The sequence below is a fragment of the Polypterus senegalus genome, chromosome 15 (assembly GCF_016835505.1).
Source record: "Polypterus senegalus isolate Bchr_013 chromosome 15, ASM1683550v1, whole genome shotgun sequence".
NCBI classification, from domain to species: Eukaryota; Metazoa; Chordata; class Cladistia; order Polypteriformes; family Polypteridae; genus Polypterus; species Polypterus senegalus.
The window spans coordinates 126816408-126888496 of NC_053168.1; positions in this window are offsets into that span (position 1 = coordinate 126816408).

The window sequence follows — 72089 nt, forward strand, 5'->3', positions numbered from 1 at the left end:
TTGGTGTGGCGGGGAAACCCCTCGAAGATCCACAGGGACGACGTTATGCCCGATTTGTATCGAATAGAAGGGGGCATCGGCCCCCCTTGGAGGTGCGGAGAGACATATTGTCGTTATAAGAAAGGAGTGCTGATGAGGTCTGAACTGATGGCACACCTACATGAACTAGTGACACTCATAAGGCAAATGCTACTAAGGAGTACTGCTGCGTACCGGCAGGCTTCGGGCTGACACGGAAAAAAATGAAACCTAAGCACATGAAAAATACTTACATTACATCATGATGTTAAATCTTGTTTTCCTTGTTTTAAGAGTTTTAATTATGATTATTTAGCTTACTTTAACAATTCTTGTCAAGTAAATTTTGTTTACCCCATTTCAGACTTTTGTTGCTAAATAAAAGCAAAACAACTCCCATTTCAAGTTTTTCTTGCTTAGTTTATACATTCGTATTTATTGCAGTGCAGATTTTACCACACCTCCTGGTACAAAACTAATAGCATCTGAATACACATTGTGGTCACCAGAGGGCACTCCCGTTCCCCAAACATCTGACACAAAAGCTCGGACACAAGAGCTGCACTTACCCAAGAGTTTGATAATGGTGGGAAACCCTTATTGGCAAGGCTTTCCCACAGCACCAGGCACAGCTACAGTACAGTTCAGCAACAAAGTAATGCTCTGCTCTTTGTCTTCTCTCTCTCTCTCTCTCTCTCTGCCTTCTCTGCTCCTCCTAGCAAGCTTCATCCTCCTCTTCCTCCTCATGACTCCTTTTACACCCGGAAGCACTTCCAGTGTTCTGAAGCTGTAGCCTGGGTGAGGTGAGAGCTTGACAAAGTAGCACCCTCTGGCGGCACCCAGGGAGCCCAAAAGGACTGAGTCAAAAAACTCCAGTTCCCATGATGCCCTGGGGGAATCTGTGGTGCTGCCGCCACCTGGGGTCCTGCCATCTAGTGCCCTGGGGCAGACAAAGCCCTGTGCTAATTGCCTCCCCATGTCCTTCCACGATGTGCCCATCCCTGGCGCAGGAGGCGTTTGCCTCTTGAGAGCAGATGGTGATCTGCACCTTTATGGAGATTTTTAGGCTCAGAACAGATCGTGATAAAGCTCAAAGTCAACAGCCCCATCTGTATTAATTCTATAGCACATTTTCTTACGCAGGCTGTGCCTAAAAGTGCTTTAAAACACAGGAGTCAAACTCCAGTCCTGGAGGGCCGCAGTGGTTGCAGATTTTCATTTTAACCATCTTCTTCATTAGTGACAAGTTTTTGCTGCTAATTAGCTTCTTTTGCCTTAGTTTTAATTAACTTCACTCGGGCCCCTTAGTTGTGTCTTTTTTTTTAATCAGCAGCCAAACAATACTGTGACAGAAAACAAGCTGGCATATGACCAACTAACCTGTGCCCATCACACAATCTCTGAAAACAAAGAAAGGTGATGGTCTCAGTAAGGTTGATCTCTCAGGTCACCAAAACATTTTCACAATATTCTTAGAAAAAACAGAAAAATCAACTGGTTTGTAAATGTCTGAGAGCAGCAACAAGCTGTGGAATGAAATAACGGGTTTAATTAACAGCAAGAATCGGCTTCTCATTAAGAGATTGGTTGGAGTTTGAAATCCCAGTTTAGCTGGTCATCTGTTGTCTCGTTTCACATCTCATTTCTGTTTGGCTGTCATTTAATAAAGAAAGGAATACATTTAGAGGACTGAATCCTTCAAAACGGGTATTTAAATGAAGGCAAAAGAAGTTAATTAGCAATGAAAACTGGTCACTGATTAGGAAAAGGGTTAGAATGAAAACCTGCAGACACTGCGGCCCTCCAGGCCTGGAGTTCGACACCCCTGCTTTAGAAGATGTCAAAGAAATATTTACAAGGTAAGAAAAAATGAATTCAAATTAGGTAAAAATAATATTGAATACATAACATGCAAAAATAACTTAAATGCGGCCTTCAATAAAATAGATATATAATTAGTAGAAGAGTAGGAGTCTTTATATAGAGTATCATAAGGTCCGATGATAAGGTCAGATGGCAGCAAGTGGACAGAAAAACGTTTAGTTGGCGAGACAAAACAAAATCTGCAAGGATCAAGGGGGGCATCCAAAAGGGCAGGCAGCCCCCAGTGGGCCTTCTGCCCAACACAAATGCTCCTTATTGTGTTTTAGGCTTCGTCCCAGAAGATTGGATGCAGTGGGCCTCATGGATGGTTGGGGTATCCACTCTCATCTGGACATCACGGGCGGCTGTGCAGGACTTGGATCAGGTGCTGGTGGTGCAAAAAAAAAAAAACAGCAGAGGAAAACCAGAAAAGGAAGAAGATAAAAGTAGCGACGATTAGTAATGACTGGAAATCCTTGCAGAACACGAAAATTCTGTGAATAAAGTATAGAGGTTATTAGGAGTACAGCTGAAATGTACAAAGTAGCTTAAAAACGAAAAACACATTAAAAAAGCGTAGAAGTAGAGCGCTCGCCTACGGGACGTCTTCACCTCTTCCCAGACGTGATGGAGGGGCACTTGAAGTGCATTAAAGGGTCTGTGGATATTGTGTGGTTATCTTAAGGGCGAGTGTTCACAAAGTAGCAGGTATAACTATACTATCATTGACTTGTTGGAGCCGTTGGTTATTTAATTTCATCCGAGTGTCTTAAACGTGCACCCCACTCATAAATTGAACCCTCTGTCCTAAATAATGAGCCAGTTTAACGGAGGGAGGGCTACACTTTGTTTTTTTTTTGTAACATAACTAAGCATCTCTTTAAAGTAACGTTCCCCAGCACTACCCAGTACGGCAGGTGGGCTGCTGATCCCCGCACCCCGGCAAGCTGCCCACTGCTGCCAATCAGACCCAAACTCAGAGAGGAGCTGAAACATGGCAGTGACGCATCCGCTAAGTGGAAACAGGACTTAAAACAAAGAGGGCAGAAGATAAACAAATCTGTCCTTTCAGCATCACTGTCAATATACAGTGGGCAAGAAAAAGAAAGAAAGAAATTCTCGAAAAGGAACGGGGCCTTGATATTCACAGGCATGAAGGGATGTGGTCTGCGGAGACAAAAAGATACAAATGATCCTGTCAAGCGCCGGCTAACTAATGGCTTAGGCTTTGCTTCAAATTCCCCAGACGCCACCTACCTATGAAGCTAAACACTTGAAGCACTGACAGGGTGGGATACGTGCCTGTGATGTGCTGTCTTCACCTCGGCCTGGACATCAAACACAAAGGTGCTGCCTTGGATACGGGAATCCACTGATAAAAAAAAAAAAAGAAGAAGAACAAGAAGAAATATTTGGGAACGCTTAAAGTCTCCCTCTGCTTTTATTTGTGCGGCAGTTTCAGAAAGTCTTCAGACCCCCTCACTTTGATTTAACTTTAAATGGATAGGTCTGGGGCGGCACTGCTGTGGTGGCTCTTCCTCCTCGCAGTAAGGAGACCAGGGTTCACGTGTCCAGGGTCCTCTTTGAGTTCATTTTGCATGTACTCCATGTGTCCGCGTGGCTTTCCTCCTGCAGCCCAAAGACATGCAGGTTAAGTGGATTGGCTTTGCTAAATTGACTGTGTGTGCGAGTGTGTGCTCACCCTGGATTGGCCTTGCACCCTTTGCCAGCCGGGATGGGGACTAGCTCCCCTACAAAATGGTATGATATAAATAAATTTGACATTAGTGCCCACCAATCAACACTCCATGATGGCAAAGTGAAAACAGGGGCACAGTGATGACGTCACAAGCCAAACGTCTGGTGGTCACCGTCACCAGACGGCCTGGGTGTGTTTCATTGGTTTAGGTTTATTTTCATTTGCTTTGTTTAGTGCAAATTTTGTCCTTTCAGGTGTGAAGATAAGCATTTTCTATAATGCTTGCTCTGTTTATGTTGTTTTCACTTCTGTTCCAAAGAGGCGGGGCCATACTCTGACATCACTGCTGAAGGACCGCCCCCAGCCTATATATTTGGAGACTGGGTGGTGTCTCCTTCAGTCGTTCATTCTCGTTTTGGTTTGCTCGTTTCATTGGGAGTATCACTTGTCTGGATTATGGATTTTTTTTGCTTCTGTCTTTGGTTCTTGAGTATTTTTGCTTTTTTAGGCTAAACCTGCCATCTTATTTTTGCCATTGTTGAATTATAAATAAAAAATTCTTCACTGATAATGATTATATTGTTCTGACTTGAAAAGTGACTGTAAGATTTTAATTTTTTTTTAATGAAATGGACTGGGAGGTAAGACCTATTCAAAACACTGAGCTGTGGTCATGGGCAAAATCTCAATCGGACATCGACACAAATAAACAAAAATCAATTCAAGCAAAGTCAAATATCAGAGAAGAAGAGAATCACACACTAACGCTGTGATGATCCTAATGTCGGATATGAAAGGAAATCGATCGCTTCAGTGACATCACACATGGCTCACTCACTTCCTTATCATGGTAACCATGACGCTAAGCACAGTGCACAAAAAAGGCATCGTGGGAGAACGATAAGTAATGATGACTTTTCCCAGCAGTCTTCCACGGAGAAACTGATATCAGAAATGAATTATCTGCATAGAAAAAACCCTGAAATGCATGCAAAAAGGTCAAAAAAGGACTATAGAACTTCCGCATAAGTTGAATTCCAGATCACATCATTTGTATTTGGAGTTGACTCTCAAACCAGAGGTTTTACGGTTTCTCTCCCTTATGGGGAATTTATGGGGTACTCTAGAAAGAAACGACTGCTTGGAGAAGCTACAGGTGTTCTTCCACCGCTCCCCATCGAGATTGTGATGACATGCTGTATCTTGGCGTGGTGTCCCAGCAATTCAATAGCAGACATGTGGGCTCTTCAAAGAGTTAGAAATGTGGCACGGAATATCTTCAGCTGTCCATTGCCCTCACTAAAGGACATTTTCAGTTCTCATTGCCGTAAGAGGGCTACTGATATCGTAAAAGATTTTTCACATCTTGGTCAGTAATTTTTTGATTGGCTGCCTTCTGACAGGCATTAACAGGTCAGGGAAAACTCAAACTAATAGATTTAAAAAAACATTTTCCCCCCTAAGGGCTACATGCAAATTCAACTCTTGATTCCAGTGTCATTCTAAATTCTGTATAGGAATCCAGCCAGCCAGCCATTCTCCAACCCGCTATATCCTAACACAGGATCACAGGAGTCTGCTGGAGCCAATCCCAGCCAGCACAGGGCACAAGGCAGGAACAACACACCACAGCTGTATAGGAATGTAAAAGACATTACACTTTATATCTAAATTTGTATAAAAGTTTTGCCATTGTGATTGTGTGTTTGAATTTGCATTGATCAGGAGTCTAAAATTTTTATGTATCTACAATGACAATAAATGTTTGAATTGAATGTATGCGGATGTGTGCATGTCTTTGGACTTCTTGGGAAGTATTTTGAACATTTGTAGGCAGATCCTCGTCTGGGCCCCTGAAAACCGATGCCTGCTGTGGAATTGGGGTCGGGCTGCTTAGGGTGAGGCCTGCTCTAGGAAGGCTAAGGAAGGCCCTACTGCCCATCCTGCTTTATGAGTCTTGTTGTCACCCATCACCCTCCTCCAAACCCCCCATATATCATAGCAGTCACAGGTTAGCAAGTGGACATCTCTGCTAACTTCAAAACATGTTGAAGCAGACCGGCGCAGAGACCCTTAGCCCCAGTGAAGGCACTCAGAGTCTCAGGACAAGCAGCAGAATCAAGCTTTACATACAGACTCAATTCAGATGACTTGTGCCCTGAACCATAGGCATCTCGTACATTTATTACAATTCTTATTATACAAACTATTATTCATCCTCATCTGACTCCTATCATTTCACTGCCTCTAATTGATTCTACTAATATTTCTTAGCTAAGGGGGTGTCAAACCCCTCTCTGTCCATTATTTCGGTTTGACAAGGCCTATCCTAACTCCCCAATAGCTCGACGCTTACTACCATTAGTTACAGCCAAGGAGTTCACATTCTGTCTCTAAGCGAGGGTCCCATCCTTCTCCAACTCTCCTGCACGTCTAACCTGTGGCTAAATGAACTACTGGTAGTTTCTAGCTCATACAGAATAATAAAAAAAAATTTACTCTTACATCTCAATACTTAGTAATACAGTGTCTACGTTTCTCATGTGCTTATAATACTTTTCTAATATGTAGAGATGACCAATTTTAAGAATACAGTTTTCTATAAACACACCTAGTGTAAAATGTGTAACAACTCAAAATGGTGGCAACTGCAACCTAAAACAAATTGCTATGGCCAAAATACAAATATTTAACAGCTTAAAAAAAAAGAAGAAAAAAGCAACGGCTCACTAAATGATGAAATCGATTGATTTTAATAGACTGTTAGCAGACTTCACGTTAACAATCATTTCTTTCATTTCTGGATGAGCATGCGCGTAACATACACATGAGTCGACTGCAAAAGCTACCCTTTAGTTAAAATGTCCACCTAATCAATCATGATTGTAAGAACACCTTCCTTCTGGTTATAGAATATGTTTCAGCAGCTGGAGAGACTCAACAAAATAAGCCGTTGAATTTACTGCCAAATAAAACTGAAACAGTGGCCTTGTACTTCGGTGGCCTTAATCAGACATGACATGTAAAAAATGCGCGGAGAGAGTGCGGCCCGTCGGAGAGCAGATGGAGAGAGGTGCAGCAAATTGGCTGGCAAAAGGAGACCATTGTGACATGGGTTAGATTAGGGGGACTAAAAACAACAACATCTTTTGTGAACTAAAAGCCATATTGTCACTATAAATGCTCTGCCAATAACAATCTGCATTTGCAAGCGACAGGAGGAAAGCAGATCCTGGGGAACAAATAAGGAGAAGGAAGGAAGAAAATCAAAATCTAAGCAAGGATCCACAGACACGGTACGCTGAAGACTTCCTAGGAGCTTCTGCTTTTTGGATTGGCCAGAAGATGTGTGATTACATAAAAAATCAGGAGTGCTCTCCCCTCGACTTTCTCGTATACTCAGATATGACGATGGATATTTGAAAAGTAAACCGCAAGACGATTATAATTTTATATTATGTACATTAAAGAGCCATCAGCAGTAAAATCAAATGAATAATATATTGAACAATTATTATAAAAGTAAAGTTGAATAAATCATACTCTGCAGCTGCATGAATAAAAGGTAAAGCACCACTTAGCGGAAAGAGCCCAAAAGCTGATAGAAATCTACGTTTTGTACCTAATACTTGTATGCAAATTTGGTTGACCTGAGTGAAAGCGTAGCCAAGTTATCAGGTTTACACAAACACACAGGCAGACAGACAGACAGACAGACACACACACAAACAGACGTAATTCCAAAAATGATATTTTCGGACTCAGGGGGGTCTAAAACGTCGAGATTCATCAAAATCTCGAAATTGAATTTTTGGAAAGTTACAATACTTTTTCTATACTTTGTATATGGAGGGTCACTGGAATCATGGGAAAGAGGGGTCCTTGCATCGGATTGGCTGGCCCAGCTGTGGAATGGCAGCTGGATGGGTGAGGTCTCCAGGACTCTAAACAAATCCAAATCATATTATGGGATATCATCTACTGCTAAACTCTGCTACATACTTCTAAAAGTTTTATGCTGTATTGAGGATTTGTTCTGTTCTGTGTATTGTATTGTATTGTATTGTATTGACAGCCTTCTTTTTTCTGCACGCCCAACCTACATGGAAAGGGGTCTCTCTTTGAACTGCCTTTCCCGAGGTTTCTTCCATTTTTTCCCTACTGGGGTTTTTTTGGGAGTTGTTCCTTGTCTTCTTAGAGAGTCAAGGCTGGGGGGCTGTCAAGAGGCAGGGTCTGTTAAAACCCATTGCGGCACTCCTTGTGTGATTTTGGGCTACAGAAAAATAAATTGTATTGTATTGTATTGTATACGAGAAAGTCAGGGGGGTCTAAAATGTCGAGATTCATCAAAATCACAGCTTCTAATTTTTGGACAATTACCATTCTTTCCCTATACTTTGTATGCAAGAAAGTAAAAAAGAGCCATCTGGGAATGATCATTACACCCTTAGACCCAAGTCCGCTGTGTTTAGTGATGTCCTGTCCTTATGAAGCTAAAGCACACTCTCCACTTTACCGCCTTCACCTTGCTAACATTTACCCATCCATTTTAATCAAATTTAGGGTCATGAGGGCCTGAGGCTATTCAGGTGTAAGACAGGAGCTGGTCCTGTGGCCGCATTTATTAAGCTATTCAGAGGGAAAAAAAACGGTCCTGACTGGCTAAATATTCTCTGGGTGGCTCTACTCTTAGGTATAGAAGTAATGGAATTTTATCAGTTTTTCCTAACTTAGGAAACTACTGCTAATTCCAGCTGGATTTAGGAGAGCTCAAGAGCAGTCCTAACCTGCTTGGAGCTGCCAGAAGATGGCGTTCAGGCAGAGATCAGTGGAATGCTTTGGAAACGGGGACAACAATGAACCTGTAAAAAGATATTGATTTGACCGAGATGGAGTACCATTTGTAAAAAAAGGCTACAGAAAAGACATAGCAGCACTAGAAAAGGTCCAGAGAAGAGTGATGCGGCCGATTCAGGGCTACAGGGGATGTTATGAGGAAAAATTAAAAGAGCTGAGCCTTTACGGTTTAAACAAAAAAAGATTAAGAGATGACATGGCTGAAGTGTTTATAATGATGAGAGGAGTTTGTCCAGTGGATCGAGACGGTGACTTTAAAATGAGTTCATCAGGAACATGGGACACAGTTAGAAACTTGTGAAGGGAAAATTTTGCACAAACATCTTTCTTTACTCAAAGCGATCAAGTAATGTGGTGGAGAGTAGGACTTCAGGGACTTTCAAAACTCGACTTGATGTTATTCAGAAGAATTAAATGAATGACTGGTGAGCTTTGTTGGACTGAATGGTCTGTTCTTGTCTCGATTATTCTAATGCTCAAATCTTGTACGTTACACGTTCACTTCTTCTACATGGAGAAGCCATGTGCTGTAAGCCAAAATGAAGGTGTTGTTAACGTTACGTGTAAAGTGCAGCTTTGTGAACTTTGAACTCCCTTAAAATACTTAAGAGAGCTGAGCCTTTACAATTTAGGGAAAAGAAGGTTAAGAGGTGACCTGACTGAAGTGTTTAAAATGATGACGTGAATTAGTGCAGTGGATCGAGACGGTGACTTTAAAATGAGTTCATCAAGAACACGAGGAAACCATTGGAAACTTGTTAACATTAGAACGACAGACACATGGAATAAGCGACCAAGTAGTGTGGTAGACAGTAGGACTTTATTGACTTTCAAAACTCGACTTGATGTTATTTAGAAGAATTAAATGAATGACTGGTGAGCTTTGTTGGGCTGAATGGCCCGTTCTCATCTCAGTTGTTCTAATGTTCTAACACGTGAAGTAATATGCAGGTTATACAATTCCCCACCATTCCATGTAAGTTTATGTTTGTACACACATACATACATGTACATTCATTTTCTGGAGGCACTGATTTAAAAAATACATGCATTTTGCACGTTATGAGAATACAACTGGATAAGTACTGAGGTGGGAGGCACAACACTCATGAATGTCTCGTCTCACTTGGAGTGAGTGGCCTTGGTGGGCGACTGGTATGCTGGTGTCTTCTCCCATGGCGTGTCCAGTCAAGTCTCAGGAGGGACTGCCACGGGTATGACCCACGGGGTTGGGCACAGAGAGCTGGGGGTCGATTGGGATGCTGGCCCGGGTTATCTGCTGGATGGACCCCCCCCTGCCAACTTGGAGGGAAGTGGTCTGGGCAGCACTGTTGCGGGCTGGGGGGACAGGGGTCAGGTGGTTGCACCAGCCCTCCAATCTCTTGCTTTAGGAGGCTCCGCAGTGATCTGATTGCTGGTTCACCTATGGAAACCGTGTTACGACTTTTACCTCCTCTGGACAGTCAAGTCTGATCGTCTTCTCGACTTTCTTCTCCGAGTGGATTAGGCAACACGAGTAACGCGGTATTTATTTTCATGGATGTTGTCCGTCGTTGTATCACAAGTTTTATTACATTCGTCCTCCATGAGACCACAAATTTTCTCAGGCATCACTACAAAATATATGAGGTAACATAAAAAAAAAAAAATGAAGTGGAGTATTTCTTTAAGTTGGATTACTTTAATTTTCAACAAAACTTACAGATTCTAAAAAAGTACTGTATTTGAAATAATGGTTATTACATATAAATAAGTAAAACTTTGAGTTGGCAGTTTACCATGCTACCCTGACTTTAAAATGAATTTCTGCCCATTATTTACAGAATGTGCAGAGTGCTTAATTATATCGTTTTCATGAAATAATTAACCTTTAACTTCTAAAACATGTTTTATGCCTCTTTATTTTTTTGGGGTCCAGTTTGATTTTTTTTGAGAGATGTTTCCTAAGTATTTTAATTTTTATATGTTGAAAAAAGAATCATGTTTCTTTGTCCAAGTAGACTGCAAAAATTACACAAGACTTCCAATTAGCAGAACAGAGAGACCCTCCGCTTTGTTTTAGGATTGGCCAATTTGCATCTTTAGTTCAAAACTCAAGAGGAATTTGATTTTATAATGACAGCTGTTCAAAGCAGTGAGCCTTATTTAATTATGTTTAATTACAGCCGAGCATTTCCTATCGTAACGTCTCATCAAATGCTGCTCTCCAAAGCTGTGAAATTCCTATTGTATCTGTTACGGGGAAACTTGGTGCCAGGCAGCGCTGATAATGAAAGGAGAAATCCGGCATCTCCATGGCGTGGCGTTATTGCTGGCTGAATGTTGAAAGGCCAGGTCACGTTCACTGACATTAGCTGAATATTGAAGGCTTTTAGCAAGCGCTTAACACTGGTCAGGTCTTATCGTCTCAGGTATTTCAAGATTGACTGTCAACATGCAGATTATGAGCCGGTAATCTGCTAAGTGGCCATAATATAAACGGTGCACCATGTCACTAGGACACACTGCACTGATTTGTAGTGACATCTAAAGGCCATCTTTTAATTGCTCATTCAGACGAGCGCACTGCGGCTCAGCCTCGTCTCTCTTCACATTTGTCTTCAGAGTTTTCCACACCCCGCACTCCCTTCTTACTCTCGCATTCCCCTTTTGTTTTGTGTTGGTGATTTCATCTCTCGCTCCCTCCTGCTTCTGAATGAGCTGACTTGACACAATTGCTCTTCTCACTCTTCTCAGAGGTGGCTGCTGCCGTGGCCTTTTTGCAGTGGCATTAGCTAGCATCTTTCACTGCCCCGTTTTACAAGCCCCAGCCCCGTTTTTCAGTTATTTGTGAATTCTATCTATTTTTAGATTTTGTTTGAAAATTATAGTCCGCTTTTAAATAGATCTTGGTAAAAGAGTTACTTGGTTTTGATGCTTTCAGTTGTTGTCAGTACAAAAATGCTGAGCCAATTCATAGGGGACTGTGATATTATTACGTCAAATTTCATGTTCTTTAAAGTGTTAAAAGTAGATAGATAGATATGTGAAAGGCACTATATAATAGACAGATAGATATATATATATAGATAGACAGATAGATAGGCAGGCAGATAGATAGATAGATAGATAGATAGATGTAAAAGGCACTATATTAGTTAAAAGATAGATGTAAAAGGCACAATATTAGCTAGATATAGATAGATAGATAGATAGAGTGAAAGGTGCTATAGAATAGATAGATAGATAGATAGATAGATAGATAGATAGATAGATAGATAGATAGATAGATAGATAGATAGATAGATAGTGTAGTTGGCAGGATTAGATAGATAGATAGATAGATAGATAGATAGATAGATAGATAGATAGATAGATAGATAGATAGATAGATAGATAGACTTCTACATAAAAGAGAGCTACTGCTGTCCACACTCCTTCTTCTTGCACAGTTCATCTTCACAAAGCATGCTCTCCCTTCAGATCTTCAGAAGGCGGAAACGCTCAAGGAGACTGCCAGATTACTGAAAATAAAGCATTTAAAGACCTCGTGTATTTGGTGGAAGGAGGAGACAAACGGGGGATTCTGAAGATGGCGTGACCCTGGTTGTGTGGTCCTGATCTTCATAGCAGCACGATGGCCGACAGGGTGAAGGTTTTGCTATCTAAAGAACTGGGCGGCTCATCATCACTAAAGAGCTTGTTATAGTGAATGTACATATTAACCATTAAACATTCCATATAGCATACAGCTCAGGATTTTCTTTGTAAGATGACACGACAAGGATGCTATTTAAAGTCCTAATTTTCGAGCTGTGTAAAAATAACTTATGTAACAACGATAGGCAGACTATCCAAACTTAACCGATGCACATTGAGGGCAGCATTAATAGGCTCCAGGGGGCCTCTCAAAAGTCGATTTACTGACATGTAGGTCACGTATTAGTGATTACTTTCAAGTTAATGAGATTACTAAGAAAACACTAATAAAAAAGCTGACAGATCACATAGATTTAATTTTAAATCCAATTTACCGACACAGACCACAGCAGTTCATTACTAAAAATACAATTTAGACGAGCTGTTTACAATCCATAAACTTATCGAAAATGAATGCTCTCCAGGACCCTTAAACCGCTGTTGTAGAAAGTCCCAGTTGACGTCAGTTTGGGCCTGCTACGTCACCCGCTTTGCCATTCACACTTTATGGACTTTCCATTAGACATTTCTGTCCCATAACTGATTATCATCTCCATGATCTGAGGGCTACCACGTAGATTCCAGAACTTATCGGCAAAGCTGGTGAACTTGTTTTTCTGTTTCTTCTTTGATTTGTGTGATTATTTATTTGTTCAGGGTCACTGCTTTGGCTTTGTTGTAGACCTATTTTATCATGACCATTGTAGCAAAAAGGCAATCAGTGGTTTATGTTTGCAATTAATTTAGACCATTTGGTCCTTTTTCTGTTGACCAGTGTCTGAAAAGCTAAATTAAATCCACTGTCATTAAATCCACGTTGTAGTCCAATAAAATGTGAAAACATCCAAAGGGGTGAAGACTTTTAATAGGCACTGCAGGTGCGAGATGAGTGGCTTTTGCTTGGCACAGACTAGAAGATTTTTTAATGAGAGACCTCAGCCATAAGAACAGATAGCAGCAGTTTGCAGCATCTTCAGACACAATAGCAGGTCATGTCCACAAAGCGCGCTACAGCAGCAAAGCCCATATCCTTATGTCTATTATGTATTATCTGGTCCCAGTCTCTCTATATCTAAAATCCAACATCTGTCTGTATGTCAGTCCGCTTTTCATGAGAGAACTACTTCATGGATTTAGATCCGTTTTTTTCTATAATTTGCTTGAACATTCCAGTTGATTTACGACTTCTCTCATCACGCTAAGAATCATAGTTCACTTGCAGTAGCGATATATTCACACTAATCTGAGACTGCGGGCCGAGAGGAGGGGGAAGCGTGACGTCAGGAGTAGGATGCCAGCCAGGGCCCTCCTCACTCACGTGCCAGCCTCCGTTCGAGTCGCTCTACCTCTGCGTTTTGGAGCGTACCTCACCTCCGCTTAGCTAGCGATACCTGTTTGTTCATTGATTTTTAAACTTTGTCCTGTTTCACTACTACGCGGGTGGAGCCGTGGGGGACGGCTAGTTCAGAATATAAATTAAGTGAATGAACACATGTGAGGGCCCCCACCCTGCTCTTCGATTATATATTAGTAGCTGTGTGTGGTCTACAGGACAGAAAACAACCCAAAGAATCCCTAGTAGATACTACATTGGTGAACTTGCAGAAGCGAAAGCTAAGTAGGCTGGGATGGGTCGTATCCTTGCCGAGATGGACGTGTAGTCGAGTGCAGCAGTGGCACAAATTGAGTGGGACAGGCTGGAACCTGTCTCCGGAAAACGTACGGTAGCTCATTGTGTGAACATATAATGTGTACGTACCACAAAGCTGAGTTTGCCTGCTTGCGTTGAATGAGAAGTGAGGGTGCATGCATGACGCGCCATCTCACCACGTGCAAGTCACACTTGTATAAGCATCTGCAGTACTTCTTCTGTAGAACTGACGCCAACTCCTGTGCCTGTGGTTGAGCATGAGCAGAGCGGACTGCTCCATACACACACACACACACACACACACACACACAGAGGTCTTCCATTTATGTATGTCTAATTCTGCCTGAGGGTGAGAAGAGGACCAGAAGATAAACCAGAAATGACTCAAAACCTTAAAGGAGCACTCCACCCCAAAATGATATTTTGCTTAAGTATTACTTACCCCATATGTACTTTATAATGGTTGCTGAAAACATTTTTTAATCTCATGTTTATCTCATTTAGTTTTTTATCTTTAATCTCATGTTGTGATCGCGGTAGGGGCCAATGCAGTACAACAGCAAACAACATCAAAACATCCACGTAACATCCATGAAGATAACCTCCCGTCACTCGTCTCTCATAATCCACATGTAAAGTCCCTCAGCTGCTTCCTCGGAAACATTTTAAATTAACCGCTTGCGGAAATCGTTCTCGTGAATAAGGAAGGAACAAGCGTTTGACCTGAAGCCCCGCCTGCTCCCCTCTTTCATTGGTCAGAACTCCTTCTTATTCATTGGCTGCCCTGAAGCTTCACATGCTGTGTACACAGGTGTGCTCTTTCCTCATTCACCTTACAGAAGAAGCTATTTTAGTGAAAATACACATTTTGGAAGTTGAGAGTAAGGGGCCAGACGACTTTTTCGTGGACATTTCAGGGACGTTGTTGATGTTGTTTGCTGTTGTACTGCGTTTGTCTCCTACAGCAACTCATAAACTCTTTTAAACCTCTTCTGCATGAAAACACAAGATTACATTTTTTCTCAGACATCACCATAAAGCAAATGGGGTATGTAACATATAAGCAAATTATCGTTTATGGGTGGAGTACTCTGTTAAAGATGAAACGTTTTAAACCAAAGCCTAATTGCTAACCAGTCAGAGAGACTAAGCTTGGAAAGCAGACATTTGAGAAGGAAATTTGCGCTACCCTTGATGGTGTTTTTATCCAAATAATGTGCCAGGTTGTAAAGGTTCACACTGATGACACAATGGCATCCATAATAAAATTCTTTGTCAACCGGGAGTAGTGTGCTGGCAGTGGGAGTCACAACATGGTGGCACCAAAATGCAAAACGAAATGGCCCTGCAGCACTGTGAATTAAATAATCTTTATATTCCGAAAGCATTATAATAGAAGGAAACCATATGGAAAAGATCCAGTGAAAAAGTACCCCGTATTCCACCAAACATTTCCATTCTAAGAAAATTTATTTTAATAGAAATAATTCTCAAAGTGAGCAAATCATCTTATATATAAATGTCTACTTGTGGAAGTGTGTGTGTCAGTCCGAGGTTGAGTCAGGGTAAGAATACACAAGCGAGGCCAACATGGTGGCAAAATGAAACCTCCGAAGAAAGTCACTCACTTAGCTACTAATACAGAAGTGAGGCGAATGAAATCTCCTAGGAGGGAGACGCCCAGAGTAGTTCCTTTTAATTACCTGACGTCTCTACATTTCAATTTTTTTTTCTGACGATTTCAATAGTTTCTAGGACCCCGGGCTTTTTACAGCACTGGCTTACACAGCTACTAACATATTGTAACAACCTGGCAGCAAGCGCTGGCGGAGTGACGCCTCATGGGTAATTTATGTAAATAGTTTGTGGGGAATTTATGGGTAATTTATAAAAAGCTTATTGTATGTCAAAATTTACGTATTGTCAATTGTGTTGTAAATAATGGTGTGTCTGTATTTAATTGGTTGGGTGGGTCTGGGTCATCGCCGTCCGGGGGTTATTTATTTGTAAAAAGTACCAATTTATTGAAATGTGTCTTCGTGCGTGACCTTGGCAATGGCCGAGCAATAATGTGGAGCTTTTGTTTCTGACTATCTTCTGTAATAAAAAGATACAACAGGACAGAGCTGTTTTATTGCTAAGGTTTAATCTAAGCAAACTACCGAGACACTCGGAGTCGTGCGGTGTATGGGGCACGAGTGTTCTCTTTCTTAAAGAGCTGGGTGCAGTTGCGTGCATAACGCTGGCAATCCGCTAGCCGACAGCTTCGGAGAGGTGCACGGCAGAGTTCGGCTCGAAATCTTTAAAGACTCCTCCACGGGTCGCTACAATATATATGCCTAAGAATGGACACAAAACCCCAGTAGGGACCCCTACTGTCTCAAATTCAAATTTCATTTCCATTTAAGAATATACGCGACATGCCAAGGAGGCTGCCCAGCCTGCTTCTCTAATCATATTTGTATTTAATAACCCAAGGGGCTAGTCTTCGATTTTATGATTGTAGAAGAACTCACACCAAAAGTCACAGGCAGGGCCAAGACCCTAGAAACTCTTGGATGGGTCAGCTGCTACCACACTGTGACTGCCTGGTGAGGAGATTGTGGCAAATAAAGTAGGTGATCATTTGCCGATTTTCACGTTTGTCGCTATAATACTTTGGCTACGTTTATCACAAGATTAAACAACGGGTGTTTCTTCTGACGTCTACGTGTCCTTTTCAAGAACAAGCCAATGAACGTTAGCAGAACGTCTGGTCCTAACTCTGATGGCTTGGAAGCAGCAACACCTACAACGGGATTTGCTGAACAACTGCTTGTGAAATCTGATGAAAATCGTTCAGCCTGCTTAAAGTCCAAGAAATATGTTTATGTGTTAACTTTTTCTGATAAAATGTACATTTTTTTTTTCTCTTTTCTCAGTAGAATAAATGAATTAAATGAATGTGGACTGCCCTGACAATCCAATCAGTGCGTTGTAATTGAAATTAGATTCACGGTGGCATCCGACTTCGTGACTGCAGCTTTTAATTTGGCCTGTAAATGAAATAATAACAATAGTAATAAAAAGTATCCAGTCACTTGTCCATTATTTTAAGTTTCAAATAAGACTGAAATTACATTCTTGTTCTTTATCTTAATTGCATCTGGGGAATGGAGTTTTCTGTCATGAATCATTTCCGACTGTATATTAAATTGGGACATTTAGCGTTTACGGTATTCAACATTACAGCAGCCTTTAAGAAATGATGTCGAAAAACCACAAAACAAAGGTTTGTGAATTGTTGACTGTTTGTGTTTTCGGGAAGGAACCTTGACTTTCGAGTGTGTGTGCGACTCTATCTGCTGTAAACAAATAGAGCTAGACAACTAGACAGATACAGAGTTGTGGTCCATCTGGAAGCACCTTTTAATATCCAGTAGGACATAAAAAACAAAAAATAAAATAAATGAAAGCCTTGCTAAGTCCCCCGTGAGCTACTTGACTTGGCCTCACCTCCTCAAAAGCAGGTCCAACGATGAATGACAACTTCCTGTCCATCATTAGTTTACATGGGGTCTGCACCAGAAAGGGTGAGGTTTGCAGAGGTGACGTCAGGTGTGTTCTTCTGTCTTCAGCTCCATTCTAAAGATGGAATTGATTAAATGGTTACTGATCATGCAGCCCTCTCAGACCTCCCTATAGGTTACCTTTGACCGTAATCCATGAGACGCTATCTGTTTGATATTATACAACAACAACAACATTTACTTCTATTGCACATTTTCAGACAAAGATTCCATGTTGTTTGCTAAATACATGTTACTTTACAGTATATTAGGTGATTGGCAGAAGGACGCCACCCAAAACTTCTCTTGTAAACCATCTTTGGGACTGTACAAGTACAAATACATTCATGAGTAACACATGTAAATTGAAGCCGAAAACAAAAAGAAAAAGAAGATATTTATATAGTGCCTTGCAATACACTCAAAGTTCTTCACATAGAGAGGGGTGAGCCACTTCAACCACCACCAATGTGCAGCATCCACTTGGATGATTGGACAGCAGCCATTTTGCTCCAGTACACTCAACACACATTAGTTATTAGTTGGTAACCGGGATCCTCTACATTAGGTTTATATTTTGGGGTCACAGAGCACAACATTTAAAGAGGCCGAAACTTAAAAAAGTTTGTGAGCTCCTGGAATAATCCACACATCAAGTGATCCAGTTGTATGTTCACGATGGTCAAAACGCAATGATGTTTTGCTAAAATGCTGTGAAATAAATACTTTTATTAAATAAGAACAATCAAGGCCGGATTAAGACCTTGAAAGGCCCAAAATACTTAAAATACTTTGGTGCCCCCATATATAACTAATTCAAAATATCTATACTAATAAAAGGCAAAGCCCTCACTGACTCACTCGTCACTCACTCACTCACTCACTCACTGACTCATCACTAATTCTCCAACTTCCCGTGTAGGTAGAAGGCTGAAATTTGGCAGCTCATTCCTTACAGCTTACTTACAAATGTTAAGCAGGTTTCATTTCGAAATTCTACACGTAACGGTCATAACGGTCGATAACGGTCAACAACGTCCGCCATGTTGAACTTTCTTATTTATGGCCCCATTTTCACGAAATTTGGTAGGTGGCTTCCCTGCGCTAACCAAAACCAATGTACGTACTTATTTCGGTTGTATGACGCCACTGTCAGCCGCCATATTGAACTTTCCAAAGTCACTAATTCTCCAACTTCCCGTGTAGGTAGAAGGCTGAAATTTGTCAGGCTCATTCCTTACAGCTTACTTGCAAAAATTAAGCAGGTTTCATTTCAAAATTCAACGCGTAACAGTCATAACGGTCGACAACGTCCGCCATTTTGAACTTTCTTATTTATGGCCCCATCTTCACGAAATTTGGTAGGTGGCTCCCCTGCGCTAACCAAAACTGATGTACGTACTTATTTCAGTGGTATGATGCCACTGTCGGCCGCCATATTGAAGTTTCCAACGTCCCGTGTAGGCAGAAGACTGAAATTTGGTAGGCTCATTCCTTACAGCTTACTTACAAAAGTTAAGCAAGTTTCATTTCGAAATTCTACGCATACCGGTCATAACGGTCGACAACGTCCGCCATGTTGAACTTTCTTATTTATGACCCCATCTTCACAAAATTTGGAAGGTGGCTTCCCTACGCTAACCGAAACCAATGTACATACTTATTTTGGTGGTATGACGCCACTGTCGGCCGCCATATTGAACTTTCCATTACATTGTTCAGGTACCCATTTCCTTTATCATTCCAACCGTATCCCCATTAACATGTTTATCGAGGTGATCACCATCAATCAAAGAACTGTCACTTACCGAGTGGTTTCCATGCCCGGAGATGGCACCTACCTTTTCCATTCTCTGTGTTACATATTGCACGGCCATATCAGGCTCACTCTTGATATCCGGAGGAACAACAGCTTGGTCATATTACAACCGGAGGGCCGAACTCACAATGTGGTATACAAAGAGATTCTTAACAAATAATTATTGGCATATTTTCCATCAGTTTAAAAAGGTTTAATTTTCTTCTTAATAAAAATTTTAACGCAGTACTTCGCCGCTGCAAAGCGCGGGTATTTTGCTAGTAAATAATAAACTGTAAAATAACATTTTATTTTTGGAAGATTATCATACGGCTAACAACACACTCACTCTCAGTGGATGATTGAACGGGACCGCCGACATGACCAAAACAAGAAAGATCATGTGAGCCTCGGTGGACCGTATGGCAGTTTCCAGATTCTCATTTTGGTGTATTCCCAAGATTAACATATTTCAACTAGGGGTCACCCCCTGCTCACTTCGCTCGCCAACCGTCTCTGCCGTTCATGTTGTGAAGAGGGAGGCTGAACGCACCCCATGGAGATGCAGTCGCTCCTCCGAAACCCCCCTTTAAATGGTGATACAATGGGAAACAAATCCAGTTTTCTTTTACCCCCTCTTTGCTTGATCAGCTGCTGGCTTGTTACTGTTTCCGTGCCATGCGATCTGCGTCTCGTGCGGAGCTTTTTTTTTAAATTTTTTTTAATTCAAGTTTTTATTGAAAAGAGATTCAATCCAAACAAATCTGTTCGTGCGGAGCTTTGAACATTTAAAAGCCTGTACAGCAGCTGTCTTTGTCATCTACTGTTTGTCTTTTATTTCTATCCTTGGGCCTTGTTAAATCTCTTGGCACAAATTCTCATCTCGCGAGATGCGAGTTCTTGATATTTTTTAGTTTAGAATTTAAAAATGGAATAAGAATCTGAAAATCTAACAACATCACATTAAAGTTTGATAAATTCTGAAAAGAAGGATACCAAACATATATATGTAGGTTTTAAAATAAGCCCGATTTAAAGCGTGACAAAAAAGTGACATAAAATCATTGCACAAAATTGTTGCACTTTCCGGCTTAGGATTTTATATAGAGAGAGTAGATAACTGCTATGATTGCTATTTTAGTATTGTTTTATATATATGTATGTCAATTTTTCATTTAATGTGGAAGCCCCTTTTTGTGTAACCTGGTTCAGTGGCACCGGGCAATGGATCATTTCTGTGGTGCCCCCCATTCCCTTGATGCCCTAAGCACCTGCTTATTTTGCTTAAAGGTTAATCCAGCCCTGAGAGCAATGAGCACATAGAGAACACATTAACTTAGGAAGCACAGACAGGGCTCTTGACCAATGAATGAAGGGGAGAAGCAGATCTTCGGTTCTGAAGCTCAGTCCTGTGTCACTGTGTTACCTCCCTGTTTTCACTGCTCCAGTTTTCCAGAGGTATTTATTTAACAATACATTAGCAAAATGAATACGTTTGGACTGTAAATGTGTCACCAAATCATATGCTGTGAACATACGACTGGGTGACTGGTCATGTGCAATATGTGAGATTTTTCATAGACATTTCGTGTTGTGTTTAACACCGTAGGCTCCTGTTATATTAGAAAGTTTCTTATGTCCATTCTCTTTGAGCAAACGAGACCGAAATGTTTCTTGGCCATCACTGCAAATTACAGAGAGTAAGTAAATGATATAAAAAAATGAAAAAAATGATATCAAAAATATCATTTTTAGTTGGAGTGTCCCATCCTGGCATTGAGGGTTCTCATGGAGCGCAAACACGAATATCGGGAGGGTTTCTTTGCAGCCTTTGTTGATTTACACAAAGCGTTTGACTCAGTTGATTGAGCTGCCCTGTGGGACATCCTGAGGGTTCATGGGATCCCCTCGAGGTTGCTGGATATCATGGCCGGCCTGTCCACTTTTACTCTGAGTGCTGTGCAGATTGGAGGTTCGTCAGCAGTGTGTTCTGCTCCTAGTCTGTTTAATGCTTGTATGGACTGGGTGTTGGGCAAGGTCGTGGGGTCCAGCGGCTGTGGGGCATCTGTTGGAGAAGAAAGATTCACAGATCTTGGCTTTGCTGACGATGCTGTGATCTTCGTGGAGTCAATGGAGGCTCTGATCGGGGCGCTCGAGAGTCTGATCGAGGAGTCTGAGTGTCTGGGCTTGCGAGGGTCCTGATAAAATCCGAGAGCCAGGCATTTAATGACCTCTTGTGCACGGCCATCAGCAGTGTGTCTGTCTGCAAAGAGAGTGTTGACCTCACCATTGAGAGGTTTACTTACCTTGGCAGTGACATTCATGTCTCTGGTGACTCTTCCTATGAAGTCAGTAGATGGATTGGGAGAGCATGGGGGGTTCATGAGGTCGCTGGAAAGGCGTGTGTGGCACTCCTGATATCTATGCAAAAGGATGAAGGTCCAAGTCTTCAGAGTCCTGGTGCTTCCTATCTTGCTATATGGTTACGAGACATGGATGCTATCTAGTGACCTGAGACGAAGACTGGACTACTTTGGTACTGTGTCTCTCTGGAAAATCCTTGGGTACCATTGGTTTGAGTCTGTGTTGCTCATGTAGTCCCGAATGAGGCACATTACCTGCATTGTGAGGGAGCGTCAGTTACGGCACTACAGCCATGTGGCACGTTTCCCAGAGGGTGATCTAGCTCATAAGATCCTTATTGTTGGGGACTCGAGTGCCTGGACCAGGCCAAGGGGTTGCCCACGTAATACCTGGCTGTGGCAGATAGAGGGTCACTTCCAGAGGGTGGGACTGGACCGCGTGTCTGCCTGGGGGGTTGCCAACCGGGATCCCAAGTTGTTTCATCGTGTAGTGGGTGCAACAACGAGCTGTACCAGTGCATGCTCCCCAACTTGACTTGACTTGTTCCTTTAAATACATTGTGTATGCATGAATACTATTTATTTATTAATATTAAACCACATGTGTATCATATAGCGGAGTCAGCCACCATCGTCCAGGCAGGTAATCGTATTTTTAATGAAGTGTTTTTTAGATGCTCAGAGTCAGCTGATGGTTTACCCCCAGGTCACTGACCTCCATCACATCTACATTAGCACTCAGGGTGTTCTGCTTCTAATTATGATTCACACAACGCTCTCTGATGGATTACACCGCAACCCAATCTACATCAACCACACCTACTCAAATGAGCGCTCGGCCTTGGGGACGACAGCACAGTCCACGGCGTGATATTCAATCACAGGTTTGCCACCAGGTCCGTCTCGGATTTTCAAACACATCTGCCCTGATGAATGCTAATCATTTAAAAATCAGGCGCTGTATGCACAGTAGGGGTCTGTGTTAGTTATTATTTTGCAATGGCCTTAGGCAAATTTCTGAACAAAATGAACTATCAATCTATTAATGCAACAGCTACAATAATAGCCATGTTTTAATATTTTAACTCAATTTTTAAATAAGAGAGACTGGCAAATTAAGAATTTTCCCCACGAAGTTAAAGAATTAGCCTTCATTATAGATGGTTAATAGCACTTTTGAGCTTCTGGAAATGACTGTGAAGAATGAGCCCTTTCCATACTTCCACATGTTGTCTTCAAGGATGCGTCCTCGACAGGCAAGCTCCCTTCCAGTTAACTTAAACAACAGCAGAGTCGTGAAAGAAGAGCTTCTGTTCTTAAATCATCTGCTCCATCCTATATGTCAGAATGTCTTTCATCTTACACTCCAAATCGTAACCTTAGATCTTCAAATGAGGGTCTGCTGATCATTCCAAGAGCTAAACGTAAAAGAAGTGGTGAGACGGTCTTCTGCTGTTATGCACCTAAAATCAGGAATACGAGTTAACCAAAAGAAATTTGCCAGGCTGATATGGTGGAGCACTTTACAAAAACTGCTAAAAACCCGTTACGATAACATGGCTTTCTCGTAGCTTCATTTTAGGTTAATCCTGATATTCTGTATATGCATTGAATTATCATTATCATTCTTCGTGGCTCCACAATCCGTACTCACCAACACTCTCTCTGCTGTTCTTTTTCCGTTTTTATGTGGTTGTGATCTGCACCACCACCACCACCTGATCAAAGCACAGTAATGTCCCAACATTGATGGATTGAAGACCAGAGGTCCACATGACCGTCATCATCAAGGTCTTCCATGTGAACCCTGAATACCATGAGGACTGATTGAGAGCATTAATGTTAGGGGGTCTTGTGCCCCCTTCAGATTTTGTTTTCTTATAACTCCAGTTGTCTGGAGTTTATTTTTGTGTTTTATGTCATTCCTGGCCATCGAACCTTACTTTTACTCTATGTTAATTAGTGTTGCGTAATTTTATTATTTTACATATTTTGCCTTTTCTGTGCTCTAGAAATAAATATTGTTGTTGTTGTCATGTTCCTCTGTGTTCAAATTCTAAACCAAGTATCTGTGCTTGTGTTTCAACAGCATGAGTGCGTGTCAGAGTGTCTCCTTCTTATCAGAGGCAAGCACTACCACCTTGGGGCACAAGTGGGCGCTGTCTCTGATGGTATTGACTCTTTTTTCCACCCACAGTTCGGGGAATCTACCCAATGAGGGCAACTGGTTCCGCCCCTTCTCTTCTGGAGCCTATAAAAGCGAGATGCCCACCTAGTGAGGGTTGTCTCATTCCAAGAAGAGCGGTGTGCCAATTTGACTGTCTGACCACTCTACACAGCCTTGATTCACTATCTTTTTGTGTTTCTGATTATTTTGTTGAACTTATTAGTTATTAAATGAGGTGACCCGGCTGGTGCCCCAAACATTTCTTTGGTTGACGACACCACTGATCAAAGCACATTAGGTAAGAGATCTACGCAATCAACAGAGCTAAAATAACATCACAGCACGTCTACTTGTAACCAGCACTTCAGATCTGAGGAGGTCTTCAAGTTTACCCACTGCATTAAGATGGATGCTGTGCCTTTCTAACTAGAACATCTTTGGAATCAATACAGGAATCAGGTTGTGAAAGAGCTAATGGAGTTAACGCGTGAGAGTTCATGCTGATAGAAAACAACAAACAGCAAACAGCACACCGGGGAGCCTTCTCAGTGCGACACGACTTCTGCTCCTGGTCAGTAGAAACAACACAAAGTAACTGCAACGCTATTAAATTATTTCTTTTTTTGACCAACAATATGAACCGAATGCCATTTGTCTGTGTGTTTCATGTCAGAATCTTAAAAACTCACATGCAACAAACATGAATAAATATTTGAAAACATTGCAGTGATAAATGGTAGTTAGGAAACCGGAGATCAAATGTGGTTATTTTAGAAGATTACAGCAAAGTTTCCTTATTTATTGTAGTTTACAGCACGTTGACATCTGTTATAATGTAGCGAGTTAACGTTAAATATAAAACCAGAGGTTAATGAAACTGTTTGTACTGTATACTGGCATAAGAAAATTAAAAACTTCACCTTAATAATTCTAAAAGAATTCCTCCATTAAAACGTTACTATCGTTGTCCAGTTTTGATGTTTTTGTTAAGTATGATAAATCGATTATTGAAAGTGGAAGGTGAGATGCATAGCACACGCCATCCATTGCTGGCAAAATAACAGGAAGTTGATTCAGCCATCGATAACTCAATTCTGAATTTTGAGAAACTGGTTAATTGTGTTTTTTGCTTTGCGCCCTCCCCCACTATACTATCGTCTATGGGGGAGGAGTGAAAGTTTTAAAGTCATCAAAAATTTTTATCTTCGGTTTTCAACGTTTTAGTGTCCCCAGATAACAAATACATCAATATGTTGATGATGTGTGTGTGTGTCTGTCTGTATGTGTGTCACAGTTTCCAGGTTTATTCAGCTTGAAACAGGAACAGCACGGTTATTTATTGTAGCGGGATCTACCACTCACCTATGCACAGACACAGCAAACGGGCAGGGTGTGGCCAGGTTAGTGGCCAAGTAATCCTGTTCCCCGCATTTATAATGTTCCTCGCATCACCCATCGACAGCAAGTGCCGCAAAAGACTTGCATCTGCTTTAGCTGTTAGCCGCTGCAGCGTTGGGAGCCCACGGTTGCCCCGGCAACTGATAAACTCTCTTCCACTGATGCGGTGATCGTGCTTAGGGACGCTTTTCGGCATTTCGTCCCGCTGAGGGGAGTCCCAAAAGAGTTCAGTAACCTTACAACGTGCTGATTAGTTTATGGGCCAAATCATGCAAGAGAAAGAGGCACTCTAGAGGAACCATCAAATACCGTAATTCTGCAATTTATTATGAATTCCTCTCATCAAATGCCAACATAATAACCTATTTTATGATCAGAAAGATCAGCATCATAGTGGTAAATAATTACTGAAATGTTAGAGAATAGTTTGGGTAACCTGGTTCATACGGCTCAAAGGCTACTGACACTAACTTCTGAATTTGGTTTTGGTTTTGTTTTAATTCACTAGGCCATTAAAACTTTCTGTTGGCATATTGGGACAATTCAAATTGTAAGTATTATGTTATGTGTCCAGTAGAGGGTCTAAAATAAACAGTCCACTGATTATAGCCTTAATTCCCGACATCCCGGAAAATCTGAGTTTGTAATAATTCTCACTTTTGAGGGACCTGAGCTCATCATTAACAGAGAGGGAGCTTCTTTGACAGCTGGAATGATCAGTTCGACAACAAACTCAAACTTCTGTAGGCGTCCCTTGTGCCAGTAAATAACATTTCTGGCCCGTCACAGCCTGTCTGGTCTCTTATTGAAGACAAAGCTGAACTGAGCTTCCTCCATCCAGGGGTTATATTGTTATAGATATTCTTGTTTCGTGTTTTATCTTTTTTTTTTTCTTGGACATTCTGGTTCTGGACACTGAATCTTATTTTGATAGCATTTTGTTGTGAACTGTTATTTAATAGTCTGAATTTATGTGTATTTTATGTTTTATTGTTGTTTTTGAATTGATATTTTTAGGTTTTTATGTCTTGCCTGTCATACTGTGTCTTTGAATGTCCAAGTGTTTTGTTCTGTTTAAGGACTCTGATTTGCATTTGGTGTTTATTGGATTGCCTGTTTGGCCATTCTCTCTTTTTTGCCTCCTTTTTGAGTTTTTCTATTCTTTTTCTTCAATTTATAAAAACTTTTCAGAAGACTATATATATATATATATATATATATATATATATATATATATATATATATATATATATATATATGAAGCCATAGGGTTTTTCATGGCTTTCCCCTTCCCTTTCAAAAACGTTTTGAATTGTTGACATTGAAGTTAAAAGCACATTTTGGCCCAGCGTAGGCCAAAGCCAGCTAATTTAGTGGACAGTAGGCTTTGTTCTTGTGCACCTCCACTGGACAGGCTGGTGGGATTTACATCCTTGGCTATTTTTGGAGGTCTCCCCAGTTTATTTAGAGAATCCTAACACTTAATAATGAAACTTGTTGTTTGTTGTTTTGGATAAGGTTACTGTTCTGAGTAATGTTAGAATTTTTGTAAATGGTATTGTAGAGTATTACCTTAGTTACATTTGCCCTTATTTTTGGATTTAGTCTTTAGTTTTGATGTTTTAGGATTAAGGATTTAGGTGTTAATGTTGACACCCTAAGCCTAACCCTAATCCTAACGCTAATTTTCTTTGTTTAAGCAATGTGCAGAAGCAATTAAAAAGACAAATAAAATTTGATGTTAGATCATGAAAACTGTTGAATATAAATTGAGGGACATTACGCTTAGACTATCTATATAATGGGAGGCTGTTGTAATGGACTAGAATTCAGTATTCTAAAGAAAATGACATTTCTGAGTGTTGCTTAGTGTAATGGGTTAAAAACTAGCGTTTTAAAGAAAAGGCAGAAAATTCTACTCCAGGTTATTGTTGATGGTTATCTATCACCTGCTTTGATTAAGTATCTCATCCACACACAATGTGGTGATAACAGAACGGTCTGCTTCCTCTGGCCACAATACCATTGTTGCCAAAGTAAATGTGTTTACACTATTTATTCTAGAGGAGGAAATTTGGCTGGCACCATTGTTTAACGGATTGCCATGTTGATCTATGCAGAAACTGAAGCATATATATTATGTAATGACCCGGCAGTCAGCGTTAACAGCATGGTGCATTATGGGTATTTCGTTAGAGTTTACTTTTTGTGTTAATTAAGCAAGGCAATCGATTTCTTTTGCACTATAAATGTTATATGTGTTTATGTTTCAGTTAGTTGGGTGAGCTTTGGTCATTTGCAGCCCAGGTATACAAAAGTGTTACAGTTACCATTATGGAGAAAGATGTGTTGATGAATGACTTTGGCTATGGTCTTGCATGTATTAAGCTTTGTTTTTGACTCTCTGCTCTATTAAAGAGGTAATAAAGGACAGAGCTGTGTCTTGCTAGATATTCCACCTATGCAATTAGTTATGGAGACACTCGGGGTCGTGCGGTGTATGGGACACGAGTGTTCGCCTACTTAATGAGCTAGGTACAGCTGCGTGTATGGCGCTGGCATTCCGCTAGCCGATAGCTTGGGGGAAGTGCGCAGCAAAGTTCAGCTCCGAGAACTTCAATACTCAACTACCAGTTGTTACAATATATTTCGGGTTAAAGGAGAATAAAAAAAAAGAAAAACAGAAGTATGGTCTGAACTCTCGGGACTGCTGCCTGTTTCTTTTACGCTTTGCATCATATTGCTGTGGCTATGCCTTGTAGCTACAGTGGCTTGTACCTGGCGACAGGTTCCTCTAGACCGTGAAGCCGGTAACACTGTATCTGGAGGATTGTGTACACTGCTGGCCACCATGCTACAAGAAAGGTAAAGCAATCAGGTGCATCCTGGGACTTAAAGACACATCCTACTTGACAGACACGGAGCATGGGGACCTCATCCAGGTCTTCAAAATCATCAATGACGCTGATAAAGAAGATCCAGCAGAATTCTTTCAAGTAATTGTTGAATTGTTCACTTGAGGGCATCATTGGAAATTAAAAGGAAGTGCATTTAAGACTGAAGCCAGAAAGCTCTTCATTACAAGGAGTTGTGGGAATCTGGACCAAGACATGAAGGTCAAGCAGAAACCTTGTGAACCTTAATGAAGGATCAGGATGAGAGCAATTAGCTAAACAAATGGGCCTGGTGGACTGAATGGTCTCCTCTTGTTTGTCACATTTCTTATCTTCTTATATGATACGCTACCGTGGCTATCCGTTTGTCTGTCCAGGATTTTAAATCAACTGTCGCTCGAAAACCCTTTGAACCATTGACCTGAAATTTGTTACACATATACTACGTGACATCTACTCTCCGCGTTCGGAGTGATGATTGACCTCTAAGGTTATTCCTCTTATTATTTTATTTTATTTTATTGTAGAATCAGCTCTCAGCAGCAGGCAGAAGGGCGGTGCATGTGTACGGGAGCCGTTCTCACCCCTACCATCTTCGCCATCACTTCCCCTACCTTCATATCTTAAATCATTCTTGAGGCAGATTGAAGATTTAAGTGGCAGCTTAAGTGAAAAATTAAAGACGACATACTAAGTAGTTGCAACACAAACACTGACTTAATCAGTTTTAATGTGAAGAGATACCGACGAAGAAGAAAAGAAGCGGGGCGCTAGGATGGAGAAAACAAGAGCTGCCCAGGAAGCAGCAAGCGCATCAACCTCTGAGCAAACGAATGGTAAACGTACAGAGAAAGAAAGAGGAGGAAAACTAGAAGTCAAGTGTATTCACTGCACGGTATCGTTATAGCAGTGCGCCATTACTGGTGTCCATATAATTACTATTGTTATTATTTACAGAGCATTTTGGGCTTTGCCCATCTTTGTAATAATGTTTCCTGTTTCATTTTCTTGAAGTTTTGTTTTTCTGTGGCATTGGCTTCCCTTTTCAAATGGTAAATGATAATACATTGTGGATTAAGTTTAAACTAACACCATACTGGTAGAAATATTTATAGTGTTTTTGTTAGTTTTACTTTTTGATTGATTACTTATTTATTGTAATAATAATAATTTACCTTTATTTTATATAAATATAAATAAAGTAAATAATAAAGTTATTATTGTAATATGTACTTAAAAGTACATCATATCTTACAAAGTCATATGTTCTTAAAATTAAATACACTTAAAAGAAGGGACACACGCCTGTTTCACTTGGGAAGTGGATATGGACACAACTGTTAATTGCTGCCACAGTAATATCCAGCTTTTTGCAAAGGTGTTTAATTATACGACCGATGCTCTAATTAAGTTCTCACGTGAAGTCCCTCTGGGTCCTCGACTTCCCATCTGTAGTCCACATAGCATAGCGTTAGGTTGTCATTAAAATCGTCTCGGTGACATTTCTGTATTGTCATGCTGCACTCCAGTCCCATTCAGAGCAGAGTCAGTCCTGCGTTGAGGACGTTGCTACTAGGAATTATGAAACTGACAGGGTGCGCCTCAGCAGTCATCGACTCTAATTTGAAAATCCTTTCACCCGGCCACTTATCGATGTCTCCTTTGGATGTTTAACCCTAACTTGTTGTGACTTTCCCCTGCACTGTAAATGTTAGGTCGGGACCTTTCTATCAAAATACTTTTTCATGGCACTGCCTGTTTAGTTTGTGATGCAATGCCAGCGGTTTTAGCACTTCAGCCGTCTGACTCCCTGGTATCAAGGGGCTGCCGGACGAGTCCGAGAGGAAAACGTACCAAATATCCAAGTTGATGTAACTACTCTCATGGTAAATTAAAAACGGTAAACTAACTAGTAGTTGAAGTTGCACAAAATGCTTAATATTACATGAGTTTGCAGATTTGCAAGTGCTTTTCAAGGGGAGATGATGAAATTTCTAAAACTTTGTGCTGTACAGTGTGTTTGACATATCTTAACGGAAACAGAATTTTCTCAACAAATTTCCTAGAAGAGTAAGTGTACAACATTTCAACAAAAATCAACGCAATGGAGGACTGAGTGGTTTCATGTTGTCGGAGGAGCATCTTCTGGGCTCATCAGCAGTATGTCATGCCACCCCGGGATGAGAGGGGGCGCTGTTGCTAGTCATGTCATCTCCCATTCTCTCCACAGCTCCGTGACTCCGCCCCTCCCAGTCAAGAGCTCTATAAAGCCTGGGCTCCCAGAAGAGGGCGTCTACCGCCACATGGAGCTTCATCCGACTCAAGAAGACTCGCCAAAGGATTGTCTGTAATTTGCCTACCCAGGTTATTTTTCTGTCCTTTTAGACGATCTTAATGTCGCAATTGCGCCATTGAGTGTTGTTGCTGGCATTTGGAGGAATGAAATGGGACAGCCCAGCTGGCATCCCACCTTTTCATATCTTTGGGCTGTGTTATACAACCATTCGCTGCCAATGAGGACAGACAGACAGACAGTTAGAGATAGCTATCGCAGTAGGTGCTTCTCGCGCATTTCATGTGGATACACCTAAAAATAAAGAGCATTTTGGGGCGTTTTTACAGGAAGTCACTGTCCCTTCCTGTGGGATGAGCCAAGAGTGAAGGAGCTCATCAAAAACAAGAAAACAAAACACTTGCATTGTTGTGCAGGTACAAGCCTTAGGCGTCTAGTGGCAGCCATTGAGAGGTTGAGCACGTCTGCAGCTTGCAATCAAGAGGCAGAAACTGGAAGTTCTAGATGTTTTAACGTGTGCAGAGTGGTAGCACACAGCTGCCATTCCTCCTGACAGTGTCCGAGTTGGCATTGAGCTTGTAAACTGTGGATATGATTGACGATTCCCTGTTTAAATGTGGAAATGTGTGAGTGATACTTCTTAATTCACAACATTCTTTTAGTCCTTCGCGTGCTGTGAAGGAAATTACACCCAACCTGAGCAATACACATACAGGGTCGAGGGTCTGGTAATCCTAAGGACCTAAGAAATTTAACACACAAAGGGAGACCCTTCAGTCCCTCAAGCTCGTCTCTTTATCTGCTAGCTAAGCTGTCCTCATATCTTCTCCAGATCCTTCTTAAAGGCTGTCAAGCTCTCTGCTTCAACTCCATGTCTTGGTAGTTTGTTCCAGACTCCCAAAACTCTTTGCATAAAGAAGTCCTTCTTGGCTCCAGTCCTAAATGCTCTTCTCCGTATTTACCACCGATGTCCTCGAGAATGAGATTCACTGTTACGTTCAAAGAGTTCTGCTGGATCTCCTTTATCAATTCCTTGGAGGACCTTAAATACCTGGATGAAGTCTCCTCTGCTCGAGACTAAACAGGTTTAATTCTCTGAGTCTGTTAAAAGTAGGACATGTCCTTAAGTCCCACGATGCACTCGGTTGCTCTCCTCTGCACACCTTCAGGTGCTGCCATGTCTTTAATGTTCTGGGGCGACTAGAAGTGCAATTGCAACTTTGGGAAGGGAGAAAAAACAGGAATTACCAATGAAAGATCATGCAGATGGTGACTTGGCTGACCCCTGGGTCTCTGCAGTTGTGAGTCATCCTACCAGCCAATGTGCCACTAACTCGTTTCAATACGATGACGTTGATACCACATAATAACAGAATACTCTCCGTGTTCAGCCACATCTTCTATCATTCTTTAGAAGTAGGCTTACATACGAGTGTCCCGTTAGTGACCTGCACATGAGACGCTTTACAAAGCACTTGTGTGACCTTTAAGCAATGCCACGTACTGTTGCACTAAAAATGAATGCAGGTGTAGAATACTGTAAACTTTGCCTATAAATCTTCATGTGATTGATTCTATCACTCCCAGCTTCAGTCTGCTCCGGCTGCATTCATGAAGGTCACAGGCAGCTCATAAAATAAATATTTAAGTTGAGCCCTGGCATATCACCTCTTCCATCTGCAGCTAGAAGGGTGTCACTGTTTCTGAGATTACCTCAAATCTTACAATCATATTGACCGAGGTAAATGCGATACAAGGCGTCATGTTTGCTCTCACAGCGGTGAGGTTTTAGGAATAAATTAATTTGTCCCAACAAGAAAGAAATAACCAGTTAGGGCAGCGGCCTTTTGAAGGCACTACAAATATCTAAAGATCTGTGTAACAAGCGCAGGGCACAGTATGGTCACCTGGCATTGCATTGGTCTCATAAACCCTATAAATGAAAGAAATTCTAACAATTTGTTAAGCCCTGGAAAGCTAACAGGGTGACTTACAAGGCAACATCCCACAAATCAGAAGATTCAGCACTCAATACAAGCGTGCCAAAGTTAGGAGATGCTCGGTATATTCTAGCTACTTTGTATGAAGGGGTGCCAGGTAATGAGTGGCATTACAGGCAACAGGGGTCCACAAAGATGAATGGAATAAAACAACCACAACCTTCAATTTTTCTCTCTTTGTTATATTGCAGCCATTTGCTAAAATCATTTAAATTAATTTTTTCCCTCATTAATGTACACACAGCACCCCATATTGGCAGACAAAAAAAAGAATTTTTGAAATTGTTGCAGATTTATTAAAAAAGAAAAACTGAAATCTCACCTGGTCCTAAGTATTCAGACCCTTTGCTCAGTATTTAGTAGAAGCACCCTTTTGAGCTCATACAGCCAGGAGTCTTCTTGGGAAAGATGCAACAAGTTTTTCACACCTGGATTTGGGGATCCTCTGCCATTCCTCCTTGCAGATCCTCTCCAGTTCTGTCAGGTTGGATGGTAAACGTTGGTGGACAGCCATTTTTAGGTCTCTCCAGAGATGCTCCATTGGGTTTAAAGTCAGGGCTCTGGTTGGGCCATTCAAGAACAGTCACAGAGTTGTTGTGAAGCCACTCCTTCATTATTTTAGCTGTGTGCTTAGGGTCATTGTCTTGTTGGAAGGTAAACCTTCAGCCCAGTCTGAAGTCCTTAGCACTCTGGAGAAGGTTTTTGTCCAGGATATCCCTGTACTTGGCCGCATTCATCTTTCCCTCGATTGCAACCAGCCGTCCTGTCCCTGCGGCTGAAAAACACCCCCACAGCATGATGCTGCCACCGCCATGCTTCACTGTGGGGACTGTATTGGGCAAGTGATGAGCAGTGCCTGGTTGTCTCCACACATACCACTTAGAATTAAGGCCAAAAAGTTCTATCTTGGTCTCATCAGACCAGAGAATCTTATTTCTCACCATCTCAGAATCCTTTGGGTGTCTTTTAGCAAACTCCATGCGGGCTGTCATGTGTCTTGCACTGAGGAGAGGCTTCCGACAGGCCACTCTGCCATAAAGCCCTGACTGGTGGAGGGCAGCAGTGATGGTTGACTTTCTACAACTTTCTCCCATCTCCTGACTGCATCTCTGGAGCTCAGCCAAAGTGATCTTTGGGTTCTTCTGTACCTCTCTCACCAAGGCTCTTCTCCCCCGTTAGCTCAGCTTGGCCGGACCGTCAGCTCTAGGAAGGGATCTGGTCATCCCAAACGTCTTCCATTTAAGGATTATGGAGGCCACTGTGCTCTTGGGAACCTTAAGTGCAGCAGAAATTTTTTGGTAACCTTGGCCGGATCTGTGCCTTGCCACAATTCTGTCTCTGAGCTCTTCAGGCAGTTCCTTTGACCTCATGATTCTCATTTGCTCTGACATGCATTGTGAGCTGTAAGGTCTTATATAGACAGGTGGGTGGCTTTCCTAATCGAGTCCAATCAGTAGAATCAAACACAGCTGGACTCAAATGAAGGGGATCTCAAGGATGGTCAGAAGAAATGGAAAGCACCCGAGTTAAATATATGAATGTCACAGCAAAGAGTCTGAATACTTAGGACCAGGTGAGATTTCAGTTTTTCTTTATTTAATAAATCTGCAACAATTTCAAAAATTCTTTTTTTTCTGTCAATATGGGGTGCTGTGTGTACATTAATGAGGAAACAAATGAATTAAATGATTTTAGCAAATGGCTGCAATATAACAGAGTGAAAAATTGAAGGGGGTCTGAATACTTTCCGTATATATATATATATATATATATATATATATATATACTGTCAAAGGGTGGCACGGTGGTGCAGTCACCCGCTTCCTGGGTCCTCCCTGAGTGGAGTTTTCATGTTCTCCCCATGTCTGCATGGGTTTCCTCCCACAGTCCAGAGACATGCAGGTTAGGTGCATTGGTGATTCTAAACTGTCCCTAGTGTGTGCTTGATGTGTGTGTGTCCTGCGGTGGGTTGGTGCCCTGCCCGGGATTGGTTCCTGCCTTGTGCCCTGTGCTGCCTGGGATTGGCTCCCGTGACCCTGCAGTTAGGATATAGCGGGTTGGATAATGGATGGATGGATGGATGGATATACTGTATATATTAAAATATTGTATGAATTGCTAAATTATATATCTGTGATGCAATCAAAGGGTTCCCCAACTCACGGAGTTCCCATATAAACCAGACCCTAAATGAATCAATCAAATTAAAGGAATCAATTCACTTAATCAGGGAGTATGAAATAATTGAATCAGCAAAGTGCCCATCACAAGTTCTTTTCAGCTGTGAGACGACTCCACTGGGGTCTAACAACAACAACAACAACATTTATTTATATAGCACATTTTCATACAAACAGTAGCTCAAAGTGCTACAAGTGAAGTGAAACCTTCAACAATTTCTTTCAATCAAATGTCACGGTTTTTATTTGAACATCGTGATGATGAGGCATTGATCGCTGAGATATAGTTAGATGATTATAGTTCAACACATGCAAATTATTTTTGTGAAGAATGAATCCAAAATATGGTTAATTAGAAAAAGCTAATGTGAAATATCCTTCTGATTTTTCATTTTAATTTCAAACGCCCACTATCCTCTGTTTACATGGGTTACCCGAGAATACTGTTTGTTCGTATTTGGTGCTACAGCCCTGAAGACAGTTTACGAGTAGAGCGCCTGCTACAAGTGAACTTCTATTCAGCCGTCAACGTGTTGTCATACACGAGTGCTTGGGGAGAGTCTGGCTGAATCCACCAAGGCAGGAGAGTCGACCACACGCCAGGGGCGAAAGTAATCACTAACCACCTCGTCTCTCCTTCCGGCAGACCAGAGGACGAGTCCCGGGACGGAACATAATGTCCCTTTTGGTGTGACTGCAAAGGTCCCGACCCCTCTGGCTAATGTCACAATGACTTCAGAAACAAGTGGGCCAAACAATTTATATCTCACTATCACTCAAAAGTATTCTTAAAATGTGCAGAGAGAGAATGACAACAGCATGCGGTATTTGTATGTCAAATCTTCAGCTGCTTTGATAAACGTGTGTAAATGCGCCTCGAATAGAAATTAAAATGTCATCTCATTCCAGACAGTATTCTTTTGGCAAACTGGATTGATTTTCTTATTAATTTGTTATTGAAGGGTGCAGCACTGTTTTGAATTTATGTCTGAGATGTTGCTCAAAATACAACACTAAGGTAACGTCAGCTAATTATTTCTTAATGTGTTGAAGGTTGCATTAGATGACTGCTTACAGAAAAGACTAATTATACCTTTATGTTAAGTGGAGTGTGGAAATAGATTCAGCACATCTACTGAATAAGGGTTCTTCAATTATTTTAAATAAAAAAAAAAAAAAACTTATCGTTTTCTGAAGGGAAAAGTATTGTGAAATATAGCAGACACTGAAAGGCCATTTACTGCCAGGGTATTTCATTACTTAGTTCTATTGACCATGACTAATTGTTGAAAAAACAGGTCAAGGACAGGGTAGCAAAGTTCTTGAAAACCTCCTTTTAAATGCAATTAGCATAAATATTGAATATTGTCAGGGTGGGAAACAGCATAGATAATGGGAGCTGTCAGGCCTTCTCAAGTCAGCGCACACGACACCCGCTGAAAGACAACTTGGCTCGTGTTTGTGTTCATCGTCACCTCCTGTATAGAATTCATTCGTGTTCTCCACAGCTGAAGTACTCAGCTTTGTCACTGATATACAAACATTGGGAGCTTTAAAATGGTTGTTAAAAATGAGAGAATCCACAGTTAGAAACATGCAACTATGTCAAAAACATCAGTTGTTCACTTCCCTTAATGGAGTCACTCGGGACTGAATAACCAACCTCTGTGTAACACGGAGTGACTTATGTGAGTAAGTATCGGGGCCGGACGGTCACGTTTAAACAAACTGAATGTTAGAGAAAAAACACACGAAAGGCAAACAGAGTGTCACGTCCTTCATCCAGTCCTAGTGGCGGCGTGCAATCAGAGGGACGGGGCTACCTGGAGAAGCCGGCCATTAAAGCAGATCATGGAAATGGAAGGTGGGAGGTTGTAGATACAGCAACTCAAGAAGCTCTTTGGATGAGTCTCCCCTCTTTTAAAGTCCATTGGATGTTTGGCAATCCTGGCCTTGGGTCGGCTCATGGAGCTAATGGAGAGTGTGTGGGTTATCTCTGACCCTGGGTGAGTGGCGAGAGGTGGGGCTGGCGGTTTCTCGTTTCTGCAGGCATAGGGACGAAGTCGCTGGGAACGAATGGAGTCAAAGAAGGTCTAAGCAGCATTTGAGGAGCAGCTGATGAAGGATGTAGTGGTTCCTATCGTAACTAAAGTACCACGTTAAATACTTCATATTCTATGTGTCCTTCTATATGCTCTATGGGTGTGAATCACGATGTGCTTCTAAAATGCAGACAGGACACAGAATACATTACATTCATGATGTTACAGCTCTCTGAACAATTTAAATGCTAAGATGTATGCGTGATATCATTTTCATGATGATAGAAATTAAAGCATGTATAAAACATTGAGGCACGTTGGCGCAGTGGTAGCAACAAGCTGGCATCCCTTCCAGAGATTGTTCCCCCACCGTGCACGACCTTCAATAAAATAATTTATTGCAGCAGTACTGTCTCTTTCAAATGTACTAACTCCCGATTCCTGTCCTTCCTTTTCTCCAAATAACCAATCGCCACACAATCAGCTCTGTAATAAATGTCAGACCATCTGTAAGCGTAGAATGCCGATTCTTCAAAACTTTAAAGGAACATTAAAATATCTTTGTAGTAAATGTTTAACTGTTCCATCCATCTATCCATCCAGGGTCACGCCAGTCCCAGCAAGCATGCAGCGCGAGGCAGGAACAATCTGTGAATTCATCGCTACCGCTGCGGGACCGATTTCTCTCATATTTTTTATTTAAATGAAGTTAAACATGTGTCTGTATAATGTAATATATGTAAATATACTTTGCTGCATTTCATCTTAAAAATGATATCAAGAGCTCCACGAAGATATTACCTGAAAATCTAAATCGACTTAGAAGCCAGTCGTCATCATCTGTAAATTTGTGCTCTCTTCTTTTGAATCGAATTGAATTCCTTCATTGTTATTGTATGGTGCAATGAGAGTCAATATGCAGATCCTCCATAAACTTATAATATAATAACAACAATAATAATAATAGGATCAAAAACAGTGAAAAACATACAATATGAAAGCATAAGAGGCTCAGGTTGTGCAATATTACAACTGTAATGCAAGGTGATTGTACTTATAAGTACCAACAGTTCTACCGGGAGTACTTGATGGACTGACTGAGTGCGTTTAGAGCTCTTGGGATGAAACTTTTTCTGAACCGCGAGGTCCGTACAGGAAAGACGCTGAAGCGTTTGCTGAAATGGAGAAGTTCAAACAGACAGTGCGCATGGCCGAGGCAGTGTGTGCTAGAAGCTGTATCCCGATATTTCTCCCTGCTCTTGATACAATCTGCCATAGAGCTTTCCGATCAGCTGTGGTAGAGTTGTGATTCCACACTGAGCGGAGAACTTGCGTACGCCAGGGATTGAACTGGCGTGAAAATGTGCATGGCTTTACGCCAAGTTTAGTTTTTATACATGGCGATGTGAGCGTGGAAACGGGCTTACGCAACATTTATACATGAGGCCCCAGGTCACTGCGTATTTGTTATTTGGTGGTAAAGAAAAAGCAACTCAAGATAAAATGCACTTTACATGGAGATAAGCAGGACACTAAGTGTACATAAGGTACGAGGGGGGGACCCAAAAATAACAAGAATTTTTTTTCTGGAGGCTGGAAGGGCATTAGGTCTGACATTTGCCGGCTGGGTGTGTGTACTAGACTGACCTCTGCATCATTTGGCCAAGCAGTATCCTTGACGAAAGGTCTGTAAGGTCCATGGCATTTTTTCTCGAGACTCTGTTACCATCTTCATCGATTTTGTGATGGCAGACATGAAAGAGTGACGTGTTTGCATCAAGTTCTGTTTCCTTTTGTGGGGGAAACAGCAGCATAAGCTGTCACAATGCTTTGAGAGGCTTTGAAAGAAGAAGTTTTGAGCCAGGCAAGGGTTTTTACCTTAAAGTGTCCAAACGATTGCGTGATGCTGTGCGTAGAAAACAACTTGAATTGTGGCGCTCAGGTGAGTGGCTCCTGTATCACAACAACACTCCCACACAGACTGCATTGCGTTTCTCACAAGAAACGGGATGACAACGGTTCCCCCCTATTCCCCGGACCTTGCACCCTGTGATTTTTATCTTATTTCCAAGAATGGAGAGGGACCTTAAAGGAAAGCGTTCTCAGGATGTAGAGGAGGTCAGAAGCAAACCATGGAGGCACCATCACTTTGCAAGAGTTTCAGATCAATGGAAAAAGTGGCGGGACACATGAGTTTGTTTTCTCAGGGAGAGGATTTTTGAAGGTGATTACATCCCCCCTCGTATATCACTTTGTTCCAAATACAATGCGACCAAACAAAATGTGATTTCTAGCTAACCAGGTTATACTTTTTTTTTTTTTACTTTACACAATTGACTAAGGTGAAAGGTCAGCCCAGATTAGAGAATTTGGGTAGGTTTGCTTTCTCAGATTTATCCAACTGGAGTGTGGAGCGTTCATGTGAAATTTCTGACTCAGAAACTCGTATTTACCAAAGACCTTTAAGCCCATGAACACAGAGTAAGTCCATTCTCCTGTCCCTCACAGCCCACAGTCGTTACAATATTTAATCGTCGTCTTCTATTTCTGGCAAATGATATGCAAAAGATTAAATATCGACCCTGCCCTGGAGAAGCAGATTAAGAAATGAATGAATGAATGAATGAAGCCACCATCATTGTGGCATTGCAGGAATGTATCCTCTTCTACTGGTTAACCATTATAATGTTTGTTACTCCACTGAAAGCCTGCCATTTCCTGGATATATCCCATATTATAGAAGACACCTCTTTCTTTATTAGATTTTTATCTTTTACCAAAGGACATCATAAAGGTTTAAGTCTTCCAAATTTAAGAGTATTAAGGGATTAAACCTCCAGCTCTTTTATATGAAGGCTTTCTCTCTCTGACGATTTTTCGGGTTTTTCCAGTTTGTCTGGTTGTATCTCAACCTTTACAGCCTGACAGCCATCCACCATCAGTTGCCTTTTAAAACATCCAATAGAGATGATGATCTCATTCTACATCAGGTCACAGGGGTCTTTACATGAACACCTTAACAATGGTAGCCAAATAAATCAGATCGTCGCATAGTGGGTAAAGTACAAAGGCCAAGATTTCTTTCCAAAGTTAAAACATGCACTGTATCTATAAAAATGCCCAAATGTAATGGTGACATTCTGTATTTTTTATTGGCAGAAATGTGATGTGACACATGACGTTTGTTTATACTTGTAACCCTTTGTGCCATTGTCATTGAGCATAAGAACTCCATTTGCACCCCCTAGTGGACTGCAGGTGCCAATTCCTTTTTTTTTTATTATTACCCTGTAGGACCCAATGTGAAAATTAGAAACAAGCATGCACAATGATGCTAGAAGCAGAGCAGACACATTAAACCCCCAGCCAACTTTATTTAAAACATTAAAAGAGTTTTTAAAAACTACTAAAATAAATGCACAGTTAAAATTTATCAAAAACTTAAATTGAAGTCAGCATCCCAGGTGAATTTGGCCAGCCAGATATCCATCTGAAAGAATGGAAGCCCCTTGTGGTCTACTTGCGAATGGATTCTTCGTAACAGGCAGAGCTGTGCCATAAAATAATAAGAAAGAAATGGCCAAATGACTAAATCAAGCCGACCAACTGACAAAAAAGAGATTGTTGGGTTTGAGAGCTAGGTCAACTCCTTTAACCCTAGAATCCCTGAAGCCTACGTAAAAACTTGTATCAAACAGAGGAAGCTCTGCAGTCTACTTGTGACTTTACGCTGTAGGAAGATAAGTAAATAAATCAAGGTAAATAACATTCGATGAGGTGTTTATATAAGTAACATATAAATAATTTTTGTATAAAGACCATCACAAAACATAATCACAAATGAAACTTTTCATGATACCTTGGCGAGCTCTGTAGGCCCTGCTGTTTCGTTGAAGGACAGGTGTGGGGCAGATTGACTGGCAGGATGATGGCAGCATCCAAACGGTGCCATCTTTCACCTTTACGCCTGGTGCAGCTGCGTTGTTCTTATATGTGAGTGGACATTTCTTGCGGGAGGACTTCTGTTCTCTTTCTCCAATGTAAAACCCTCATCCTCATCTGAGTTCACCTCTGTTATAGCACGTCTTTATGTGAAAACTAGCAGTGTCAGATCGGGGCGTGCGTGAATGTGACTGAATAATTAAACAAAACGCTAGTTTACAAGTACAGTGATCTCTTGTTATATCGCGCTTCGACTTTTGCGGTTTCACTCCATCGCGGATTTTAAATATAAGCATATCTAAATATATATCACGGATTCTTCACTGGTTCACGGATTTCTGCGGACAATGGGTCTTTTAATTTATGGTACATGCTTTCTCAGTTTGTTTGCCAAGTTGATTTTATACAAGGGAGGCTATTGGCGGATGGCTGAGAAGCTACCCGATCAGGGCACATATTACGTATTAAATAAAACTCCTCAATGATGTTTGATATGCTTCCTGCGCGGTGCTTCGCACACTTAAAAGCTCTAACAGCCCGTATTGATTTTTGATTGTTTGCTTTTCTCTGTCTCTCTCACTCTCTCTGACATTCTCTGCTCCTGACGGAGGGGATGTGAGCAGAGGGGCTGTTTGCTTAGAAGATACGGACGCACCTGTAAAAAAATGCTGAAAGACTACCTTCACATTGATCCCTTTGCAGCCGCTTTATCGCGGTGCTTCCCATACTTAAAAGCCCAACAGCCCTATTGGTTTTTGCTTGTTTGCTTTTCTCTCCCTCTCTGACATTCTCCGCTTCTGACGCGCACGTCTTTGAAGAATAAGATATGTTTGCATTCTTTTAATTGTGAGAAAGAACTGTCATCTCTGTCTTGTCATGGAGCACAGTTTAATCTTTTGACTAAAGGGTGTTATTTCATGTCTAGAGGGCTCTAATAATGTTAAAAAACGTATTTAGAAGGTCGTAAACAGGTTTTCTATGCTTTAACTGCGAAAATATTAGATTTATAAATAAAGAATCCCACTTCGTGGAAATTCATTTATTTGTCTGGAGCAGATTAACCGCGATAAACTAGGGTTTACTGTATAACTGTGTGAAGAGTATTTATAAACAGTGTGGGAGAGTTTCTAAGGGCTTAAAATCTATAAAAATAACCATACAAACATATGGTTTCTACTTCGCAGATTTTCACCTATCGTGGGGGGTTCTGGAACGCAACCCCCGCAATCAAGGAGGGATTACTGTACTATAAATTTACACCGGCTGTTACAGACTCAAAATAAATGTATGTTTTTATTGTATTATAGTAACAATAAGAGCAGCTCACCAGTCTCGGAAGTGCCTGGAATCAAACCCGTGACCTCTCGATTTTAAGACAGCATTTCTTCCCTCTGCACCACCCAAGCGGTCGTGTCAATGCCGTACCCTAACCCGATTTCTTTTCCTTTGGTTATATTCTTGAATAAAAACGCACTTGTTCTGTTATATTTATACCTTTTGTGAAAGTGCTTATTTGATATTTGGACTTCACACATTATACACTTCATGTCAAAATGATCTCGGTAGTACTGTAACATGAAAAAAGTTTTTATTTTAGGTATGTGTTCAACATTTCTTGCGTTCTTGCATTTCCTGTCATCCTACACTTACCCAGATCATTGTAGATACGGAACACACATGAAATGCAAATGTTCCAAATAACGAGATATTATTTACCCTCTACAACGCAGATAAATAAGACTTGAGCTGGGAGAACTTTTTGAAGGAGTTGAGCTCCAGCGGTGGAGGGTATGAGACAGCAGGCTGCTTGTGCTGATCGACACATTTACAACACAAAAGACGCTGATGGAGAGGGGGGAAGGAATTTATGGTGGCCTGGCATTGCGAGTTTTTTCGTAGGCTTCAGGGATTCTAGTGTTAACATATTAATAAAATAAAACAAAGGATTCATGCCTTAGTCACAAGTGAACAGAAATATTAGTGGTGGTCTCTGGCATTTCATTCATTTTAGTTTGTGACTGCACCTCACAAGGAGCTCATTAATGAATGTCCTAGATGCAAAGGAATCTAGGGTGGAAGGGGTGTGGCCAACTTAGGGTGTGGTAGGTGGAGCTAGGTTTTGTCACCAGTCTTTTTCTCCAAAGTGGATTGGTGGAAAGAGATGACATGGCTAGCAACAGCCCCCTCTCTTGTCCCAGAGTGGTAGTGCTTATCTCAGCTGAACCAGCAAGGTTGTCCCTTGGCACCCGTGCATGACGGCATCTTCACACCTTTAACGTGTGCCACTGTGCCTGCCCACACATCCAAGTTTAAGGCACAGGCTGCCTTGGTGACGCATCCCAGTAACAGATATTACAATGAGCAGTGGATTTTCTTTTCAAGTGACTGCGTGTGGCTCTTTTGTAATCACACTTGACTCTTTCACTGTGAATCGTGACTGAGTGAGGCTTCTCAACTTGCACCTTTCAGAGCCCCAGAAAGGCCCACCCGGGCGGCCCACTTATTACTTGTTCCCTTCCGCCTCAATGAGCCCACTTAACATTTGTAAACCACGTCAGGCAGCAGGCAGTCTGAAGGAAGATCAAGCGCAAAGAAATCTTCAAAGTGGATTAATTGCAACCGTACAAATATAAAAGTATAATGCGAGTAAACAGGGCAACGTCAAATCAGACGCTAAAAGTAGACTCTGAGAGCCGCCGACGGCGACAAGGTACACCAATTAGCTGGTAATGAGTCTGAAACCATTTTTGCCAATTATTTTAGGGAAGCTCGGGCGCCGTGTGATCATTAGCATTCAGCATTTTTGTGGCGCGGGTTTTTCTTCAGTTTAGTTTTCACAGAGTTTCTGTCTTCCTTAAACTTTATATAAAATATCTTTCAAAGATGTGCAAGAATTAAACGAGCTGGAATTACAGATTACACCTTTTTTTTTTTTAAATTTAGTTGTTTTTTTTTTAAGAAAGTCTTTCAGTTCTGAAAGGCAGAAATTGGCACCTTTTCATTCCATTTTCTTGTCCTTAAATCCCCCATTTCTCCGCCACGCTGTGCATCGTCTTCAGAGAAAATGGCTCATTTCTCATTTCCTTTTCTATCCTTGTGATTGATCTTTCAGAATGGTGTACCCCGCCATTATTGGCGGGTGAAAGCACTTAACATCATTCATAATCAGATCTTGCCATTCAAGTACAGAAGAGAAATCGCTTCCCTCGCCTTTGTGCAGCAGATGGATGACTCGGTGGAACATCGCGCACTTCCCACTTTACCTCTGGCCTTCAAGATTGCCCACATATCGGCTCCACGATGATACGGATTAGGAGGAAATGGACGGCCACGTTACATGGAGATGCAATGTTCTGATCCTGGATGAAAAGTAAAAAATGTGCCAAAGGGTTTCATGATTATTTCAAAAAAGATGGAAATGAATAATTATTTAGGTTAACTCTTAACTCTACAGCACTTTCACTCCTAAATGCACGTGGAAATAAAGGAAAAGGTAAATGAAAAGTAAAGGGAAAGCCAAGAAAGAGGATAACTACACAACTACACTGCCATCTAAGGGCACCATGGACCTCTGATTGCTCAGTCTCATGTTTTGCTGCTGTGTGATGGACCCCTCAATTTATTTCTACCACGGATGGCTGCAAAGAGGCACAATAAGACCGCAGGCATCCCGAAATAGGATACACTTTTATTATAGTAGATATGGAATCTGCAGATAGCGAGAATGTATTATACATATTTATTGTCCAGTGGAACACAATGTCCACAACAGAAATGTCTGGGAGCCAGCCGGGTTGCCACTTTAATAAATGCAGAGTCCCAAAAATAAACAGGCAGTCAGTGGCACAAATATTTATAAGGAAACAAAAGAAAAATAACCAAGGTAAGGCCTAGGGAGGTTCAACGCTAAGCAGAGGGGTAAAATTTCACAAAGGGGCTTTGTTCTTCAGTCTGCTCTCCCCTGTCGGGGCGCCTCAGTTTTATAATGGCTGGACCGGAAGGGTCAGAGTCAGTGTCCCTCATTGGGCAGTTTCTCTGGGTTTTGGGTGAAGGAAGAGATATTACTGCCAGCGACAGTGCCATCCCGTGTCCAACGATGAGTCCAGAAGGCGAGCTTCAGGGGCGCACACTTAACAATATGTGTTGTCTCACCTGTGCACTTGGGAGACATCTTCAGGGCTCGTCCAGTGGTAATTCCACCCTGAGTCGGGGTGGGTAATGCCACCTAATGCCTCTGCTCTTCTTCTGTCTGCAGATCCAATGACATCTGACGTCACGTCTGGGTTCTGGTCTCCTCCCTTTTTGCCTGTTCTATCTCATAACCGGCCCAGCCTCCATTTTGAGGAAGTCTAATGTTGGACTTGCATCTGGAAGGACGTTTTCACATTGTTTTTGCTATTATTTTGCAAACAGTCATATGGCTGGTGCCCTAACCCTTTATGATCTTGTTTGTGTGTCATCTAATATATACTGTATATATATATATATATATATATATATATATATATATATATATATATATATATATATATATACTAATAAAGGCAAAGCCCTCACTCACTCACTCACTCACTCACTCACTCACTGACTCATCACTAATTCTCCAACTTCCCGTGTGGGTGGAAGGCTGAAATTTGGCAGGTTGATTCCTTACAGCTTCCTTACAAAAGTTGGGCAGGTTTTATATCGAAATTCTACCCGTAATGGTCATAACTGGAAGCAGTTTTTCTCCATTTACTGTAATGGAGATGAGCTTCAACGCCGTGGGGGCGGAGTTTCGTGTGACATCATCACGCCTCCCACGTAATCACGCAGTACATAGAAAACCAGGAAGACCTCAAAAAGCGCTCAAGAAAACATGCATTATATAATTGAGAAGGCAGCGAAACAATAAGAAGCGGCGAGTGACATATACAACCATATTCATGAATTCTGCTACTTGGAAACAAAGCACGATGTAAACCTACACTTTAAATTAAGTTCATAGACAGGCTGCCGCTGGCGTTTGTAATTTAGTGCCTGCCCATATAAGGCCGTCCGTCAGCGGCAATCCAATAGCAAACTGCCACTAAATATTCACGGGTGAAGGACTGTGCTTATGGAGAGGAAGATGAGATGGTCAGGGTGGTGTTTGACACAAACTCAGCGAAACTGCGAGAGAAAGTTTTAAGTGCCAGGACTAAGGTAACATTAAATAAAGCTATGGACATAGCACGAGATGGCACCAGCACAGCTGGGAACCTTCGATGCAAGTACACCGAGTGGCTCACGTGAACTGACGCAGTGCACAGATAAAAAGCAACAGTTCCAAAGAGCGCTGAACAAAAACCGAATTACACAGTTGAAAAGGCAGCAAAAAATATGAAGCGTCTGATAAGCATATTCATAAATGCAGCTACTGTGGAAACAAAGCACACGGTGGAAAAAGTCAATGTCCGCTAAAGGAAGACAGTGTAAAAAACCCGTGCATGCAGTGTGTCAGGTCTCAGATAAAGAAGAAGCGAGCTGTTTATTGATGCAGTAAGAAGCGAATCGATGAATGAAACCTGTCATCTTTACAGCGATTGACAAACACGGAATGTAACTTGAACACAACACATCCTACAAATACGACCTGATTGAAAGAAATAATGATAATCAAATCCTTGATGACAGCAACATTCAATAACACTCACAAAACAATTACTGTATATTGACAATCATGTTACGTTATTTTTAAAATGTTCCCTTTTCTTTTCATAACTTCTACTTCTCCACTGCGATACGGGTATATATATATAAATGTATATATATACCCTATCTACAGTACATACTCTGCATAGACAAGCCACATGCTGTGGCTCAATTGTAGAGTCTTAAGCCTCTAATGCCGACATTCGAGGTTCGATTCCGAGAGGGATGCACTGAGTATATCGCGCTACTGATTCATTTTACCTTCGCATCTCCTTGGTTTGGGGCGTATGAAAAATATTAGGTTAACGCAGAATCATGTTACGTTATTTTTAAAATGTTTCCCTTTATTAGCACAAGCACAGCTGAGAAGCTTCGATGCATGTACTCCATAGCGCGTTAAAAATAACGCATTTAATCACACTTTCAATTCCAAGCAAGCGGGAACTTTTGTCAATGCATGATTTCCTGGTACATCCATTACACTGATGCACACATCACAGCTACAAAAATGTTAGAGTCGGAATAAAGCGCGTTCCTCGACTGATCATTTCGACTACCCGAATGCGAAGCCTTGATAAAAGCATGGTTTTGTGCACAATGAAAAGCAAGCAAAATTAGATGCATTACAGAAAGCAGACTTTGTGGCTCTTACTGGGGATCATTGGACTTCCGTGACCGTTAGTAATTCTAAATACATCTAATTACAAAATGTTCAATGATCACACTGTTTTAGCCTAATGTACAAAATAATTTTGGCTAATGTTACTCAGAGTTTAAAGAGTAAGCTGGTCAAATTACCTTTTATGTTTCTGACTTATTTTTTAAGAAGAAAAACTGCACTTTATGTTGAAATTTTGGTTATTATTATTTAAAGACAATACTATTCTGAAAATCTACTTAAAGTACTTAAACTACCACTTTATTTTTAAGTCTGCCCAATTTTAACCAGGGATGATATTTTTGTTTCTGTTTTGAATTCAAATGCAGTTTAAAGGCTTTTTTTCAGAAATTAAAACAGCTTCAGTTTACAATATTCATGTCCATGTCTATTATTTGATTCTGTCGCCCACTAAAACACTTTTAAATTAAAAAAAAAACATTTGCGATTTGGGGCAAATTTACGTGTGCGATTACATACGATTAATCAAGATTAATTCTTACACAGCCTCTAATTAATTGGATTAATTTTTTAATCGAGTCCCACCTAATATATATATATGTAGATATATATATGTAGATTTGTATATATATGTGTATATACAGTATATATGTAGATATGTATATATTGTATATACAGTATGTATATATGTGTGTGTGTGTATATACAGTATGTGTATATATATGTATGTGTGTATATGTATATATATATAACTGTGTATATATATGTGTATAGATGTATATATATATATATATATATATATATTATATATATATATGCCAGCAACACTCATGACAATGACAAAACAATTACATTGTCAATCATGTTACGTTATTATTAAAATGTTTCCTTTTCTTTTACTTCTCCGCTGCCAATCGCGGGTATTTTGCTATATATATATATATATATATATACAGATATATATAAATATATATATATATACAGATATATATAAATATATATATATATATATAAATAGATAGATATGACAACAACACTCAATATCAATGACAAAACAATTACATTAACAATCATCTTACGTTATTTTTAAAATGTTTGCTTTTCATTTTCATAACTTCTTTAACACACTACTTCTCCGCTGCGAAGCGCGGGTATTCTGCTAGTATATATATATAGTGACGAAATAACTAGACAAAAACAAAGAAAAACATTTGGGGAAACTTCCTCATATAATATTCGACGTTCAAAGTATTCAAAAAAGACTGAGATATAGTCAAAATGTTGAAGAAACAATTGACAATGCAAGAAAGATAGTAGGATTACTTAAATAATGGTGGCAGGAAGGAAGTTCAGGGCAGGCAGGATGTGACGTCATCATCGCTGGCTGGAAGTGACGTCATCAGAGGTGGGTTGGAAGTGGTGTTTTTATGATGGGCCAGAAAAGATGTTACCAAGAGGGACTGGGATGGAAAAGAATGCTTAATCTTCTTTTGTTCTGTTAGAAGATGGAGAAAGGAATTAGCTCACTTGGACCCTTTGGTTGCCCCCTAAGCACACGTCTGTGACAATATATACATCAGCATTTCTCAACCTTTAAGTATTTTTGACCTGAGTTTTCATAACAGTTTTAATCGCGCCCCCCCCCCTAATATTTTTTTGAAATGTAGATGCATATTTTATTATACCTACTTAACTTTTATTGACATTTATCAACTCTATATTAATTGTTCTAGTATCAGAATGTAGTTTAAGTTAATTTGTTTTAGTTTCAACAGATGTTTTTTTCAAATTTTTGATTCTTGTTTTCTTTTTTCCACATCTTTGCGCCCCCCTTTTTGTTACTTCGCGTCCCACAGGTTGAGAAACACTGATATAATGTATATTTTATACATTATAATATGTACAATATGTACATTATATACATATAATCACTGAATGAAGTGACCACATATAGTTTCCAAGGAGTGTTGGGGCACCAGCTGGATGACACCTTTTAATAATAAAACAAAATACACAGTGTGCTGTGCACAACAAAAATGCCAGTCGACAATGACCCAAAATGAAGAGATTATCCATCTGGAGCAGAAGGTTTAAGTCACACAGCAGCTCTGTCCTCAGTGAAGGTCTGGTCATCACCTTCTGGGAGCCGTCTGTTTTTATGATGCTGACCAATATTGGCAGAGCTTGCTCTGGGCATCGTGGGCAGGGTTAGATGTCATCCTTGAATGCCTTGACAGAAGTGCAGGCAAAAGAGAAGACACAGTGAGTGTCAGCGCCCCCTCTCATCCCAGAGTGGTTTCGAGATATATATATAATGGGGGCAAAGCCCTCTGCTCACTTTTCTTGCCAACCCCCGAACCCAACAGGTGCACTTCATGCCAGCCACTTTGCATCTCTGTCGCTCGCGTTGTGAAGGGGGGCTGAATCCATGCTAAGGAGATGCAGACAAATCAGCTGCTGGCTTGCTGCTGCTGCTGTGCTGCATGTTCTGCTTGTCGCGCTGCACGTCGATCATTTAACGATTTATACAGCAGCTGTCCTTTTGTCTCACGGGATGTTAAAGTGTCTCCGAGAAAATGTTTGTAAGTAGGGCGTGATGTGCAAGTGGTCTTGCGGGACATCAAAGTGTCTCTCTGAGATGATCGCGTCTTGACCCAAGATTTTTTTATTATATATATATATATATATATATATATATATATATTGGGGTGTGTGTTTACTGCATATAGTCAAGGAGGATGCAAACAAATGAGACCCATTCAGTTGGGTATCTGGGTATCTTTCTTGTTTGGGATTCCATTGGACTAGAAGGGCAGAGGGAGACTGGCGCACAGAGCCAAGTATTCTCCAGATATGCTGGGTGGCAGCATCCCACTGGTATGACCCCTGATTGGATGACCACAGGGCTGCATGGTGGGGAGTGTAGTTCTGGTGGACAGCTATGTGTCCTGAAGCCACTCCAGCATTGTCTTGGCTGTATGTTTCAAGTCATTGTCATGCTCAGAGGTTACCTGTCATGGCCGTCAGAGGTGATGTGCAGTGCGGTGCAGGTTTTCTTCAAGGTCCTCTCTGTGTTTGGCCACATTCACCCTTCCCTCAGTTCTGACTGGTCTCCCTGTCCCCAGAGCACAACGCTGCCACCACCGTACTTCATCACAGGGATGATGTTAGGCAGGTGATGAGCAGTGCCACGTCTTCTCCAGACACAGGAGCTTGGAGTTATGTTCAGAGAGTTCAGATTTTGTCTTCTCAGAGGGGACTGGGCGGTCTCGTGGTCTGGAACCCCTACAGATTTTATTTTTTTCTCCAGCCTTTGGAGTTTTTTTTGTTTTTTCTGTCCACCCTGGCCATCGGACCTTACTCTTATTCTATGTTAATTAATGTTGACTTATGTTTATCTTTTATTGTGTCTTCTATTTTTATATTCATTTTGTAAAGCACTTTGAGCTACATTTGTTTGTATGAATATGTGCTATATAAATAAATGTTGATTGATTGATTGATTCTCTATTTTCCTTATGCTGTCAGAGCTCTCAAAACTGTCATTTGCTTTTTTTACTTAAAGGGCTTTTATGTGTTGTTGTCTTCTTAGGGAGTCAAGGCTTGGGGGTCTGTCGGATAACTGGGCCTGTTAAAGCTCATGGAGGCCTTCCTTGTGTGATCTTGGGCTGTACAAGAAATGAATTGCTGTTGTTGTTGTACCTAAGAGTGGTTTTCATCCAGCCACCCTACCGTAAATGGACAGCTGATGGAAGTGCTGCTGAGATGGTTGTCCTTCTGACGGGTACTGAAATCTCCATTGGCTTCTTGGTCACTTACACTATCAAGGTACGTCTTGTCTGGTTACTCAGTTTGGCCAGACTATCAACCTGAGGAAGAGTCCTGGTGCTTCCAAACTTCTTCCCATTCATTATCACTGTGTCTACTGTGTTGCTGGGACCACCCAAAGCTTTAGAGATGGTTTGACCCCCTTGCCCTGATTGATCACAGGGGTCTACAGAGAGATCTTTGGACTTCACAGCTTGGTTTTTGTCCTTTACGTGCAGTGAGAATTATGGGACCTTCTATACTTGGGCCTACGTGTGTCTTTCTAAATGATGTCCAATTAATTCAGTGTGTCACAGGTGGACGTCAATCAAGTTCTAGAAACATCTCAAGGAGAATTAAAGCAATTAGGAGGCACACAGAAAAGGATCTTCTAGGAACGAGAGAGTTTGTTTAATTTTTTTTTAAATTTTCATACATTTACAGAAGTTAGGGTTAGGAAAACATGTCGCTTTGTCATTAGGGTTATCAAGTGTAGGCTGATGGACACAAATGGCTAATGTATCCATTTCAAATTAATTCTACAACACAATGAAGTTGTTCACAAATCAAAGGGGTCTGAAGACTTGCTCAATCCACCACTTTGATGATATAGGTATATAAATATTGACCTTCTTTGTTGAGTTAATACAAGTTATTGATTCGGTACCTTTGTGTGGGAAAGGATTCACTGGGTAAACCATTTTTGACCATTCAGTGGTTTGAACTAAAATCTCAATGTTTGTCTTTCAATTTGTAACCCACAGGACGAGAGAAACTAACACCAGTATGTCAAAGTCTCATATGCTTTGTTTGACGTCTAATTCAGGCCTGTTGTGAATGCATTTAGAAGTCGTATGCTCCTCGCCTAAATATCATCAGTAAATCTCCCGACAGCTTAGAAGGGCAGTTAAGCATGGCCGATGCACTAAGATTTATTCCAAGATTATTAATGGCTAAATTTATATACTGGGAATGTAATATCTCTAATGAGAATTGGCCCTGATGAATATATATCTGCAGAGTATGTACAGAACTCGGGTCTCCATTAATCTAAGTATGCATTAACAAAGAAGGGGGAAACAAAAAGTGAGAACTGAACTCCAGCAAATGACGAGTCTGCATATTCTGAAGGTTATTGGAGATTTACTAAAAAATAAAGAGCCTTAAACTTCAACTTAGAAAAAGAGCGGCTGCTTCTGAAGATCTGATCAAGAAGGTGTTACATGTCAAGTCTGCTCCTTCCATAACCTAAACCCATCTCAGTTTTTAAAATATGATTTGATTAAAGAAGGAAGTAAAAGCAAATACAGTAATGACAATAATAATTCTATTAAAAAAAACGAAACCCTCACTTTTAACACTTTTATTGCCAATAATTTTCCACGGTATTTTTCTGCATTCCATATAGAGTTTTCCTCATGTCTCAAACTATATGGAGAGAACCAAATGATAAAGCTCAGGGCATACAGTGTACACGCAGTGCAAATAAATCAACAGGGTTTACAAAAAGAGACAACACCATGCAACATACGATTGAATCTCCTTGGCGTTAACCTCGAGCGTCTCTGGAACTTAACATTCTGTGTAAAAACTGTTAAGTGTCTGTCAAGTTAAGCTTCATTGTTCATATGTACAGTACAGTGTTTCCATCTATCCATCTATCTGTTATGGAAGAACAGTTTTAAACAGACACCCACCACCGGAATGCTCTGATTTAAGCAGTAAAACACAGGCAGGTGAAAGCATCAATCATTATTCTTTATCTAAATCTTGCAAGAGGCAAACAAAATATTAGATAGATAGATAGATAGATAGATAGATGAAAGGCACTATATAATAGATAGATAGATAGATAGATAGATAGATAGATAGATAGATAGATAGATAGATAGATAGATAGATAGATATGTGAAAGGCACTATATAATGATAGATAGATAGATAGATAGATAGATAGATAGATAGATAGATAGATAGATAGATAGATAGATAGATAGATACTTTATTAATCCCAAGGGGAAATTCACATAATCCAGCAGCAGTATAATGATACAAAGAAACAATATTAAATTAAATAGTAATAAAAATGAAAAAATTAAAATAAAATTAATGTTAGCATTTACTCCCCCGGGTGGAATTGAAGAGTCACATAGTGTGGGGGAGGAACGATCTCCTCAGTCTGTCAGTGGAGCAGGACGGTGACAAAAGTCTGTCACTGAAGCTACTCCTCTGCCTGGAGATGACACTGTCAGTGGATGCAATATTAGTAGGTTTTGCAAAGAAAAGAGCGTTCTCTGCACTCCATTTTTACAATTCATTGATTAGAGCGCTGCTCAAAGAAGGAATTCATTACATAATCAGAAAGCTGTTAACATGATTTGTTACACCCAGTTGCTTATAAGACATGACAAACGTTGATACTTTAAATGACAACAATTTAACCTGGTCTACTAGGTTGATTGATAGTCCGGTTAGGTTAGGGGTTATGTGACTTTTTAAATGTATTATTTTTATTTGTATTTTAAGAGACATGTGAGTTTTTTTCATGCTCATCCAGTTTTCTCATGATATGTAGAACAATGGTCTAATTTATAATCTAACTGGGTTTATCAACAGGAAATTTAGTACTAAAAATGACAGAAATGCATTTATCATAGTGAATAAAATAATAGCATCATCTTTTAAACATAAGCTCAGAAGGAGACTCAGACAAATGCAAGGTGCACATTGGAACAGGATTTAAATTCAACTCTTACACTATCTATCTATCCTATGTAATGCTTTTCATGTTAATCTATCTAAATTTACAATCCTGCCTACTACACCATCTATCTATCTATTGTGGGGCATGGCCCAGACACAGACAGGTGCACACCGATAGCTCACCCAACACACATTTATTATATATGTTCTATTTACAATAAGTGCACACACAACCCCAGTACTCCCCCAAAGTCCAGGCCTTTCTTATGATGCCTTTCTCAGGTCCGCCTCCACTCCTCTCCTCCAAGACTCTGTCTTTCTCCGCTCCCGACACCAGCCATCGAATGGAGGGAGGCGGCCCCCTTTATACACATCCAGACGTGCTCCAGGTGCCTACTGATGAGATTCCACTGCCCCCTCCTGGTGTGGCGGAAGTACCGATTGCACACCCAGAAGCACTCCGGGTGTCCCTGGTCTTCTTCCCTCCAGCACTTCCTGGCGGTGACCACGGGCCCCTATATGGTTGAGCTTCTAAGCTCCGTTCCCATGGTCCCCAAAGCCACCTGGGCGGTCGCCCCCTCATGGTCTGGAAGAGGTGTAAGTCCTCCTCTGGTCCTTCCGGGCATTCTGGCTTGGTGCCACCCCCAGCCGCTTGCCACACTATCTATTTACTGTATTTATTTATTTAAAGAGCTTCTGTAAAATGCCAGCTTTACCCCGGGGACAAATAAAGTTCTATCTACCTATAAAGTTCTATCTACTGTATGTAGAGTGATAAGCCCGAGTAGCACTCGGGACAGTATTCTGCTGCCATCTAGTGGAGACAATAACATCATGCAACAAAAAGATCATAACTCTTTCTATGTGTTTTGCTACTCTATTGAAACTCATCAGTATTCATGAGGGGGCGGCGCCTTTAACCAAGGCACCCAATGGCATGTAAAAGAATAGCTGTAAAGCCAGTTTTGGAGCAAACTGAAACTAAACAAGTCTATATACTATTTTCATAAATAACTCAGACATGTTTTCAGTCATAAGAAAAAAAATTACAATTTATTTTGTAACATAAGGACAATAGAAGATGAATATGCATATATATGTGGGAGTGTGCGTATTTAACTATAAATAGAAAATAGCAAACAACACAAAAAAATAAAATTATGATAGCTTGGTTGAACTTTTTCTCTCCTACAGATGAGAACACATTACCTGTGATATTTTTGAGGTTTTCTTTGATGTTTTGTTTTTCCTTGTTTATTTAATAATATTTTAGGTTGCAATGTTGAAATTGAAATATTTTATTTTTTGGAATATGCTTGCTTCCTTCCTTGCTTGCCTACAGGTCTTCCAGTATTCCAAACGGGGAGCACAGTCTGCAGCTGGTCCGAGGCCTCAGTGCAACATACTGGTGTGTGTCAAACTATAAATCAGGATTATAAAATATCAGCAAGTAATTTAATTGATAATATTTTTACACTGTACCAAGATAAAGGGGCCATTCATGCAGAGAAGTGGTCATTGTGTTAGGCACAATTCCAGGGACATCACTTATCCATTTATTAGCTAGGGCAGCATGGTGGCTCTGATGCTGGTATCTTTAGGGTTGCCAGTTCAATCCCATTACTGCCAAAAGGGATCCTACTCCATCGGGCCATTGAGCAAGGCAGCCCTTAACCTGACAAATTGCTCCGGTGATGCTGTACAATTGCTGACCCTGCATTCTGACCCCCAAAAAGTCATTCAAAAAGACAATTTCCCCTCTTGGAGTAACAAAGTATATCAAATCAAAGTAAATCAGTTCTGGAGATTCTGTTGAAATTTCTCTAGTCTTTACTTTTTGCTTTTAGAGGGGGACCCTGAAATCCAAAGCAACTGTGGGGTCCAAAATCTGCAGCATACAGTGGTTACTGACCTTAAAAAGGTGTTTGATATTAAATGACAAAACTCTATCCTGAAGGCACTTTAGAAATAGAAAGGAGACAAAAATAAAGTACAACTTGTTTCCTTTTTTCTTATTTATTTTTACAGTGTGTGCTTAACAACATAATCATATAAATCAATCATATCCTTAGTTGGAATATGATTTGTACAAAAAAAGAAATGTTCTAACAGTGCATGAACCAAAAATATCAAAACCTCAGCTCGCGGTGTTTTTCTCTTATATTTTCTGAATTAAAAGAAGATCAGACTTGCTGTCATACATCAATAATACATGCTGGGCTTTGAGTATCCGGCCAGACTAAGATAAAAGCCATGGAAGGCACATTAAATTAAAGTTCAGATCATTTCTTCTCTTTTGTGCTCTTCTCCACTAGAAGAAATCTGACTAGCAAGTGCAGATCTTTTCTCACTCTTGATAACAGCGGCAGAGCAGTGAGTGCATTCAACACGGCGGACGTTAATTTATCAAAAGCTCCTTCGTTAGTTACAACAAAATTATTTAATTTATGAAGTATCAACTGCATCAGTACTGCTTAGTTACTGACATTTATAAAATTGTGCTGTGAAAATACGCAGCCCAACAACTAAGCTAAATGTTTATCTCTGTATCTCTCGATTTAAGTGTAGTTGGCAGGATTAGATAGATATTTTAGTGTAGTTGGCAGGATTATATAGATAGATATTTTAATGTAATTGGCAGGATTGGAGAGATAGATAGACATTTTAGCACAGTTAGACATTTTAGTGTAGTTGGTAGGATTGGAGAGATAGATAAACATTTTAGCATAGTTGGTAGAATTAGATAGATATTTTAGTGTAGTTGGCAGGATTATATAGATAGATATTTTAATGTAGTTGGCAGGATTAGATAGATAGACATTTTAGCACAGTTAGACATTTTAGTGTAGTTGGTAGGATTGGAGAGATAGATAGATATTTTAGCATAGTTGGCAGGATTAGATAGATAGACATTTTAGTGTAGTTGGTAGGATTAAATAGATAGACATTTCAGTGTAGTTGGTAGGATTAGATAGATATTTTAGCGTAGTTGGTAGGATTAAATAGATAGATATTTTAACGTAGTTGGCAAGATTGGATAGACATTTTAGCGTAGTTGGCAGGATTAGATAGATAGATAGTTTAGTGTAGTTGGCAGGAATAGATAGATAGATAGATAGATAGATAGAATGGATTCAGAACGTCTTGAGGCCCCTTCACGTTTTTTCACAGTTTGTTTTGATGCAGCTTTGTACTAAAGTCATTTTATTCTTTTTTTCATTCATTAAACAACACTCACACAATTTTGTGACTGTGTTAAAAATAAAACTCTGAAATACTCCACTGACATTCTGGTATTCAGGCCCTTTTCATCCCATCTTATTGACAGTCACTGAGATGTTTTGTTTGGAGTCCACCTGCACTCAGTTTATTTGATTGGAAAGACACACATCTGTCTGTGGAAGGTCCACCAGTTGAACAAGGACCATGCCATGTGCTTGAAGTAATTCTGTGGAGATTGAGGGACAGGATGATGCTGATGCTCAGATCTGGGGAAGGTTGCAGCACCGAAGGTTCAAAAGAACACGTTGGATTCCCCAATCCTTAAATGAAAGAAGTTTGGAACAACCCCAACACTTTCTAATGTTGGCCACCTGGTCAACCAGAGCAATCATGGGAGAAGGGCCTGGTGAGGGAGGTCACGCTCTAGAGATCCTATGTGGAAATGGGACAAGTATTCTAGATGGTGCAATACTCCACTGATCTAAAGTTAGATGAAGAGTTGCCAAACAGAAGCTTCTCCTCAGTAAAAGACACAAGGAAGCCCACTTGGAGTCTGCAAAGATGCACCTAAAGGAGTCTCGAACTGTGAACAGAAGATTCTCTGGTCAGATGAAACCAAGATTAGCATCATGTCTGGAGGAAAGCAGGCACTGCTCGTTACCTGTACAGCATCATTCCAATAGTGAAGCATGCTGGTGACAACATCGTGCTAAGGGGTTGTTTCCCAGTGGCAGTGACTAGAAGGCTAATCAGAATGTAATCTGAGTGGAGAAAAGCGCTGAGACGTCCTTAATGAAAACCTTCTCCGGAGAGCTGTGGACCTCAGACCAGGCAGATGGTTCAAGGACCCTAAGCACAAAGTCGACACGGGAGTGGCTTAGGGACAACTCTGAAAATGTCCTTGAGTGCTCCAGCCAGAGCTCAGACTAGACCATCTCTGGAGAGACCTGAGAACAGCCGTCCACTGATGGCCTCCATCCAACCAGAAGAAGACGTGAGAGGATCTGCAGAGAAGAATGGCATAGAATCCCGGCGTGTAAAGCCTGTTGCATTATACTCAAGACTCTTGGCTGCCAAAGGGGCTTCAACTCAATGCTGAGTAAAGGGTCTGAAAGCTTTTGAAAAGGCAATGACTATTTTATTTATCGCCCTATACTGTATATAAAATCCAATGACTGTCTGTCTGTCCGATTTTCACGAGAGAACTACTTAACGGATTTCGGTCGGGTTTTCTTTATAATTTGCTTGAACATTCCAGCTGATTTTGCGACTTCTGGCATCACTCTAAGTATCGGAGTTTGCTTGTGGTACCGATTTACTTGTTCAAATCTGAGAGAGGGGCTGAGGAAGTGGGTGGGACCCTCCTCACTTACACGTCAGACTCCAGTTGAATCGCTCTACCTTGCGCCACATGTTGGAGTGGACCTCGCCTCTGCTTAGCTAACCATACCTATTTATTTATTGATTTTTAAAGTTTGTCCTGTCTCACTACTACATGGGTAGAGCCGCGGGCGATAACTCGTTATAGATAAATTTGCAAAAAATGTCTAAAATACTGTTTCTGCTTTGTTGTTCGGGGTAGTAAATGATGCTTAATAAGATTAAAATGAAATTAAATGATTTGAGCTTTTACCACGTAAAAAATGTAAAAAAAAAAATTAAAGGGGCCTGAAGACTTTCTGAGTTCACTACAAGTAAACATGAATCCATTAACACAAAAATAACCATAATATATGCTTAATAACTAATTAATAATCACATAAATATTTACGGCACATTTCCAATAGCAAAGCATGCAACATACATAATATACAATAAATCACAAAATGTTAAATTAAAAAACAAAAACTGTACATGAGCCGGGGACAGAACCCCAGCTAAGCCGTGATGGTTTCAATGTTTACTCACTGCGGTGGCTCCTCGATCCCAAATCACTCCATCTGAACAAATGGAGGAAAACAAAGCAGATACTCCGAGGAGTAAAGCAGAGTGTTAAATGGCTTACTGACCAAAATAATAAAAATAAGCAAAATACTACACCTAAAATGTTTTTTCTTTATTTTAATCTGTTACTCACCCCGGATTGTTAGTTCTGATGGCCCAGAAATCTCGTGTTTTCATGGAGAACGACGCTCCTGCTTCAATGGGCCTTAATGGGCACCAGCAGCGTTCATCTTTGATATTTTCAAAATCTGTTTTCAAAGTTGCTATTTTGTCTGTTAAAATGTTCACCTCTTTCCAAATATATGAAGCGTTTCTTGATATCAGTAACTAAACTGTTTACTCTCACATATCGTATATCACACTTCATCCTCTTCAGCTGAGAAGACCACTTCATCTTTGATGAATTGCCTGCTGAGGACTGCAAAAGAGAAAACCTTTTCTCATGACAAACGTGTTTAAGGCACAAATTGAAATAAATCAAGTCTCATAATTTATTGGACTGAAAAGTTTTATTCACTTGAAAATGATTACGTGCAGCAGATGGAAATGCTTGTCATTTCTGCATATTTTTCCTGCTTTTAAAATCATTTACTGCATTGTGGGATGTGTAGCCTACTGCTGAGCCATTTTCTAAAATTAGAAGCCTTCAACAATAGCCCTCTACAGATTTTGTTCTAAAGCATATGCTGCAAATAAAATGGATCTGTTCAACACTTTCCGTTCATTCACTAAATGCCAATTTCCAGATAATAAAACTCACACCTCCGATGTACAAATGAGATCAAGCATAATCTCTACAGCATATCGTAATAAGCATCAGCGTGCTACATAAAAGCAGCTTTTAATATGTGAAGCCTCTTACCGTCTCCTGCAGCATTTTGATGTAAGTTCAGTTTACAAAGATCTAACGACTTTTCACTTGTGTGCCATCATGTCAGCGGTAAAATTGTGTACAGCTTACCCTTACATCAGCAGATTCCTACAGATGGCGCATCACAAATATTTATAGTAAAAGAAATGCATTGCATTTGTCTTTCCAACAGATTGCACATCACAAACATTAAGACTGCAGCATCAGGTACCCATTACAGAATGATCTGCTGTCCCATATTATGGACCTGCTCTATGTGGAATACGTCATCATGTTATCAGCTTTATGCTAAATATGTTTTTGTATATTTAAAGTGTGGCCAGGTGCAAGAAGTCAGGACGGGTAGCAGGAATAAACCTTGGACACCATCCAGGTCATCCCGTTTTGTTATTCTTGGTCAAACTCAAAACAAAAGTTCCAGAAATCGACAAAACAAATCGTCATTTGGGCCTAAACAATAGTCAGCCACTCAGGAGCTCCTTATGATGTAAATGCCAGCTCATACCAAGTGGCATATTACAGAGACATGCATCTATCTATCTATCTATCTATCTATCTATCTATCTATCTATCTATCTATCTATCTATCTATCTATCTATCTAATCCTGCCAACTACGCTATCTATCAATCTATCTATCTAATCCTGCCAACTACGGTATCTATCTATCTATCTATCTATCTATCTATCTATCTATCATATAGTGCCTTTAATCTATCTATCTATCTATCTAACTATCTAATGCCTTATGAAATTTGCCAAGCTAACTCTGTGGAGCATTTTATAACACTGCTAAAAACTCATGATTTTTTCATAGCTACATTTTAGTTGTATTCCCAATAGAATATATGGACATAGAATGATCATATTCTTCAGAGATCTGCAATCTGTACTAATATCCACTATTCTCTGTTGTTTTCTCTGGTTCTTCTGTGGTGGCAATCTGTGCCACCACCACCTGATTTAGGTACCATGCAATCCCCTGAGATGATGGAATGATTGTCGGGGTCTCAACTGTCCACAAGACCAACTCCATCAAATCCCATCATGTGGATCATGAAATCTATGAGGTTTGATTTAGGAATAATTAAATTAGGTAGGATGCCCAGTCAGGGCTGTGCAGACTACTGTCCTTGGAACACCTGTGGATTTTTTTTTTTGCTTTTTGTGTCAATCTGATGTTGTTGTGTTGCTATTTATTTTTAATATTGTTGTTTATTTTTAATCATTTTCTCTTCTTGTAACTTTTTGGCATCTTGTAAAGCACTTTGGGCTACATTGCTGTATGAAAACGTGATATATAAATAAATGTTGTCATTTTCTATCTATCTATCTATCCAATGACCCAAAATAAAAAAAGTAATGCTCTGTACTCTTTCTCGGTGGAGGCAAAAAAGTACTAGAAGCGCTGTCCTTGTCGAGTGTCAATCGAACATCTGACACCCAAAGAGAATGCCTGACCCTGTCTTGACACCCAGAGAGGGCTCCACCCCTGCCAGTACCAGCCCCATAAAGCCAGCCTACTCCCAGAAGGGGTGGAGTCATCGCTGGGCCTCGAGGCGGGGTCAGGTCAGGCATTCTCATTGGGTGTCAGAAGGAGAAGACAGTGTTAGCCTTAGCGCCCCCTCTCATCCTAGGGTGGAAGTGTTTACCTCACCGGAGCCAGGAAGGTTGTCCCCAGGTGTACACGCGTGACAACATTTACATATATGTGTGTGTGTTTGTGTATATTTAATGCAGAGCGATTGATATTATTGAAGATTTTTTCCATGATGTTTCAGGTTGCTGAATTTTATTTTAAACTATATTTTAAAATTGTTTGCTTGCCTTATGACAGGGCAGTTAGTTTCATGTACTAATTAAAGCCTGTCAGTCCTCCCTACATGGTTATTAGTGGCTTGCAGCTGCTCCCTGTAAATCTGTCAAAAAGCTGCTGATCCATTCAGTAAGTACTCTGATGCCTCGCTGCTTCTTGGTCGGTGGCTAAAGAAAAAGACAGCTGTTAAGTATTTAATCACAGTCGCACACCTCATGGTCTCCCTGGGATCCCACCCTTAATTACAAAGGCAGCATCGTATTGTGTAAGTTACTTATCAATGTCAGACGTGGGGATCATTTAACATGGAGATTTAAATGGCACCCAATAAAAGGAAAATGGACACTTAGTGTAATATGCGCTTGAATCTGTCAAAAGCCGGATCAAACGTTCCACATACTGTACGTGTACTGTAGCCACTGCCTGTGCCCCGCCTCAAAGATGTTATTCTTACTTTCTTCACATTGGGGACGAGATAAGAACGCTTTCTCTTTCATTTTCACTTATTAGTTCTTTAGTCGACAAAACCTACACATACATTTAAAAGAACCGTGACAAGTGAATTAGCAGCACATCCAGCACTCCATTCCATCCCCTTAAAACCGCGCATTGACGGAAATAATTTTATATGCAGGGTGGGAGCGTGCAGGAATGACAGCATCGGACCGGCAAGAAATTTTAGGACGTCAACTGGATCGTCACTTTTATTCGTCCATGGACGAGAAAATAATAAAGAGAAAAAGAACGTAAATGGTGTGCAATGATGTGTGCCCCTTCAGTGGGGATTCAAAACAAATTTGAGGGGGTCTGGATCCAGCGGAGCTCCATCTTGGAGGTTGCTCGGACTAAAACTGATGTCTCCTTCCATCACATCTGGGTTTTACGTGGGCGGGACCAGAAGGGGCGGAGCTAATTGCATTCCCCTAGCGGCTTTTCATTCCCCTAGCGGAAGGATTAGAAGACAGTGATAGAAGCAGCGCCTGCTCTTGCCCTGGCTGGTTACTAATTACCTTGACAGAAACTGCGAGGGATTCCTCCTGATGCACATGTGTGACAGCGGTCAGATTTTGGGGGTTACGTTCCTGAAAAACCCAACAGATACTGAAGCAAGGAATGCAGAAGCTTCGATATTATGGGAAAATGGGGTTAGGTTCCATTTGGCTAGGGGAGACGGGGCTTGGCGGATGCACAGGGACTCCACTCACATCACTGCCCCCTAGGATTGGTAATGATCTTGCCATGACTGTTCCTTCTTCTATAGTCAAGTCTTCTTGGTGCTTCACTAGAAACTGTGATCCACTGTATGGACCTCATTAACTGAGTTTTTACTTTGTCATTATGGGTTATCGAGAGTAGCCTGTTAGGCAAAATGGCAAATTTATCCCTTTGTAATTAGATTAGATAAACTTTCTTAATCCCATGGAAAAATTCAAAACCCTAAGCCTAACTCAACAATATAATGAAGTGTGCAGAACATGAAGGGGTCCGAATGCTGTTGAATCCGCCGTTTATACATGCAGTCTGCATCTTTAACAGACAGACCAAATAACACTCTCCACGTACCGATGGCCGTTCTCAATGGCAGTGCCGTTTTAATAAACCCTTACTTGAAAACATCTTAGAAAAATGACAATTAAATCTAAACATTGTAGTTATCCTTATGACAAGGCTTATATGTTTAAATTAACTGTAATGCCTTTCAACCATAACATTTATCATGACATTTTCAAATAATCATCCTTTAAAATCTGACCTTTAAAGTCGCTGATCGAGATGTAACTGTGACAAGAGCACTGAAGCTCTCTCAGCTGAAACTTCTTACCGCATACAGTATGTGTGGTTGGGCTTTGTTCTACATGTTGGTTATCATACGTTGGCTCGATCTGCTAATGAACATAAAGAATGGAATTCAGATTTTAAAGGTCGCCTCCAATGCTGAGCAAAGACATGATGTGTTGTTCTTTGACCCAGTGGGACAATTAAATCTGCCGTTTCCATTGAACCCTTCACTCCTGTCAGTTTCGTTCAAGCAAAAGAAACATGGAGTTGGACCTGTTATTGGAGCTTCTCTTAGGCACACTGGACATATTTTGTGATTATAAAATTAATTTCTAAAATAAATAGCAACACTTTTTGCCTGCAGAATGTGCCTACATTTGTGCTTAGGAATGAAATGTAAAAGTTTATCAGGAAAAAATACGGCATTAGCACGTCATTACTAGCATGATGTCTTTTTGATTTGTATTTTTAAGCAAGCATTTAGAACAATGATACAACTTTATACTCAACTGCACAGTACCATCAACAAAAATCGCAAAACACTCTAATTAACGGAATTATGTTTTGTTTAAATTCCCGTTGGATTGTAGCGGAAACCTGTTTTTGAGTTTGTCAAGCTTTTCATTTTGATTGCCTTTTGTCTAGCAGCTCTGAGAAGGGGAGTTCATTCAGGTATGCAGACCCTCCAGGTAGCCCCTGATCATTACAGGATGATCTACTGTCCCATATTATGAACCTGCTCTATGTGGAATATGTCATCAGGTTATCAACTTTATGCTAAATATGTTTTGGTATATTAAAACATTAGAACCCAACAAAGCTCGCCAGTCCTCTCCACTTATTTCCTCCAAGAAAACATCAAGTGGAGTTTTGAAAGTCCCTAACGTCTTACTGCCCACCACACTACTTGGTAGCTTATTCCAAGTGTCTATCGTTCTTTGTGTAAAGAAAAGCTTCCTAATGTTTGTGTGAAATTTACTCTTAACAAGTTTCCAACTGTGTCCCCGTGTTCTTGATGAACTCATTTTAAAATACAAGTCTCTATCCACTGGACTATTTCCCTTTAGAATTTTAAACACTTCAATCAGGTCTCCTCTTAATCTTCTTTTCTTAAACTCTAAAGGCTCAGCTCTTTTAATCTTTCCTTATAATTCAACCCCTGTAGTCCTGAATCAGCCTCGTCGCTCTTCTCTGGACCTTCTCTAGTGCTGCTATGTCCTTTTTGTAGCCTGGAGACCAAAACTGCACACAGCACTCAAGATGAGGCCTCACCAGTGTGTTATAAAGGTTGAGCAGAGGTTGACAATAGACTATAAAGCTGTTGCGTAATTAAGGACCGCCAGTACTCCTGCAAGTACAATGGAGGTTGGTGTTCTAAAGGTGTCTTTCTTTAAATTTATTCATTTCATTTCTTGTACGCATATATTGCAGTCAGAAGGACCTTTTCGTGTTAGTTGAACCGGGATCAAAATCTTATTTTTCCCTATCATGTGATACGTTACACTTGTGTTATTTTTGTAATAACATTTTTCTTAAATACCACTTTAAACAAAATCCTTGTTTTCACAAAACGCACAAAAAGTCTGCAAATTAAATCTGAAAATAATTAGATAGTAAACAGCACATCAGAAGTCTCACGCGCACACACACTATAATTTCCGGGCTGAATGCCATTCATTGAACGTTTACGCTGAACCTGCTTGAATCAGAAGCTGCTTTCAGCCGTCAGATCTGAATGTCAAAACACCAGCAGGACTCGGGGAGAGCGGCGTATTGAGAGAGCAGCTCCGATGAACACATTCAAAGTGTTTCATGTGCAGCTCACCTCCATTTAAGTTCTTCTTTAAGTGGAAACTGCACACAAAAGTTCTGTTTTCTTCTTCTTCTTCTTCGTCTTTGTCCTTGCCATTTTCCCTTTGCTAAGGGTCAGCTGCCTTTGGGTGACCCACAATTGTCTCTGATTGGCACCCATCATTGTTTAGTGTGATGGGTGTGTGTTGATGGCATCACCTTCAGACTTTGCAATCGCTGCACACAAGCAATTTTTGGAGCTCTCCATGAGACTTCTGCACTTGCCCACAGGTCGACTGGCCCACTCGTCCTGAACAAATTGCTCCAGCTGGGTGAGGTTTGAAGGGGGTCGTGTCCAGGTGGCATGTTTCACTTCTTTCTATAGACCTTCCATAAGATTCAAATGAGAGCCCATGGGAGGCCACTTCACAATAGAAATTTTGTTCTCAACCATTTTTGGGGTCTTTTCGCTGTGTGTTTTGGCTCTTTATTCTGTTGGAGGATCCATGATTGGTGGCTGACACAGAGCTTTCTGACACTGGGCAGGACATTTCACTCCAGAATGTCTTGATAGTCGTGAGATGTCATTGTTCCTTTCACAGACAGAAAAGCAGACCCAAAACATATTCGAGCCTCCTCCATGTTTCACAGTAGTTATGCACTTCTTGTCTTCAAGAGCTTAATTTGACATAGAGCCTGATGTGACTTGCCAGAACGTTCCAGCTTTGTCTCATCTGTCCAAATGACATTGTCCCAAAAACACTTTGGCTTGTCAGTATGTCACTTTGCATTTTTATGGTTTTCTTTCAACACTGGAATCCCCTTGGATGTTCCTCCATTGAGCCCACTGTCACTCAAAAAGCAACAGATGGTGCGACCAGACACTGATGGACCATGACCTGAGAGTTCAGCTCGTATCTCTTTGGAAGTAGCCCTTAGCTGTTTGTCTACCATTTTTACTGTCACTCTGCCCCATAAATATATACAGTATGTATATATATATTGTGGCAGATGGCTGGGGCCCTTGCCAGGCCGGGACTCCTTTCTTATAGAAAGAGAGAGATGATACCTCCCGCCGGACATGAGAGGGCAACCCCCTGGTTTGTATCAGGGCCACAGGATGGGAGCTTGGAAGCTCAACCTTTCTGGGGCCTGTGGCCACTGCCAGGGGGTGCCTGGACAATTGTGGAGTCCTGAACGGCAAAACTCCTGCCACACACGGAAGTGCAGCCAGAAGAGGATCCGGGGCCACCTGGAGTACTTTCAGGTACCCATGCAGCACTTCTGCCACACCCAGGAGTGCTGCCGGAAGCTAATGGGAGTGCATCTGGAGCACATTAAAGAGGCCGCCTCACTCCGTTCCAAGATCCGGAGTCGGGAAGTGGAGGACAGAGCTTGTGTGGAGGAGTGAAGGCAGCAGGAGAAAAGGTAGAGAAGAAGATGAGAGAACGAAGACAGAAAGAAAGGTAGAAGGGACTGAGCAATAGTGCTGTTGGTGATTTGTCCATGGTGCTCTGAAAAGGCAAAGGAAAGAAATAAAAGTGTGCTTTTGAGATTTGTGTGTCACTGTGCCTGTCTCTGTCAGGGCCGATTTACCACTATATATATATATACATACATACATACATACATACATACACTAGGTGTTCGGGTTTAAACCTAAGCAATCAACATAGACATCCACATTAACATTTGGAGTTTATTCTGTAATAGATGTAAGTAATAAAATCCATTATAACAATTGTTTGTGATGCACCATCTGTTAGAATGATAAATACAATGCATGTCTCTGTAATATGCCACTTGGTTTGAGATTCGTAAAAGCAGTGTTAATGTTTGTGATGTGCCATCTGTAGGAACGGCAGGAACCTAGCAACTGGACAAAAGCACAGATACACAGACACACAGGCAATTGGCCTTTTATTAAGATGGGTATATACAGTATTTATATATATATATATATATATATATATGTGTGTGTTTGTGTGTATACAGTATATATATGTGTCTGTGTATATATATATATATATATATATATATATATATATATATATATATATATATATATATATATATATAAATATACATATTTATGCAATACTTTGTGGCACATTTGGCAACTACACCCAATTCCTGGGCTATTGGAGAAGGTCCTTGCTGCAGCATATGGAATGGGGGGCCTAAATGTTGGGTGGGTTTAATTGTTTAACTCCACTTGTAATTCATAGATGCCATGTGTTTGGGTCCTGCCAATCTCATGTTTGCGTAACTTGGTTTACTCGAATGTCATATAATCCACCAATAACCTTAATTGTAGCCACAGGTGTATCACCCTTATGGTCTCCGTAACCCGACAACTGTCACTACCAGCATGTGGAAAGGGGTATGACTCCTGTGGATTGAGGGCGGAGTTAAATGTTTAACTCAATCCATGTTTAGCCACTCCCCTTTTCACATGCCACACTGAGAGGTACTTAAGCAACTGGCCGATTCCAGGAAGTTTTAGGTCCCCCGTCCCGGGTACACAAATGTAGGTTTGACACCCTCTAGTGGGCTTTGCTTGAAAGGATAGAAAAACTGGAGCATCATTACTTCTCTGTTTCTTCTGGTCAAATGACAGACTCCTGTTGGTCACATGATCCTTTACTCCAGGTCGAGATGAAGGGGTGGAGCTTAAGCTGGGATGAAAGTGAGGCCAGGCTTCTTCTGGCTGCTGTTCCTCCATTTTAAAGCGGGAAACGGAAAGCGCAAGACCATTCCACTCCGCTGCTAGGACCCCGGCACTTATGAGAAATTCACCCAACCTACGTTTGTCACACAGCACAACATGTCACACCAGAACTATAGGAGCATAAGTGAAGACACCATTTTCTCATGAACTGTAGAGAAAGTAAAGAAAGGCAAGTCTCGGGCTAAGACAATGGCCAGTTCTCTTTAATCTTTTTCAATAGCAAGAAAGACTGACAGAAGAAAATAACCTAACGTGAAAATGTTTAAAAGATAACGTAACCTGCTGATGTTAATCTGAAACATACTTTATAAAACATTAATGAGCGCAGATTACAAACACAGAAGGAGAAAAATGTCTCGCCACGATGGAATACAAATGTGCTGTTAAAACAAAAGATACAAAGATATCCGACGAATCCTTCCGGTAGAGTTCAAGCTCAGTCGTAATTGTGGTGTTCGCTTTTAATTTTAATTCGACACATTACACTCAAATCAAAGACTTTGCAAAGTGAAATTATCTGACAATCAGAAACAAGTCAATCTTTAAAGATTAGAAAGAAATGAAAATGGTGTCAGAGACCAGTGGAATGAATTATGTAACGCTTTTGGTTGCTGTATTTGAGAAGTAATATCAAATTTAATTTTGTAATCTTCTTCTGATTAAGAAATGCCATGTTCGATGAATTCTTAATCTGATATGTGGACACAGAATAAAGTATACCAGGAGATGGAAAAAAGAAAAAAGGACATAAAGAAGGAACAAAACGACTTTATGAAGGCAGAGGGGCCAGCAAAGTGGAGAATGTCAAGGAGTGAGAGAACAAGGTCAGGAAGGGAGACGACGCCTGACGACACCGCAAACAGATAACGGGACCACATGGTAGGCTGTGCTGTGGAGTTCGCAGGGACGTCCGACTGTTTGGGGAATGTCGGGAATCCATTATTCCATCCCTCACACCCATAATCGAGTAGCTTAGTTTTATACATTGAGCTCTCAGAAATCTTCTACAGGATTGGTCTCTCATAGCATTTCATATTTCTAGAGGGATGTTCGATTATCCTCATCCATCGAGTGGTGATGAAAAATATACTCCATGGTGTCGGGCATGTCATCCTCAGGGCTCCTCTAAGGCATGTAGTACCACCACCTCGGGAGGACAAGGGGCGATGTCGCTAAGAATGTCCTCCCCTTTTCCTCCAGCATTACCAAGAAGATGCCCCCCACGGGGTACCTGACTCCTCGCCTTTTGGTTTTTCCGTGACATGTTGCAAGCTGGGAGAAGGAGACGTGACTCTGCAAGCCAGTAACCTGATGTGACCTGAGCTCAAACTCGGACTAAGCCCGACGGCGGATAATTTGCTGTTATTGTTTTGCAACCATGGCAGCGTACCTGCACACACCACATTGTCAGCCAAAGAGTTTCTGACCAAAAACAATGCCGTCGTTGCTTTTAACCCCCCTGACTGTGCCAGATCTCGCGTCCAGTGACTTTTTTCTTCCTGAATTTAACCCCTTTTACAGAGAAAGGTAAGGAAAAGAAAGATATAATTAGCTGTACTACCCAGCTGAGATGAGTTCAAATCAAAGTAATCAACGCAGACATAAGCGTTAATGTTTGCAGAGCACCATGCAGTGTTTGTGAGGCGCCATCTGTTGGAATGACACATGCAATGCATAGGTCTCTGTTGTATGCCATTTGGGATGGGATTCATAAACACAGTGTTAATGTTTGTGATGTGTACTCTGTTGGACTGGACAGATACACAGACGCTTGTCCATTTTTTACGGTGGATTACCGGCATTGGTGAAGGCAAATCTGATCATTAATGAACTGAGTGATCGATTCATCTTTACTTATGGTACAAACTACATCCAGATAGGATGGGATCCTAGAACTTTGAGTCTATGAGACAGCAGGACTAAACACTACACCACCCTGCACCTCCCCAGTACACAGGAATATTGTTCAGTTAGCTCTTATAGTATGTCACACACGTGAGTTTTGGAGGCAGTCAAAAATCCTAAAGGTGAGTGAAACATCACAAGACAAAGGGTTGTCATGTGGTACTTACCCGAATCTCTTGATCTCCCAACAGGAAAACCGAGGAAAAACAAGTCCTTCCATTTCTGGGTTCCAAAATGGACGCCAAGACGTCACTTCCGGTGTCAGTTATGACATCACTTCCAGCCACTATGGATGACTTCACTTGCGGGTCTGTTCAGAAAGACGTCACTGTCGGCTCCTGAATTTAATGTCATTTCCTGCTAACCACTTCCTGTTTTTATTACCATTCTGCATATAAACACCATTTTGTTTAATGTACTTTGTCAATTGCAACCATTACAGTACTTTTGATCATTTCAACTGTTTTTTTCTGCTTTAGTTTTGTCCGTTGGACAATATACAGGGACGGTCCCCAAAACTTTTCTGGAGCTTCTTTTTTTTATATTCCACAAGTATTAAACACTATATATACTGTATATATATATATATATACTCAGCAAAAAAAGAAAGGTCCCTTTTTCAGGACTGTGTATTTCAACAATAATGTTTTAAAAATCCAAATAACTTTACAGATCTTCATTGTAAAGGGTTTAAACAATGTTTTCCATGCATGTTCAATTAACCACAATCAATGAATTAACAGGCACCTGTGGACTGGTCGTTAAGACCTTAACAGCTTACAGAAAGTAGGCATTTAAGGTCACAGTTCTAAAAACGCAGGACACTAAAGAGACTTGTCTACCGACTGTGAAAAACACCCAAAGAAAGATGCCCAGGGTCCCTGCTCATCTGCGTGAACGTGCATTAGGCCTGCTGCAGGGGGGCATGAGGACTGCTGATGTGGCTAGGGCAGTAAATCGCCATGTCCGCACTGTGAGACACCTAAGACAGCGCTACAGGGAGACAGGAAGGACAGCTGATCATCCTCGCAGTGGAAGAGCCCGGATCTCAATCCCATTGAGCACGTCTTGGGACCTGTTGGATCGCAGGGTGATGGCTAGGGCCATTCCTCCAGAAATGTCCAGGAACTTGCAGGTGCCTTGGTGGAAGAGTGGAGTAACATCTCACAGCAAGAACTGACAAATTTGGTCCAGTCCATGAGGAGGAGATGCACTGCAGTACTTCAAGCAGCTGGTGGCCACACCACATACTGACTGGTACTTTTGATTTTGAGCCTCCCTTCATTCAGGGACACATTGTGAAACATAGTTTATGTCTTATGGTGTCGACTCTTTTAGTGTTCATACAAATATTTACACATTAAGTTTACTGAAAGTAAAAACAGTTGAAAGTCAGAGGACATTTCTTTTTTGCTGAGTATATATATATATACTGTATATATATATATATAAATGTATAGTAGTAGTTCAGCCCGGACACAGACAGACAGACACAGATTTTCCTGAATACGCACACATTTAATAGCTTTAAGCACACAACACAGTGCCATTGCACCAAACACTCTTTAAAAGGCCTCCTCTTGCTCCCTCGGACTTCCTTCGGCCGCCTTTGCTCATCTCCTCCCAAGCTTTGTCTTCTTCCTCCCAACTCCAGCTCGTCTACTCGAGGGAGGAGGCCTCTTTTATAGCCACCCGGATGTGCTTCAGGTACTCTGTGATGGTCTTCCGGCAGCACTTCCTGGTGTGGCGGAAGTGGCGCATGAGCACCTGGAAGCTCTCTAGGTGTCCCTGGAAATTCTTCTGGCAGCACTTCCAGGTGTGGCAGAAGTGCTGATATCCGGGGTTTTCCACTCCTCCTGGCATGCCCTTGTGGTGGCCACGGGCCCCAGTAGGGTTGAGCTTCCATGCTCGGTTCCCGTGGCCCCCATACAGACCAGGGCAGCTGCCCTCTTGTGGACTAGGGGAGGTATGGACCCTCTCCCGATCCTTCCAGGCGTCCCGGCTAAGCACAACCCCAAGGTATCTGCCACTATATATATATATATACACATGAGAACACTGTTTTCTCGTATACACTTTCAAGTCTTAATTTGACAATGGCAATTTTTCTGTGTAGCTTGAAAAACTATTAATTTTCTCTCACACTACTTCTTGTTAGAAAACAGTTCTATACAGTAATGAAATGTAAATGTGCTAAATGTCTTATTTATTTGCTTCCCGGAAAGGTATAAAGTAACTGTAATTTTTTTTTTTAAACAAATAAGGCTACGCAGGGCTAAATTGCCAATTGTCTTCTAAAAACTTTCCAACGATGCCGTTGTACATACTCTAAATGGTGCAATTTCCTCTTTTCGTGACCCTGGCTGGGTAAACAAATGTATTTTCCCCTATGATACGATGGTTTATTTTAAAATGTTCTTTGTAAGTCTCTGGCAGTAAGTTGGACCTGAGAAGGGCATCGTTAAGCAACAGTACATCAACTCTGCCCGCAGCCTGAGCCTCACAAACGGGCAGCTGGCAAACATTCAGACCTGGCTGAGGTTTACACAAAAAGCAAAAGTAAAGGAAAATAAGCGTCATTCGGTTTCTGCACTCTCAACAAGGATGACATCCTTAATTAAAAGCAGTGTTGATATTTTGTGTTAGATTATTCTTATACATACAGCACCTCCAGAACGTCCCCAGACCCCTTCACTTGTTTCGCATTTTTTTAAGCTGCAACCTTCATTTACTGTAAATATGGATGGAAGTCTCAGGCACAATCACTGGGAAAAGACTGAGAGGGCTGATTTGAACCATCTGGACCTTTGGTATGGGCACCTGCACCCGTCAACATGCA